General features: G+C 47.6%; 1 protein-coding gene across 4 annotated transcripts; it reads right to left on the bottom strand.

Moving 5' to 3' along the window:
• Positions 1–7,264: 7,264 nt before the first annotated feature.
• Positions 7,265–45,354, bottom strand: slc30a4 (solute carrier family 30 member 4). 4 transcript variants are annotated; one of them, XM_078206422.1, is made up of 8 exons: positions 45,331–45,354; positions 42,715–43,190; positions 38,343–38,489; positions 30,897–31,050; positions 25,737–25,941; positions 20,772–20,877; positions 9,054–9,188; positions 7,265–8,624 (listed from the first exon to the last, which is right to left on the bottom strand). In XM_078206422.1, exons 2-8 carry the CDS (start codon positions 43,106–43,108, stop codon positions 8,470–8,472), a joined length of 1,296 nt encoding a protein of 431 aa, XP_078062548.1. In that variant the 5' UTR covers positions 43,109–43,190; positions 45,331–45,354; the 3' UTR covers positions 7,265–8,469. The 4 variants fall into 4 exon arrangements, with proteins under 4 accessions (XP_078062548.1, XP_078062549.1, XP_078062547.1 ...); XM_078206423.1 differs by having other exon boundaries at positions 45,226–45,347; XM_078206421.1 differs by lacking the exon at positions 45,331–45,354 and adding an exon at positions 44,005–44,324.
• Between the last annotated feature and the right edge of the window lie 7,446 nt (positions 45,355–52,800).

Here is a 52,800-nt window from a genome sequence, read left to right as displayed (position 1 = left end):
TGTTGGACAAGTTCCCATCAGATTAAACAAGTCCAAACTCACCCCGTTCCTGGCAGACCCTGAGCTGTGTCACTCCAGGACTGGGTTATTGGATTGATTTCCCTCCGGGTCAGGAATGTATCCGAATGCTGCAAAATTCTGCAGATGCTGCAAATCTGACATTGCAAAGAAAGGGCTGGAAAAGGCCAGCGGCGACTGGGTTCATGTTGCAGATCAGAACTCACCACCAGAACCAGAGGGGCAGGACTGGCAGCTCAATGTTCCAGGGTTCCAATGTTTCAGGCGGGATAGAGGCAGAGGGATAAAAGGTGGGGGGGTGGCATTGTTGGTCAGGGAAAATGTTACAGCGGTACTCAGGCAGGATAGATTAGGGAGCTTGTCTACAGAGGCCCTATGGGTGGAGCTGAGAAACAAGAAAGGTATGACCACATTAATGGGGTTGTATTATAGACCACCCAATAGTCAGCGAGAATTGGAGGAGCAAATCAGCAGAGAGATAGCTGACAACTGCAAGAAACACAAAGTTGTGATAGTAGGGGATTTTAATTTTCCACATATAGATTGGGACTCGCATACTGTTAAAGGTTTAGATGGAGTAGAGTTTGTAAAATGTGTTCAGGAGAATTTTCTACATCAGTATATAGAGGTGCCAACTAGAGAGGATGCAATATTGGATCTCCTATTGGGAAATGAGTTAGGGCAGGTGATGGATGTGAGTGTGAGGGAACACTTTGGATCCAGTGATCATAGTGCCATTAGTTTCAACCTGATCATGGATAAGAATTGATCTGGTCCTCGGGTTGAAGTTCTGAACTGGAAAAAGGCCAAATTTGATGAAATGAGAAGGGATCTGGGAAGTGTGGATTGGCACAGGCTGTTCTCTGGTAAGGATGTAAATGGAAAGTGGGAGGCCTTCAAAGGAGAAATTTTGAGAGTGCAGAGTTTGTATGTTCCTGTCAGGATTAAAGGCAAAGTAAATAGAACATAGAACATAGAACATTACAGCGCAGAACAGGCCCTTCGGCCCACGATGTTGCACCGACCAGTTAAAAAAAAAAAAACTGTGACCCTCCAACCTAAACCAATTTCTTTTCGTCCATGAACCTATCTACGGATCTCTTAAACGCCCCCAAACTAGGCGCATTTACTACTGATGCTGGCAGGGCATTCCAATCCCTCACCACCCTCTGGGTAAAGAACCTACCCCTGACATCGGTTCTATAACTACCCCCCCTCAATTTAAAGCCATGCCCCCTCGTGCTGGATTTCTCCATCAGAGGAAAAAGGCTATCACTATCCACCCTATCTAAACCTCTAATCATCTTATATGTTTCAATAAGATCCCCTCTTAGCCGCCGCCTTTCCAGCGAAAACAATCCCAAATCCCTCAGCCTCTCCTCATAGGATCTCCCCTCCATACCAGGCAACATCCTGGTAAACCTCCTCTGCACCCTCTCCAAAGCCTCCACATCCTTCCTGTAATGTGGGGACCAGAACTGCACACAGTACTCCAAGTGCGGCCGCACCAGAGTTGTGTACAGTTGCAACATAACGCTACGACTCCTAAATTCAATCCCCCTACCAATAAACGCCAAGACACCATATGCCTTCTTAACAACCTTATCTACTTGATTCCCAACTTTCAGGGATCTATGCACACATACACCTAGATCCCTCTGCTCCTCCACACTATTCAAAGTCCTCCCGTTAGCCCTATACTCAACACATCTGTTATTCCTACCAAAGTGAATTACCTCACACTTCTCCGCATTAAACTCCATCCGCCACCTCTCGGCCCAACTTTGCAACCTGTCTAAGTCTTCCTGCAAACTACGACACCCTTCCTCACTGTCTACCACACCACCGACTTTGGTGTCATCAGCAAATTTGCTAATCCACCCAACTATACCCTCATCCAGATCATTAATAAATATTACAAACAGCAGTGGCCCCAAAACAGATCCCTGAGGTACACCACTTGTAACCGCACTCCATGATGAATATTTACTATCAACCACCACCCTTAGGAATAAGGAACCTTGGTTCTCGAGGGAGATTGTAACACTGGTTAAGAGTAAGAGAGAGTTGTATGAAATGTACAAGCAGCAAGGAACAGATCAGATGCTCGGAGTATAAAAAGTGCAAGAAGCTACTTAAGAGGGAAATCAGGAGGACTAAAAGAAGACATGAGGTTGCTTTGGCAGACAGAGTGAAGGAAAATCCAAAGAGCTTCTATAGGTATGTTAGGAGCAAAAGGATAGTGAGGGATAAAATTGGTCCTCTTGAAGACCAGAGTGGTAGACTGTGTATGGAACCAAAAGAGATGGGGGAGATATTAAATGGTTTTTTTGCATCCGTATTTACTGAGGAAACGGGCATGGAGTCTACGGAAATAGGGCAAACAGGTGGGGAGGTCATGGAACCTTTACAGATTAAAGGGGAGGAGGTGCTCGCTGTCTTGAGGCAAATCAGAGTGGATAAATCCCCAGGACCGGACAGGGTATTCCCACGGACCTTGAGGGAAGCTAGTGTTGAACTTGCAGGGGCCCTGGCAGACATATTTAAAATGTCAGTATTCACGGGGGAGGTGCCGGATGATTGGAGGGTGGCTCATGTTGTTCCGTTGTTTAAAAGAAATCCGGGAAATTATAGGCCAGTAAGTTTGACGTCGGTGGTGGACAAGTTATTGGAAGGTGTGATAACGGATAGGATCTACAAATATTTGGATAGACAGGGACTTATTAGGGAGAGTCAACATGGCTTTGTGCGTGGTAGGTCATGTTTGACCAATCTATTAGAGTTTTTCGAGGAGGTTACCAGGAAAGTGGATGAAGGGAAGGCGGTAGATGTTGTCTACCTGGATTTCAGCAAGGCCTTTGACAAGGTCCCTCATGGGAGGTTAGTTAGGAAGGTTCAGTTGCTGGGTATACATGGGGAGGTAGTAAATTGGATTAAACACTGGCTCAATGGAAGAAGCCAGAGAGTGGTTGTGGAGGATTGCTTCTCTGAGTGGAGGCCTGTGACTAGTGGTGTGCCGCAGGGATCGGTGTTGGGTCCATTGTTGTTTGTCATCTATATCAATCATCTGGATGATAATGTGGTCAATTGGATCAGCAGGTTTGCTGATGATACAAAGATTGGAGGTGTAGTGGACAGTGAGGAAGGTTTTCAAAGCTTGCAGAGGGATTTGGACCAACTAGAAAAATGGGTTGAAAAATGGCAAATGGAATTTAACGCAGACAAGTGTGAGATATTGCACTTTGGAAGGACAAATCAAAGTAGAACGTACAGGGTAAATGGTAGGACTCTGAAGAGTGCAGTTGAACAGAGGGATCTGGGAATACAGGTACAGAATTCCCTAAAAGTGACGTCACAGGTGGATAGGGTCGTAAAGAGTGCCTTTGGTACATTGACCTTTATAAATCGGAGTATCGAGTATAAAAGTTGGAGTGTTATGGTAAGGTTATATAAGGCGTTGGTGAGGCCAAATTTGGAGTATTGTGTACAGTTTTGGTCACCTAGTTACAGGAAGGATGTAAATAAGGTTGAAAGAGTGCAGAGAAGGTTCACAAGGATGTTGTCGGGACTTGAGAAGCTGAGTTACAGAGAGAGATTGAATAGATTGGGACTTTATCCCTGGAGCGTAGAAGATTGAGGGGATATTTGATAGAGGTGTATAAGATTTTGATGGGTATAGATAGAGTGAATGCAAGCAGGCTTTTTCCGCTGAGGCTAGGGGAGAAAAAAACCAGAGGGCATGGGTTAAGAGTGAAAGGAGAAAAGTTTAAAGGGAATATTAGGGGAGACTTCTTCACGCAGAGAGTGGTGGGAGTGTGGAATGAGCTGTCGGATAAAGTGGTAAATGCGGGGTCACTTTTAACATTTAAGAAAAACTTGGACGGGTTCATGGATGAGAGGGGTGTGGAGGGATATGGTCCAAGTGCAGGTCAGTGGGACTAGGCATAAAATGGTTCGGCACAGACAAGAAGGGCCAAAAGGCCTGTTTCTGAGCTGTAATTTTCTATGGTTCTATGAAAAATCTTAGCCCCTGAAGGTTAATTCTTGTTTCTGGACCAAGTGACCCAGTTAGAAATATCTGGATGGGCCAATTCCATTTCGGATGTCAGACCCCCAGAGGAGAGAGTGACAGCGTTACCAGTGCACCCCAGAGGAGAGACAGAACTGCCAGTGCACCCCCAGAGGAGAGAGTGACAGAGTTACCAGTGCACCCCCAGAGGAGAGAGTGATAGGGCGTGGTGGGAGGGGAGCAGTGAATAGAAACCAGACTCCATCATGTTCAGGACTAACAGAATGCGAGAGTTTCAAAAACATTGTAATATTGCACTGAGCACTTACCTGGCTGCTGTATTGCTGTGGCCAGTTCTCTAGTAAGAAGTCTAACAACACCAGGTTAAAGTCCAACAGATTTATTTGGTAACAAATGCCACTAGCTTTCGGAGAGCTGCCTCTTTGTCAGGTGGAGTGGGAGATGTGCTCACAAACAGGGCATACAGAGACACAAACTCAATTTACAGAATAATGATTGGAATGCTAATACAGCTAATCAAGTCTTAAAGGTACAGACAATGTGAGTGGAGAGAGCATTAAGCACAGGTTAAAGAGATGTGTATTGTCTCCAGACAGGACAGCCAATGAGATTTTGCAAGTCCAGGCAAGTTGTGGGGATTACAGATAGTGTGACATGAACCCAACATCCCGGTTGAGGCCGTCCTCATGTGTGCGGAACTTGGCTATCAGTTTCTGCTCAGCGACCCTGCAGTGTCGTGTGTCGTGAAGTCCGCCTTGGAGAACGCTTACCCGAAGATCAGAGGCTGAATGCCCGTGACCGCTGAAGTGCTCCCCAACAGGAAGAAAACAGATGCCCAGGACCTCTGCTGTTTGTGATATATATAAATGATTTGGAAGGAGATGTAGCTGGTCTGATTAGTAAGTTTGCGGACAACACAAAGATTGCTGGAGTTGGGGATAGTGATGAACATTGTCAGAGAATACAGCAGGATATAGATAGGCTGGAAAATTGGGCGGAGAAATGGCAGATGGAATTTAATCCAGATAAATGTGAAGTGATGCATTTTGGTAGATCTAATGTAAGGGGGAGCTATACAATAAATGGCAGAACCATCAGGAGTATAGACACACAGAGGGATCTGGGTGTGCAAGTCCACAGATCCTTAAAGGTGGCAGCACAGGTGGAGAGAGTGGTGAAGGCGGCATATGGCATGCTTGCCTTTATTGGACGGGGCATAGAATATAAAAGTTGGCATATGATGTTGCAGCTGTATAGAACGTTGGTTCGGCCACATTTGGAATACTGCGTCCAGTTCTGGTCGCCACACTACCAGAAGGACGTGGAGGTGTTAGAGAGAGTGCAGAAAAGGTTTACCAGGATGTTGCCTGGTAATGGAGGGTCTTAGCTATGGGGAGAGATTGGGTAAACTGGGGTTGTTCTCCCTGGAAAGACGGAGGATGAGGGGTGACCTAATAGAGGTGTACAAAATTATGAAGGGCATAGATAGGGTGAACAGTGGGAAGCTTTTTCCCAGGTCGGAGGTGACGAACACAAGGGGTCACAGGTTCAAGGTGAGGGGGGCAAGGTTCAACACAGATGTCAGGGGGACGTATTTTACACAGAGGGTGGTGGGGGCCTGGAATGCGCTGCCAAGCAAGGTGATTGAGGCGGACATGCTGGGATCGTTTAAGACTTATCTAGATAGCCACATGAACAGACTGGGAATAGAGGGATACAAAAGGATGGTCTAGTTGGGCACATGAGCAGCGCGGGCTTGGAGGGCCGAAGGGCCTGTTCCTGTGCTGTATTGTTCTTTGTCTTTGTTCTTTGTAGTTTTGCCTGGTGATTGCCAGTTCTCTAAGCAGAGATAGAGAGAGAGAGAGCAGGAACACATTTCCCACTCAACAACTCAGCATCTCCGGAGCTTGGGTTTCAGATTCACAGGAACACAAATGACATCGAAACAGACTGTCCCCTCCCCCAACACCCGCTCCCCCCCACCCCCGCTCCCCCCCACCACCCCAACCCCCGCTCCCCCCACCACCAACTCCCCCCCCCACCAACCCCCCCCACCCCGCCAGCACCTACTCCCCCACCCCGCCAACACCCGCTCCCCCCCACCCCACCCCACCCCACCCCACCCCACCAACACCCTCTCCCCCCACCACCAACCCCCGCTCCCCCCACCACCAACCCCCCCCACCACCACCAACCCCCCCCCACCCCGCCAACACCCGCTCCCCCACCACCAACCCCCGCTCCCCCCACCCCGCCAGCACCTACTCCCCCCACCACCAACCCCCCCCACCCCGCCAACACCCGCTCCCCCCACCACCAACCCCCGCTCCCCCCACCACCAACCCCCGCTCCCCCCACCACCAACACCCGCTCCCCCCACCACCAACCCCCCCCCCACCCCGCCAACACCCGCTCCCCCCACCACCAACACCCGCTCCCCCCACCACCAACCCCCCCACCCCGCCAGCACCTACTTCCCCCACCACCAAACACCCCACCCCGCCAACACCCGCTCCCCCCACCACCAACCCCCCCACCCCGCCAGCACCTACTCCCCCCACCACCAAACACCCCACCCCGCCAACACCCGCTCCCCCCACCACCAACCCCCCCCACCCCACCAACACCCGCTCCCCCCACCACCAAATCCCCCACCCCACCAACACCCACTCCCCCCACCACCAACCACCCCCCCAACCCCTCTCTCTTATCCAACCCCCCCTTCCATTCCTCCACCACACTCCCTTTTCAGCTCCCTCAAGCCCACCCCTCGCGGGTCTCTGTTGCCAATGAGATTAATCCAGATGCTCGTTTAGAGCAGCAGTGAGATTCCCGCAGGCCCTGACTGCTCCTCTAGTCAATCGTTGGCAAAGCCAACAATTAATATTATCGAGTATCAGAGGGAACCCACAGCCCATAGAATTATTCACAATGTTTAGAAAAATGGCAGAATGTAGAAGAATAGTTCGAGTAACTTTTATCATGTCTATTTGCTGAGTTTAGGCTTCTTGAGTTAATGATGTTAAGCAGCGTGAGGTGTAGTCTGGGTGTGGAATTGTAATCACTGCTCAGACACTGGGTGCTCATTAATTACAAAAATAATCTCACCAATCCGTACAAATCATTAATTTTTCTTTTAAAAGAATGGAGAGTGTATATAGTGCGGTTTCCGGGGCGGGGGTGGGAGTTACTGATGTTTCGATCCAGGCAGGAAACAAAACTCATTACAAGAAATTTATTTCAAAAATACAGAATTGAAAGTGTCGATTATAAAATACTGTTTAACAGTAAAAACAGAGTCAAAACTGGAGATAAAGTAAAAAGCAAAATACTGCAGATGCTGGAAATCTGACATATAAACTGAAAATGCTGGATAGATTCAGCAGGTCTGTGGAGAGAGAATAGAGTTTCCGGATGATTAGAACTCCCTCCCTACAGGTTCTACCAGACCTGCTGAGTATTTCCAGAATTTTGTTTTTATTTCGGGTAAGGTACATGGGATAAAGTAGTATCCATTTACTGCAGAGTTTTTATATCCATTTTCCAGACAGACTGTACTATTGCACATTCAACTGTAACTAATTTAGTGACACAAAGATTCTGACAATAGTTACACAAGGTACAGACCAGAACCACAACCTGGATTCTCAGCTGAAATGGGACACAGTGTGCTGAAAGATATTAAATCAAATAAACTACCATCTCCCAGCAAACCCTTAACATTGCTCCAACACATTATTGGCAACAGGAGTTATTCCCAGCTCCCCACAATGGGAGCTGGACTTGGCATTGGAAGTAAACACATATGGAAGGGAGAGAGATAAATATATAACTCCATTAGAGGCACTTACACCATTAATGATTCTTTTGGCACAACTTAGTTGTAGTGAATCAGACTTTGATCCAGTTCCTGAACCTACTCCCGATGCTTTGAAAATTCATAGAATGAAACAGAATGAGGCCATTCAGCCCACTGTCCCCCTGCTGCAATAATTCCATTTCACTCACCAATTTTCATCATGGTTTCTTAGTTCCTGGGATAAGCAATACTGCAAGGATTTAAATCACAACTACAGCAAGTCAATAAAAATTCTAAAATATCTCATTTAAATAGCTAAAATAAAGTAAATAAAACTTGGACCATAACCTGTAGCAAATCAATAACTGCCCAGAGTGTCCATCAGTCAGAATATTGATTCTCCAGGATCAATGAATCAAACTTTGTAAGTTTCATAGTGACGGCAGTGAGATATCAGCTTGTGCCATGTTGCAATATCACAGCTGCTTTTCCTTAGGAATTGTTGCCAGGTTAAGATTTTCAAGATGCTGCTTTTTAATTCTAGAAAAGCTGTTAGTTCTACATTTTCTGAGCAATTAGTTGAACAGATTTTCTCCCTATCCCAAAACTCGAGTCCGACTCTCTAAATATCCAAGGATCTACATTTGTTGCAGACATTCTCCAGTGTTTCCTTGAAGATTTGTAGTTGCACCGTGCATTGGTGCATTCCGTATGTACACAGCAAGATCTGTCGGGCTTTAGACTGAACATCCTCCCACCTGGAGAAGCTCTCTGGAACTGAACAAACACAAATATCATTGAGAGTTCAGCAGCTCGCAGGAAGATCTCCAACACGTTCAGTCAGATTTCAGCATCAGACTCAACAACCACTGAAACATTTCAGGAGCAGCATAACTAACTCAAACTCCCCAGGCTACACCTCCCCCGGCTCCCAAACCTGTGGACTAATCACCCCATTGACAGCACACTCTCCCCGCGCACCTCACAGTCCCCCGTCTCTCTTTCTCCCACCCACTCCTTCCCTCTCTCTCTCTCCCCATCTCTCCTCTTTTTCTCTCCCTCCCTCCAACTGCCCCCACCCCTTTCACTCTCTCCCTCTCTCTCCCCTTTCACCCACAAAAGCCCAGTAACTCAACACCATCACGGTCAGAGTGTATCAAAGGGTTAATCTCAGTGTGTGCCAAGATAAAACTATAAACTGCTTACTCAGTTGTAAGTGCACAATCGCTGCTGTTTTGCCCACAGTTAGTGACCACACATTCAAATCTTCAACAGAATGAACATCCTCGATCTTTAAAAGGGCGTCACGTATGTGATGGACATCGAGATGTCTCGGAGTTCCTGAGGGGACAGAAATCAACAAATAGTCTGTTTCAGAGAATTGTAACCCCGTCTAAGTGGTTACATCAGCATCATACAAATTCTCAATGTACATTTTGAACATAAAACCTGCAGCTTTCTGTAATGTTATACTGAAGAGTTGAGAGGAGCAGACATCAGCAGTGAGATAATCGATGTAAATCATCAACTGATGCAGGACAAAAAGACCAAAGAGAAAACCTTATAAAGTGCCTGATGACCCAATCTGTAGAGTCTCACAACCTGTGAGTACGGTGAATCAAACTCCAGGCAATCAGATTGCACGCTAGGTGGTAAATCTCACCAGGACAGAGCAACAAATCAGCACAGTGGTTAGCACTGTTGCCTCACAGCGCCAGGGACCCAGCTTCAATTCCAGCCTCGGGTCACTGTCTGTGTTGAGTTTGCACATTCTCCTCGTGTCTGCGTGGGTTTTCTCCGGGAGCTCCGGTTTCCTCCCACAGTCCGAAGATGTGCGGGTTAGGTTGTTTGGCCATGGTAAATTGCCCCCCCACACCACTCCCTCTCCCCCCCCCCCCCCCCCCCACACCACTTCCTCTCTCCCCAGCAGAGTGCTGGGCCTGGGTACTCTGTGTTCGTGATATATTTTCCAGGCAGGAGGGTGATGACGACTCGCTCAGCACCATTCTGATGATGCCCTGGTGCAAACCAGCCTGACTGCTGCCTGAGATCCACATGCACGCTGGCACCTGGGCCCACGCCTGTCTAGTGGGTAAGGGATCCGAAACCCCCAGACAGGGCCCTGGGGCGGGTGGGTTGGGGGACGGGAGGTCATCGCTCGTGGGGTCTGAGAGACCAATGGCTTCCTTTTCTCAGTGACACCGCATTGAGGGGCCTCCCCAACTGACATCACCATGAGGCATCCATCGGGTGATCGTCAATGGGGCAGGAATCCTATTCGAAACAACCTCTTCACAGGTGGTTGTGGAGAAGAAACATTTATTTACAGTAAAGCTGTTCAGATAAGCTGGTGAAACACAGAAACTTGTGACAAGAAAACACTGAGGTGCCGACAGTCCTTTCTAACCAGTGCAGCCCGTCACCCCCGTGCCATCTCAGAGCAACTACAACTCCCTCACCTTACGCTGCCTCACACTGCGCCTCAGTGACTCCCCAGAATGTACATCGGAGGTGGAGGGGGCCAGCTGCCTATCTCGCCCCGTGGCCTGTGATGCGCGTGGCGGGCGTCCTCTGGAGGCCCTGGACCTTGAGGGGCCCTGGCCGGCTTCCAGGTGTCTGGGATGTTTCCATGACACCCTCTTCATCCCGCTGCCTCTGAGATGCCCCAGTGTCAGGAAGGGGGGAGTCAGAAGGTGTTGCCATAGCCACAGTCTCCTGGCTGGAAGGCCCCGGCGTGGGCTCGCGCCCTTCCTTCTCCCTTGGGGTCCCTTTTGGCCCCTGGGTCATTCCATGGGACACTGGTGCTTCTGCAGCGAGCTCCAGAAGCTCCGGCGTCACCTGGCACTGCCAGTCCTGGAGAACCACCTGTGTCCTACCCATGGTGGGCAACCCCTCCGCGATGGCCATTTGAGTTGTGGGCCATCTCTCAATGGCCGCAGCAAGTGCCCTGTGAGACTGAGCCATTCTCTGCAAGCCCTCAGCCGTGGCCCTCTGAGACTGGGCCACCTTCTCAAGGGTTGCTGCCATTGTCCGCTGTGTCTCAGTGCTGTCCCTCTGGGTCTCCTGCAAGCTCTCGAGCCTCTCAGCCATGGGCCGCAGAATCTCGAGAAGCCTGCTCAGTCCCTCCGCCGTGGCCTGCTGTGACTCGGCCATTGCTTGGAGCCTGCCACCCATGGTGAGGATCCCCTGCCCCAGGCTTTCCACTGCAGATGCCACCCTTGCAGTGTTGGCCTGGGAACCACGCATGACAGGCGTGCTGGTCCGCCTGAAAGCTTTGAGACTCCTCCCAGCAGCCTCACAGTTGGTCCAGTGTGGCCGTCAGCCCTTCCTGCATTCCCTGGCTCTGTTGCTGCATCTCCAGCAGCTGAGGGAGAAGTGATCTCAGAGGCCCAGCATGTAGCCTGGGGCCAGCTGAGTCCTCGCCTCCAGCAAGTCCCCGCATGCCAGAGGCCTCGGACGTTTCCTCCTCCACCCAATGTACATCAGCAGATGTGTCGTGCTCACCAGAGAGTGACCCAGAAGCCTCAACACTAACCGGACCCACTGACGTGTCTGTTTCTGCGATGGTGATTTGTGAGGTAGAAGCTGACGGATAAACGGTGCCTCCCTCGGAGGTCCCTTCACCCATATCCTCCGAGGACTCATCCGAGCTATCGTTCCCAGGATGGACGGGAGCTGTAGCCGGGGCCTGCGGTCCAGAAGGCCCCGGGGCATCAGGATTTGTCCCTGAATCACAGGACACAAGGTGCAAGGGAGGGAGAGGAATCCGGGAGGCCAAACACATGAACCACATGGCTCCCTTGAACATAGAACAGTGAACCCAGACAATTACATCACAGGGACAGGCCCTTCGGACATCCAACCCTGTCGCGACCAGGCTGCCCCTCTGATTTGTTTGCCCCCATATGCCTCTGTTCCCATCCCATTCAGATAGCTGTAGACATGCCCCTTAAATGTCCCTATAGTTTCCGCTTCCTCGACCTCCCCGGGCAGAGAGGTCCAGGCACCCACTATCCTCTCTATGCAAATAAGATGCCTCATACACCTCCTTCACACCTTGCCCCTTGCACCCGAAACTCGTGCCCCCAAGAAGTTGCCTCAACGCGAGTGTAGGAATGCCAGGTGCTCATGTCTGGATGGCAGACCGACCATGTAGGTATATACCGCAGGGCAAGAGTTATAGCTGGGGGAAAGGAAATTATGATGCGATTAGGCGAGATTGAGGTGGCATAGGTTGGGGAAGGAAACTGCAGGGGATGGGCACAATTGAAATGTGGAACTTGTTCAAGGAACAGCTACTACGCGTCCTTGATAAATATGTACCTGTCAGGCAGGGAGGAAGTGGTCGAGCGAGGGAACTGTGGTTTACTAAGGAGGTTGAATCTCTTGTGAAGAGGAAGAAGGAGACTTATGTTAAGATGAGACGTGAAGGCTCAGTTAGGGAGCTTGAGAGTTACAAGTCAGCCAGGAAGGACCTAAAGAAAGAGTTAAGAAGAGCCAGGAGGGGACATGAGAAGTCTTTGGCAGGTAGGATCAAGGAAAACCCTGAAGCTTTCTATAGGTATGTCAGGAGTAAAAGAATGACTAGGGTAAGATTAGGGCCAGTCAAGGACAGTAGTGGGAAGTTGTGCGTGGAGTCTGAAGAGATAGGAGAGGCACTAAATGAATATTTTTCATCAGTATTCACACTGGAGAGGGACAGTGTTGTCGAGGGGAGTACGGAGATGCAGGCTGTTGGACTGGACGGGATTGAGGTTCATAAGGAGGAGGTGTTAGCAATTCTGGAAAGGGTAAAAATAGATAAGTCCCCTGGGCCGGATGGGATTTATCCTAGGATTCGCTGGGAGGCAAGAGAGGAGATTGCAGAGCCTTTGGTTTTGATCTTTGTGTTGTCATTGTCTACAGGAACAGTGCCAGAAGACTGGAGGATAGCAAATGTTGTCCCCTTGTTCAAGAAGGCGACTAGGGTTCAAGAAGTGCGGCCGCACCAGAGTTTTGTACAGTTGCAGCATGACCTCCTGGCTCCGAAACTCAATCCCTCTACCAATAAAAGCTAACACACCGTACGTCTTCTTAACAACCCTATCAACCTGGGTGCCAACTTTCAGGGATCTGGGTGTCCATGTGCATAGATCCCTGAAAGTTGGCACCCAGGTTGATAGGGTTGTTAAGAAGACGTACGGTGTGTTAGCTTTTATTGGTAGAGGGATTGAGTTTCGGAGCCAGGAGGTCATGCTGCAACTGTACAAAACTCTGGTGCGGCCGCACTTGGAGTATTGCGCACAGTTCTGGTTGCCGCATAATAGGAAGGATGTGGAAGCATTGGAAAGGGTACAGAGGAGATTTACTAGGATGTTGCCTGGTATGGTGGGAAAATCATATGAGGAAAGGCTGAGGGACTTGAGGTTGTTTTTGTTAGAGAGAAGAAGGTTAAGAGGTGACTTAATAGAGGCATACAAGATGATCAGAGGATTAGATAGGGTGGACAGTGAGAGCCTTTTTCCTCGGATGGTGATGGCTAACACGAGGGGACATAGAAACATAGAAAAACTACAGCACAAAACAGGCCCTTCGGCCCCACAAGTTGTGCTGAACATATCCCTACTTTTTAGACCTACCTATAACCCTCCATCCTATTAAGTCCCATGTACTCATCCAGGAGTCTCTTAAAAGACCCTATTGAGTTCACCTCCACCACCACTGACGGCAGTCGATTCCACTCGCCCACCACCCTCTGTGTGAAAAACTTACCCCTAACATCTCCCCTGTACCTACCCCCCAGCACCTTAAACCTGTGTCCTCTCGTAGCAGCCATTTCCACCCTGGGAAAAAGCCTCTGAGAGTCCACCCGATCTATGTCTCTCAACATCTTATACACCTCTATTAGGTCTCCTCTCATCCTACGTCTCTCGAAGGAGAAAAGACCGAGCTCCCTCAGCCTATCATAAGGCATGCCACTCAATCCAGGCAACATCCTTGTAAATCTTCTCTGCACCCTTTCAATCTTTTCCGCATCCTTCCTATAGTGAGGCGACCAGAACTGAGCACAGTACTCCAAGTGGGGTCTGACGAGGGTCTTATATAGCTGCATCATTATCCCCGGACTCCTAAACTCAATCCCTCGATTGATAAAGGCCAGCACACCATACGCCTTCTTAACCACCTCCTCCACCTGTGGGGCCGATTTTAGAGTCCTATGGACCCGGAACCCAAGGTCCTTCTGATCCTCTACAGAGTCTTTCCCTTTATATTGTACTCCTTCATCCCATTTGACCTGACAAAATGGACCACTACGCATTTATCTGGGTTGAAGTCCATCTGCCACTTCTCCGCCCAGTCTTGCATCCTATCTATGTCCCTCTGTAACTTCTGACATCCCTCCAGACTATCCACAACCCCACCAACCTTCGTGTCATCGGCAAACTTACCAACCCATCCCTCCACTTCCTCATCCAGTCATTTATGAAAATGACAAACAGCAAGGGTCCCAGAACAGATCCCTGGGGCACACCACTGGTGACCGACCTCCATTTAGAAAAAGACCCATCTATACCCACTCTCTGCCTCCTTTGGGCAAGCCAGTTCTGGATCCACAGAGCAGCAGCCCCTTGGATCCCATGCCCTCTCACTTTTTCTAGAAGCCTTGCATGGGGGACCTTATCGAACGCCTTGCTAAAATCCATATAAACCACATCTACCGCTTTCCCTTCGTCAATGTGTTTAGTCACATTTTCGAAGAACTCCACCAGGCTCGTAAGGCACGATCTGCCCTTGACAAAGCCATGCTGAGTATTCTTGAGCATACTAAACCTCTCTAAATGCTCATATATCCTGTCCCTCAGGATCTTCTCCATCAGTTTACCAACCACTGAGGTTAGACTCACCGGTCGGTAATTTCCTGGGCTATCCCTATTCCCCTTCTTGAAAATAGGAACCACATCCGCAATTCTCCAATCCTCCGGCACCTCCCCCGTCTCCATCTGTTCCCTCGCCTCCCACAGTAACCTGGGGTACATCCCATCCGGACCGGGCGACTTATCTATCTTGATGCCATTCAAAGATTCCAGCACAACCTCTTTGTTAAAGTCCACATACTCAATCTTTTCAGTCCACCGCAAACCCGCAGTACATCCACCCAGGTCCTTCTCCTCTGTGAAAACCGAGGCAAAATACTCCTTAAGCACCTCTGCCATTTCTACTGGTTCCGTACAGATTTTCCCGCCTTCACCTTTTATCAGCCCTATTCCTTCACGTCTCATCCTTTTACTCTTCACATATTTATAGAACGCCTTAGGGTTCTCCTTAATCGTACCTGCCAAGGCCTTCTCGTGACCCCTTCTGGCTCTCCTAATTTCCTTCTTTAGTCCCTTCCTACAAGCCATATACTCATCTAGATCCCTATCTTCACCAAGCTCTCTGAACCTTTTGTACCCTTTTCTTCTCGACTAGGTCCCGCACAGCTTTCGTGCACCACGGTTCCTTTAACCGGCCAACTCCTCCCTGTCTGCTCGGAACGTTGTCCTGTAGAACTCTAGACAGACATTCCTTGAAAAACTGCCACCTCTCTTCAGTACATTTCCCCGAGAATACCTCCTTCCAATTTACTCCTCTAATTTGCTGCCTTATGTCTTCATATTTCCCCTTACTCCATATAAACGCTTTCCTAGCTTGCCTGATCCTCTCTTTTTCCAATACAAGCATAAAGGAGATAGAGTTATGATCGCTATCCCCAAGATGCTCTCCCACTGAGAGATCTGACACCTGTCCAGGTTCATTGGTCAGTATCAGATCAAGTACAGCCTCTCCTCTTGTAGGCTTGTCCACATGCTGTGTCAGGAAACCCTCCTGAACACACCTAATGAACTCCTCCCCATCCAATCCCCTTACCCTAGGGATATTCCAATCTATGTTTGGGAAATTAAAGTCTCCCATCACAACAACTCTGCTATTACTGCATCTCTCCAGGATCTGTTTCCCTATCCACTCCTCCACCTTCCTGTTACTATTGGGCGGCCTATAGAAAACTCCCAGCAAAGTGATCGACCCCTTCCCACTCCGAACTTCCACCCACAGAGACTCTGTGGACAATCCCTCCACAGCATACACCTTCTCTACAGCTGTGACACTATCCCTGATCAGCAGTGCCACTCCACCCCCTCTCTTGCCTCCCTCCCTGTCCTTCCTGAAACATCTGAATCCCGGCACCTGGAGTATCCAGTCCTGTCCCTGAGACATCCAAGTCTCCGTAATGGCCACCACATCACACTTCCAGGCATCGATCCAGGCTCTGAGCTCATCCCCTTTATTCACTATACTCCTGGCATTAAAGTAAACACATCTCAATCCTTTGCTCTGAGCTCTTTCCTTCTCTATTCCCTGTCCATCCTCCCTCTTGCACCGTCTATAACCCTTCTCCGTTTGCGAGCTAACTTCCTCGCTCCCAGTCACCTCGTCTCGATCCCCCCCCCCCCAACCTATCTAGTTTAAACTCTCCCCAGTAGCCTTAGCCAACCTTCCCGCCAGGATATTGGTCCCCCTGGGATTCAAGTGCCACCCGTTTTTTGTGTACAGGTCACACCTGCCCCTAAAGAGGTCCCAATGGTCCAGGAACCTGAATCTCTGCCCCCTGCACCAGTCCCTCAGCCACACATTCATCCTCCACCTCACTCCATTCCTGTCCTCACCTTCCCGTGGCACAGGCAGCAATCCTGAGATTACTACCTTTGCTTTCCTCCTTCTCAGCTGTCTCCCTAATTCCCTATACTCTCTTTTCAGGACCCCTTCCCCCTTCCTTCCCACATCAGCGGTACCAATATGTACTGCTACCTCTGGCTCCTCTCCCTCCCCCCTCAGGATTTCTGGGAGTCGACTAGCAACATCCTGGATCCTGGCCCGAGGGAGGCAGACCACCATCCGAGACTCCCGCCTGCCTCCACAAAAACACCTGTCCGACCCCCTTACTGTCGAGTCCCCGATTAACACTGCCTTCCTCCGCTTTTCCTTAGCCCTGTGAGTTACAGGGCCGGACTCCACTCCGGAGACACTGCCACTGCTGCTTCCCCCAGGCGGGCTGTCCCCCCCAGCAGTACTCAGGCAGGAGTACTTGTTGTGGAGGGGCACACCCACCGGGGTGCTCTCAATCACCCGAGCTTTACCCTTCCTGGCCGTCACCCACTTGGCCTCCACCCGTGGCCCTGGTCTGACCACCTGATGATAGCTCTTGTCTATCACCTCCTCATTCTCCCTTAACAGCCTTAGATCCTCGAGCTGCAGTTCCAGCTCCCTAACACGGGCCCTCAGGAACCGCAGCTCGACACACCCCTCACAGATGTGGATGTCCGGGAGGCCAGGTGCCTCCAGGACCTCCCACATCCTACACTGGGAACAACACATTGGCTTCACACTCATATTTGACCCTTTATACCAAGGTACACAGAGAAAAGTAAATAAGAATTAAAAACTCACCCCTGCTCGCTCTGTCCCCCGAAGCCCCGTGAGCCAAAGCCCTTATAGCTCACACTCTGCTCCCTGCTCACTCCGCTGCCCGCTCCCGACGCTGCCCGCTGTATACTGCGGCATCCCTTTTATACTTCGCGCGCTTAAAATACCCTTCCCAGACTCCTTTAAATTGCGGGGTGAGAGATATAGGACAGATGTTAGAGGTAGGTTATTTACTCAGAGAGTAGTAAGGGCGTGGAATGCCCTGCCTGCAACAGTAGTGGACTCGTCAACATTAAGGGCATTCAAATGGTTATTGGATAAACATATGGATGATATTGGAATAGTGTAGATTAGAGGGGCTTTAGATTGGTTTCACTGGTCGGCGCAACATCGAGGGCCGAAGGGCCTGTACTGCGCTGTAATGTTCTATGTTCTATGCTGTCGCTGACAGCCCGCGTCGCCCCTTCTCTGGTGAGCTCCAGCGCCCGCTCTTCAGACGGGGCGAGGACCTGGAGGTCTGGCTCACCACCCCCTGTCTTCACCCTCTGACGAGTGTTGTGGTCGGTCTTCCTCTGTGGAGACAGAAGGAACCATAAAATAAATGATGGCGTGACTCATGCAGAGAATCAGGTGGTGACCCTTAGAGGGCAAACACAGTGAGGCTCATTGGGCGGAAAGGACGGAGGTGCTTGGGGGTCAGGAGCTGGAAGCATGTCGGGTGCTGGGAATAGGAGGATCTGGGGGAGATATGGGGGAGCATGCTGAATGGGGTTCAGCACTCACCCTTGCTGCATGGATGAGGTGACTGATTTTTTTTCCGGCACTGCCTCACGGTTCGGGGGGGCCAGTGCCCTGACACTGACCGAGGCAGCGACTGCCTCCCAGGCCGCATGGCCATCAGGCCCCCATGGGTCTGCGTCCTCCCGGGAGGAAGAGGGTGGCCCGCCTCGCCTCTGCTGCATCCAGCAGCCTCCCCAAGTTGTCCTCAGAAAATCGGGGGCTAGTCGTGCACACATAAGGGGACGGCACGGTAGCACAGTGGTTAGCACTGCTGCTTCACAGCTCCAGGGAGCTGGGTTCGATTCCCGGCTTGGGTCACTGTCTGTGTGGAGTTTGCACATTCTCCTCGTGTCTGCGTGGGTTTCCTCCGGGTGCTCCGGTTTCCTCCCACAGTCCAAAGATGTGCGGGTTAGGTTGATTGGCCGTGCTAAAAATTGCCCCTTAGTGTTTTGAGATGGGTAGGCTAGAGGGATTAGCGGGTAAAATATGGAGGGATATGGGGGTAGGGCCTGGGTGGGATTGTGTTCAGTGTAGACTCGATGGGCCGAATGGCCTCTTTCTACACTGTCGGGTTTCTATGATCTATGACATTGTCCTGTACTGCCTGCCTGTCCATTCTGGAGTTTCTTATGGAGCTGCCCTTCATTAGGCCAGATCAGCTGCAGGCAGTTTGACAGAACATTCCAGCAAGTTCCATGCAGTTTGCTTGTTAGCATTGAGGGGAAGGCAAGTGCGCACTTGCAGGTGTGCTGCTGGGGAGGGGGTGGGGGGGGGGGGGGGCAGTGGTGGTGGATGAGTGCCTCAATGATTAACGACAGGGGAGAGAGAGGGGGGTGTCACACAGCCATCGGAGTGTAAGTGGGATGGGGCCATGTGCGGGATTATCCGGCCCGGCAGTGATGTGACGGGCGCGTTTTTTCGATTTTTTTCCAACTGCGCGGTTCAGAGCTCCGATCGTCCCGGCAGCGCTAAGCCCCGCCCACAGCGCGAATCGGACTGGAGATGGCTGAGAGCGAATGGGGGCGCCTGAAAGCGGATTTCTCAGTCGGATCTGTACTAGGCCCAGATTCGGCACTTAGAATGAAAATGGTAAAATCGGGCCCTTAGTGTCAGGGGGATTATCAGGGTAAATATGTGGAGTTACGGGGATAGGGCCTGGGTGGGATTGTTGGGGGTGTAAGTTCGATGGGCCAAATGGCCTCCTTCTGCAATGTGACATTTTAAATACTGTATAAAATATTGTTTTTCATGGAACCACAGTACAGGAGGCCATTCTGTCCATGGCACCAGTTGAGGTACCAGCTCTTTAACTAGAATTATTCAATCCTATGCCATTTCCTTGCACTTTTCCTTATTGTATTTATATTTTCCTTCATAAACCATTCAGCCTCTGCTTTAACCGCCCACCACCCACAATAATTCACTTCATACTCAAATAATCTGCTGAGTTTGGGGAAAGAATCTGCCAATTGCTTTCTGCTCATCTGTACCTTCTGATTCCCAATATCCTACCAATCAATCCCAATCCCTCACTGTTCATCCTTTTATTCAGAAACTGGCCAAAAATAGTTCAAACTATTCCAATATTTCCACTCGCAAATTCCAAATAGCACCCAGATTTCTCATCTCGTGTGACTGCTATCCGCGTGTGGGGAGCGGAGGTTAGATAAGTTACTGCTGCTGTTCCCAACATTACTCCCTCGTGCGGTGAGCAGAGTTTAAACATTAAACTCCAAACGGAAATGTTGCCATTTCAAACGAGGGGTGATAATGTTAACATTTATTTGTGGTTACCAACCCTGCCGACTGTTTCTACAGAAACTCTAGCTTGAAACTTCATCACAACAAACAATTTCAAGCGGAGATTCCAATCTGAATAATGAGCAGAGATGATTAGATTTTAGCGTTTCAGTGTCAAACCGGGAGTAAATGTGCAAAATAACCCAGCATTTATTGCCCATCCCTAATTGCCCTTGAGAAGGTGGTGGTGAGCTGCCTTCTTGAATCGCTCCAGTCCCTGAGGTGTAGGTACACCCGCAGTGCTGCTAGGGAAGGAGTTTCAGGATTGTGACCCAGCGACAGTGAAGGAACAGTGATGTCTTTCTAAATCAGGATGGTGGTGTTCCCATGCATCCATTGCCCTTGTCCTTCTAGCTGGTAGAAATCACAGTTTGGAAGATGCTGTCGAAGGAGTCTTCATTAGTTGCTGCAGTGCATTTTGTAGATGGTACACATGGCTGCCGCTGTGCATCAGTGATGGACTGAGTGAATGGTGAAGTTAGTGGATGGGGCCGCTTTGTCCTGGATGGTTTTTGAGTGTTGTTGGAGCTGCATTCATCCAGGCGAGTGGCAAAGTATTCCATCACACTCCCGACTCGCACCTTGCAGATGGTGGACTGACTTTGGGGAGTCAGGAGGTGAGTTCATCTCTCCAAGATTCCCAGCTTCTGACCAGTTCTTGTATGCACAGTAGTAATATGGCTACAGTGACAAAGGCCATTCAGCTTATCATGTCCATGTTGACTCTGTGTAACAGCAGCACAGCAAATTCACTGTGCTGCCTTTTCCACTGGCCCAGTAAACCTTTTCTTTTCAGTTAAGGGAATAACTATCTTTTGAAATTTATGATAAATCAGCATCCACCACATTCTCAGGCAGTATCCGGAGTAGAAAGGACAAGAAATCCAACAATATATCTCCTACCTTCCAGGAAGATTAGACTCGTGTCCCTCAGAATTTGGAAAGTTGTGCATAACACCAGGAAGGAGAAAATGTAGGTGCAGATTGGGTCAGCAATCTTGTACTCGGGCTGCAAGAAAAACACTCAAAATGAAGAGCGACTGGCAATAGGAACAACATTTTGTATCAGAGACTGAAATCCCTCAAACACACTAAACTACTGAGGTAGTTTGGGCTGAGGTTAGAAACAGGAAAGGAGAGGTCACCCTGTTGGGAGTTTTCTATAGGCCTCCGAAAAGTTCCAGAGATGTAGAGGAAAGGATTGCAAAGATGATTCTGGATAGGAGCGAAAGTAACAGGGTAGTTGTTATGGGGGACTTTAACTTGACAAATATTGACTGGAAAAGCTATAGTTCGAGTACTTTAGAGGGGTCAGTTTTTGTCCAATGTGTGCAGGAGGGTTTCCTGACGCAGTATGTAGACAGGCCAACAAGAGGCGAGGCCACATTGGATTTGGTACTGGGTAATGAACCAGGCCAGGTGTTAGATTTGGAGGTAGGTGAGCACTTTGGTGATAGTGACCACAATTCGGTTACGTTTACTTTAGCGATGGAAAAGGATAGGTATATACCGCAGGGTAAAGAGTTATAGCTGGGGGAAAGGAAATTATGATGCGATTAGGTGAGATTTAGGATGCATAGGATGTGGAAGGAAACTGCAGGGGATGGGCACAATTGAAATGTGGAGTTTGTTCAAGGAACAGCTACTGTGTGTCCTTGATAAGAATGTACCTGTCAGGCAGGGAGGAAGTGGTCGAGCGAGGGAACCATGGTTTACTAAAGAAGTTGAATCTCTTGTGAAGAGGAAGGAGACTTATGTAAAGATGAGACGTGAAGGCTCAGTTAGGGCGCTTGAGAGTTACAAGTTAGCCAGGAAGGACCTAAAGAGAGAGCTAAGAAGAGCCAGGAGGGGACATGAGAAGTCTTTGGCAGCTAGGATCAAGGAAAACCCTAAAGCTTTCTATAGGTATGTCAGGAATGAAAGAATGACTAGGGTAAGATTAGGGTCAGTCAAGGACAGCAGTGGGAAGTTGTGCGTGGAGTCTGAAGAGATAGGAGAGGCGCTAAATGAATATTTTTCGTCAGTATTCACACAGGAAAAAGACAATGTTGTCGAGGAGAATACTGAGATACAGGCTATTAGACTAGACTGGATTGAGGTTCATAAAGGAGAAGGTGTTAGCAATTCTGGAAAATGTGAAAATAGATAAGTCCCCTGGGCCAGATGGGATTTATCCTAGGATTCTCTGCGAGGCTAGGGAGGAGATTGCAGAGCCTTTGGCTTTGATCTTTATGGAATAGTGCCAGAAGACTGGGGGATAGCAAATGTTGTCCCCTTGTTCAAGAAGGGGAGTAGAGACAACCCTGGTAATTATAGACCGGTGAGCCTTACTTCTGTCGTGGGCAAAGTTTTGGAAAGGATTATAAGAGATAGGATTTATGATCATCTAGAAAGGAATAATTTGATTAGGGATAGTCAACACGGTTTTGTGAAGGGTAGGTCGTGCCTCACAAACCTTATTGAGTTCTTTGAGAAGGTGACCAAAGAGGTGGATAAGGTTAAGGCAGTTGATGTGGTGCATATGGATTTCAGTAAAGCGTTTGATAACGTTCCCCACGGTAAGCTATTGCAGAAGATACGGACACATGGGATTGAGGGTGATTTAGTGGTTTGGATCAGGAATTGGCTAGCTGTAAGAAGACAGAGGGTGGTGGTTGATGGGAAATGTTCATCCTGGAGTTCAGTTATTAGTGGTGTACCGCAAGGATCTGTTTTGGGGCTACTGCTGTTTGTCATTTTTATAAATGACCTGGATGAGGGCGTAGAAGGATGGGTTAGTAAATTTGCGGATGACACTAAAGTCGGTGGAGTTGTGGACAGTGCGGAAGTATGTTGTAGGTTACAGAGGGACATAGATAAGCTGCAGAGCTGGGCTGAGAGGTGGCAAATGGAGTTTAATGCGGAAAAGTGTGAGGTGATTCACTTTGGAAGGAGTAACAGGAATACAGAGTACTGGCCTAATGGTAAGATACTTGCTAGTGTGGATGAACAGAGGGATCTGGGTGTCCATGTGCATAGATCCCTGAAAGTTGGCCCCCGGGTTGATAGGGTTGTTAAGAAGGCGTACGGTGTGTTAGCTTTTATTGGTAGAGGGATTGAGTTTCGGAGCCAGGAGGTCATGCTGCAACTGTACAAAACTCTGGTGTGGCCGCACTTGGAGTATTGCATACAGTTCTGGTCGCCGCATCATAGGAAGGATGTGGAAGCATTGGAAAGGGTGCAGAGGAGATTTACCAGGATGTTGCCTGGTATGGTGGGAAGGTCTTATGAGGAAAGGCTGAGGGACTTGAGGCTGTTTTCGTTAGAGAGAAGGAGGTTAAGAAGTGACTTAATAGAGGCATACAAGATGATCAGAGGATTAGATAGGGTGGATAGTGAGAGCCTTTTTCCTCGGATGGTGATGGCGAGCATGAGGGGACATAGCTTTAAATTGAGGGGTGATCGATATAGGACAGATGTCAGAGGTAGGTTCTTTACTCAGAGAGTAGTGAGAGTGTGGAATGCCCTGCCTGCAACAGTCGTGGACTCGCCAACATTAAGGACATTTAAATGGTCATTGGATAAACATATGGATGATATTGGAATAGTGTGGGTTAGATGGGCTTTAGATTGGTTTCACAGGTCGGCACAACATCGAGGGCCGAAGGGCTTGTACTGCGCTGTAATGTTCCGTGTTCTATGTTCTATCTCAGTTAAGGCAGCGTGATCGGTGCTTCAGAGAGGAACAAGCATCTCCCCTTCCCCCCCACAACTAAAGGGCAATTTAGCATGGCCAATCCCTCTAACCTGCACATCTTTGGACTGTGGGAGGAAACCGGAGCACCCCGGAGGAAACCCACGCAGAAACGGGGAGAACGTGCAGACTCCACACAGACGGTGACCCAAGCCAGGAATCGAACCCGGGTCCCTGGCGCTGTGAGGTCACTGTGCCGCCCGGATTCACTGGGGTGCTGCCAACTTTGAGGAAATATAAATGAGAAAGATTTGGAGCTTTTTTCATTAAAACAGAATAATCCATGGTGATTTGAGAGATGTATTTAAAATGATAAATGATGTGAAGAGAGTGCAGGTGTTCGGGACAATCAAGAAGCAGCGACAGATAGGATCAGAGACCAAGGGTCAGTGAGAAACACATTCCCGCCAGACCCAGTGTCCCGTGGCCATTTCACACTCGAGCGAGCATTAAGCTGCTCCAGACGGGACCCCCCACCCCTCCCAGGGCCGTCAAGGCAGTAAAACCTGGAGAGCAAGATGGGGGAGGGGGAGGGGGAAATCATTGTGTCCAGGAGTTCAGAGGTACCAGACCTTGAGGAGGAAGGGTGGTGAGGCCCCAGACAGAGGCTTCATGAGGGGGCACATGCACCCCTTCCCAGCCGGGAGAGCTCCATTCATTATCAGGCCTGCTCCCACACCAGCAGCCTAACAATGGAGGCTGGGTGGGAAATGGCCCTTCCTCGATTGGGACAAGGGTGAGGCCTTGGCAGAGTGAAATTGGTCTTTTAAAGGTAGGCGGTAACCCCGAGGGAATCCCGTCCCTGAAATTTCACAATCTCCTCCCAACACCCACCTAAGAACCCGCCAGTGCCCAAATTTTAGTCATAGAATGGTTACAGCACAAAAGGAAAACATTCTGCCCATCATATCTGTGCCAGTGCTAGCCCCACTTACCTGCCTTTTCCCAACAGCCCTGATTTTTAAAATTCCCCTCTTGCCTTGATTGAAGCTGCCTCCAAACTCTCAGGCACTCCAGATCCTAACTATTCACTGTGTGAAAAGTTTCTCCTCATGTCCCCGTTGCCTCTTTAGCCAATTACCTTAACGCTGTGCTCCCCCATTCTCAAACATTCTACCAAGGGAACAGTTTCTCCCTATTTACTCTGTCCAGATTCTGAATACATTGATCAGGCCACCCCACAACCCCCTCCCCCGCCCCCCCGCCCTCAACCTTCCCTTCCCCAAGGGGAACAACCTCTGCTTCTCCAATCCATCTTCATAACTGAAGTCTCTCATTCCTGGAACCATTCTGGCGAATGTTTCTGAATTCTCTCTAAAGTTCCTAAAGTGTGGCTCCCAGAACTGGACACAACTCTCCAGCTGATACTGAATCAACGTTTTAGAGAAGTTTAACATAACCTCCTTGCTTTTGTACTCTATCCTGCTATTAATAAAGCCCAGAATACTGTATGTTTCATTGGTCGCCCTCTCACTGACTTATACACATATACCCCAGGTCCCTCTGCTCCTGCATCCGCTTTATAAAATTCAACATCAGAGAAGCTGCTTCACACAGAGTCGTGAGGTTGTGGGATTCATGTGAATTTTCAAGATTAGATTGGAGAGGAACTAAATGAAAAGAGACTGAAGGGAAATGGGAACAGGGCAGTTAAACGTGATGGAGATGGTTTGCACATGTGCAGATTATTAGCTAACATGAACGCAATGGGCTGAATGGTCTTTTGCGACACTGTAATGTCTACATTAAGTGTCCAGATACCATTAGTATGTTGGATGTGGAGTAAAAATCCACATTATCATCTTCCAATTCCCAAACTAAAGGAAAAGTACATTTTCATCTGTCCCTCGAGGTATGTAAAATCAATTCAATTCAAAGTAAGAATAATTTTATACTGCGGAGAATTTACCATCGAGGCTACAATGTTCTACTGCACTAAAGACAGCGTTATGCATTTCTGTAAAAGATTTTGTATTTTAAATGCAACATGTCCCAGTGATGCATTTCTCACATCACAACCGCACTACTCTGCAATAGTGTCTCACTTGCTATAGAATGATTTGGGACATCCTGAGTCAAAGTCGCCATAGCATAGAACATTTTTCTATTTTTCAGTCAACAAAGGCCACACGTACTTTAAAGCGAATGATGTAAGCAGCAACCAGGACACCAACACTTTGCAACAGGTCCCCCAGAGCGTGGATGAAAGCAGCTCTGACAGCGAGACTCCCCGGGTTCGAACCGCCTTTAAGGTTCTCCCGGCCTCCTCCGGCAGCGTGTCCAGACGCGCAGTGAGAATGGGAATGCGAGTGACTTGATTGATTCAGCAAAAATCCCATTCTGTTCAATTTCATATAGAAAACACAAATAAAATAGAAATAGTGAAACATTTTAGTCACAGCACACAATCAATGTCACAGGCTGTGTCTGGGCTCAAACTTATTATTCTGAACAGTTCCAATAGCCAGAAGTCACCACAGAAGCAGAACTTCTGCAGAACACCCAGTTTGAGGGAGCAGGTGGTGCTTGCAGCTACATCTCAGACCATCGTTTCAGCAAAACTCTTGTGAAACTGCCAGAGGAAATTGCTGAGATTTTAGATTTTTAGTAGAATTTAGTGTTGCTTGTTTAAGTTGTGCATTTTTCAATAGGCCATTTTATATTAACAAGTGGGCAGAAAATAATCCAACTTGTCTCAGGTGGAGAAGGTGGTGAAGAAGGCATATGGTATGCTTGCCTTTATAGGACGGGACATAGAGTATAAAAGTTGGGGTCTGATGTTGCAGTTGTATAGAACGTTGGTTCGGCCGCATTTGGAATACTGCGTCCAGTTCTGGTCGCCGCACTACCAGAAGGACGTGGAGGCTTTGGAGAGAGTGCAGAGAAGGTTTACCAGGATGTTGCCTGGTATGGAGGGGCTTAGTTATTTGGAGAGATTGGGTAAACTGGGGTTGTTCTCACTGGAAAGACGGAGGATGAGGGGTGACCTAATAGAGGTGTATAAAATTATGAAAGGCATAGATAGGGTGAACGGTGGGAAGCTTTTTCCCAGGTCGGTGGTGACGTTCACGGGGGGTCATAGGTTCAAGGTGAGGGGGGGGGGGTGGGAGGTTTAACACGGATATCAGAAGGACGTATTTTACACAGAGGGTGGTGGGGGCCTGGAATGCGCTGCCGGGCAAGGTGGTGGAGGCGGACACACTGGGAATTTTTAAGACTTATCTAGATAGCCACATGAATGGAGGGATACAAAAGAATGGTCTAGTTTGGACCAGGGAGCGGCGCGGGCTTGGAGGGCCGAAGGGCCTGTTCCTGTGCTGTATTGTTCTTTGTTCTTTGATGTTACTGATCTATTAGAAGCACTGTGAAGAAATCAGTGCTGGCAATAGATGATTGTATTAGAAGAAAGTACTTCAATTATCCTGTAATTGATATCGAAGTAACTAATTAAATAGATAATAAGAGTCAGATTATATTATTTCTGTAATTTACTAATATTCCTATGTTTGGATTTTAAACTTGAAACTTTGAAAAGTGTTGTAACAGAAATGCATTTCCCTGTAAAAATGAAGGTGAGAAGTGGCAGGATTCTGGAACCATGGATGAGAAGGGAAATTGTAAGTTTAGTCAAAAGGGAAAAGGAAGAGGTCTCGGCATCTAAAAACTGACAAAGCCCTGGAGGAGCGCAGTGAAAATAGGAAGAAACTTAAACATGGAATTAGGAGACTAAAGGAGGTCATGAAATGTCTTTAGCAAACAGGGTCAAGTAGAATCCCGATGCTTTTTATGCATATATGTATAAAATATATTGCTAATAGTGCCGGGGATTGTCAGAGGATACAACAGGATAGAGATAGATTGGAGACTTGGGCACGGAAATGGCAGATGGAGTTTAATCTGGACAAATATGAGGTGATGCATTTTGGAGGATCAAATTTAGGTGTGAATTATACTGTAAATGGCAGAACCCTTAGGAACATTAACATACAGAGGGATCTGGGCGTGCAGGTCCACAGTTCCTTAAAAATAGCAATACAGGCGGCCAAGGTGATTAAGAAGGATATGACATGCTTGCCTTCATCAGCCGGGGCATTGAGTACAAGAGTTGGGAAATCATGTTGCAGCTATATAAAACCTTGGTTAGGCCGCATTTGGAGTACTGCATGCAGTTCTGGTCACCACACTACCAGAAGGACATGGAAGCTTTAGAGAGAGTACAAAGAATATTCACCAGGGTGTTGGCTATGAGGGGGAGGTTGAATAAACTAGGATTGTTTTCACTGGAAAGACAGAGGCGGAGGAGAGACCTGATAGAGGTTTACAAAATTATGAGAGGCACAGACAGGGTAGATAGTCAGATGCTTTTTCCAAGGTTAGAAGTGTCAATTACAAGGGGGCACAGGTTCAAGGTGAGAGGGGGAGAGTTTAAGGGAGATGTGCGGAGGAAGTTTTTCATGCAGAGAGTGGTGGGTGCCTGGAACGAGCTGCCAGGTGGTGGAAGCAGGAACATTAGCAACATTTGAGACACATCTGGATGGGTAGATGATTAGGGAAGGAATAGAGGGATACGGACCGAGTAACGGCAGAAGATTTTTTTTGTAATTTATTTAGAGCATCATGATTGGCTCAGGCTTGGAGGGCCGAAGGGTCTGTTCCTGTGCTGTACATTTCTTTGTAGAAATCTACACTATCCGGTATTGGTCTATCACAAACACAGATTGACTAGCTCAGTTCTGTCCTGATGAATGGGCTGTTTGTAAAGGATGAAGATAAGGAGTACATCCTGACGCAAGCCGCTGTCTTAGATTTAACGAATTTGCCCAATAGCCAGAACAAATTAAATTAACCCTTACAACACCGTCGCCTGATTAGCTGTTTTCAACAACATGAGCTAAGAACAGCAGAATGGTTAACACTGCCGCCTCACGGCACCGAGGACTTGGGTTCAATTCCTGGCTTGGGTCACTGTCTGTGTGGAGTTTGCACATTCTCCCCATGTCTGCGTGGGTTTTCTCTGGGTGCTCCGGTTTCCGTCCACAGTCCATAGATGTGCAGGTTAGGTGGATTTGCCCCATAATGTCCCAAAATGCGTAGGTTAAGGGGATTAGCCATGGTAAATGCATGGGGTTGCAGGCATAGAGCAGAAGTAGGGCCCTGGTGAGATGCTCTTTCGAAGAGTCGGTGCAGATTTGATGGGTCGAATGGCCTCTTTCTGCACTGCAGGGATTCTACGGTTCTAAGATGGGGGGCAAGAATGTCTTTTTAGGTATAAAATGGGATTATGGGAACCATCTTGCTGTGTATATTAAGTGAAGGGAGAACTGTCTAGATCTCTGGGATGGAAGTGAGAGTCTTGTCGCAGAGACATTGTGATAGTAACACTGGACCAGGGACAGAGGCAGGTTCCTTCACCATTGACTCTCGGATGGTGCAATGGAGGAAGATGTGAATATCTGTCAGCACAAAGGGCGGAGGTTGTTTCTGGACTGATCGCCCATTGGAGGATGTGTTTTGTTGACTTTCCCCCTGCTGCCTCTCATTGGTTAGTGAATAAATTTCAGTTCATTGATTAGTCTTTGGTTGACGGATAAATTATTGTTGCTTCATTTTGCTTATATTCAATAAATTTAGTTACAATCTTTGGATTGTGTCTCTGTCAAAATCAAACTGTTAAAGGGGGTAATTTGGAATTGATTCAAAATATCCTTTCCTGGCCGACAGACTTTAACATTCAACTCCTTGTAACATCTCCTCGCAAGGATGGCAGATTGGCTCACACTCAGCCGCGAATGCCCTGGGTGTTCTGTATCTCTGACCGTGACTGAGTATTTCCAAATACCAAAGCCTGAGAAAGCCCTCATCATCATAATCATAAACAGTCTTCACGATGGCCCTGTACAGACAACGATCCAAAGCTGCAGACAAAACTAATCATCATTTTGACCGTGTGATTATTTTAACATTCCTTCACGGGATGTGGGTGTCGCTGGCTGGGCAGCATTTATTGCTCATCCCTCATTGCCCTTGAGAAGATGGCGGTAAGCTGTCTTCTTGAACCGCTGCAGTCCATGTGGTGTAGGTACACCCACAGTGCTCTTAGGGAGGGAATTCCAGGGTTTTGACCCAGCGACAGTGAAAGAACGGTGATATATTTCCAAGTCAGGATGGTGAGTGACTTGGAGGGGAAATTCCAGGTGTTCCCAGGCTTAGAACAGGAAACCCTGTTGACAGGCGCTAGGATCAAACAATCCCACTGCCACGAAACACACTGCGGGGGCCCAGTAAATCCCACCCCGTGTACAGGATTTGGGGAGTCAGCAGGTCAGTTACAACCCACGAAATTCCCAGCCTCTGACCTGCTCTTGTAGCCACGGTATTTACAAGGTTAGTTCAGTTCAGTTTCTGGTCAATGGTAATCCCCCAGGTTGTTGATAGTGGGATGGTAATGCCATTGAATGTCAAGAGGAGATGGTTAGATTCTTTCTTGTTGGAGATGGTCATTGCCTGGCACTTATGTGGCAAGTAATATTTGTGCCACACATCAGCCCAAACCTGGATATTGTCCAGGTCTTGCTGTATTTCGACATGGACTTCACATTTATCTAAATTAAACTCCATCTGCCATTCATCAACCTACTAGCCCAATTGATCAAGATCCCGTTGCAATCCCAGATAACCTTCCGCATTCTCCACTATGCCACAATCTTGGTGTCATTTGCAAACCTACTAACCATGCCCCATAAATTCTCATCCAAATCATTAATATCGAATGCTGCCTTGATGTCCAGGGCAGTCACTCTCACCTCACCTCTGGAGTTCTGCTCTTTTGTCCATGTTTGAACCAAGGCTGCAATGAAGTCAGGAGTTGAGTGGCCCTGGCAGAACCCAAACTGAAGGTCAGTGAGCAGGTTATAGCTGAGCAAGTTTTTGGCTCGATTTAGAAATTGTGTCTCAGGAGGTTTGCTGCAAGAACTTACAGTGGCAGCTCAGTGCCACTGTTCAGATGGGGCTGCTCACAATGGGCTGAATGGCCTCCTTCTCGTTCTGTTCTGTAAATGACTACTCCAACAGACACTTATTACTTCGCAATATTAGTCAAAACACAACTGCTCAGAGGATAGGCCTCTGAAAATTGGAAGTTATAAGCAATTAATTCAGGCTGACTTATTTTATGAAACAAATAACTAACTCAGGAAGCTAAATTAAGTTTACTTTGAAAGGTGCATTAATGGGTTCACACCAGAACAGCACATCAGGAAGATAATGTGGTTGTTTACAGAAACCAGTGGACTTACATGAGGTTAACAGCAACTCCAATTGCCGCAATAACGATCATTATATCTGCCTGAATCTCAAAGTTCTGGTGAATGGTCCTCTGAACAGCTTCATAGACAAGCCCAATGGTCACAGCATAGATCAGCATCACACTCAACACTGCAGCCAAGGCCTCTGGACAACACAGATCAAAGAAACCCCATTAATATCTCAAACCCAACTCACCACAATGCCAACATCAGAATCAAATAGGAGACAGCTATCAGCACAAATAAACATCATCATAAATTCAGGTGCAGTGGTATTGTCACTGGAATAGTAATCCAGAAACCCAGGATAATAATACTCTGGGGACCCGGGTTCAAATCCCGCCACAGCAGATGGTGGAAGTTGAATTCAATAAAAATCTGGAATTGAGAATCCACTGATGACCAGGAAACCATTGTCGATTGTCGGAAAAACCCCAACTGGTTCACTAATGCTATTTGCATCTTATAAATGCTGATTAAAACAGCTGCCCACTGGCACCCCGCCAGGACTGCCAATCTTGTGTCGCCCAAGCGTGAAATTACCTTGGTCTCGATCCCGATTGTTAAAGAGCGCGGTGCACAACAGCCCTCAGTTCCCCAGAGACTTTGAGGTGAGTGTAACAAAACCTTTCTCCCATCGCGCTGCGCTGCTCACTCTGCCGGGACAGACCGCTTCCTGCCTCCATCTCCGTGTCGAACTGGTCTTCATGGACAGCACCGCGCTGCTGCACCCTCCTGTGTCACCGTCTCCGTTCAGTTCTGTGTCTGGGGTTGGGGAGTTCGGGCCTCTCCTTTCCCCCCAGGTGCCGCACACCGGTGACTATCTGGACAGCATCGCACTGCTGCACTCATTCAGCCACCGCAACAGAGCTCTGAAGTTTGATGAGCGTGTGGGTGGGTGTGTGTGTGTATCAGTATGTGTGTGGGTGTGTGTGTCGGGTGGGGGGGGGGGGGGGTGTGTGGAGGGTGTCTGATGTGTGTGTGTGTCTGTGTGGGTGGCTTGAAGAAGACATGGAGGGTGATATGGAAGGGAGACTGTGCAAGGTGGGCACAGGAACTCGTGCTGGCAGGCAGAGGGGCAAGGCGGTGGGTGAAGAGGAAGAATGGCAGACAGAGGGAAGAGGGGGGAGCTGGACCCCAACAAACCTGCACGAGCAGCTCAAAAACAAGGGGGGGGTCAAACGATATCGTTCATTGGGAGGGGTGAAGACTCCGGGGATGATGGGTAGAGGTCCGAGTGGGGATTGGTCGCCTCACAGGTGATGGGCATGGGCTTGGTGGTGGGGGGGGGGGGGGGGGGGGGGGGGGGGCCTGGAGAGAGTGGGAGGGAGGGAGAGGAGTGTACTGGACTGGTATTTAAATACGGCACTGAGGCCTTTGAACCCACCCTGAGGGGCAGGCAGCGAATCAGCTGCCTGCTCACCAGAGAGTCAGAGGGGAAATCACCAATCAGAGGTTCCAAGCACTGAATCTGGTGTGGGATCTTTCTATTCCAGCCAGTGAGAGAGGCGTCACTGAGGCACCCAGCACCCAGCTAGTCCCAAATTGGTGAGTGAGCAATCCTGTCCAGCCTTGGGTCAATCAATAATCTTGAACATTGCTGCGTTTAACCAGTTATAATCCGTGTGACTTGTTTCTTCAGTGTCGGGAACCTATCATCTCCCTGGATTCATTGGAAAATGTCATGTTCGATCCCAGAGATCTTGGGCAAAGGTTGGAAAGTGCAGAAGCTTTAGTGAATCCCCTCCCTAATATCTGGAAATTCTGGATGACCAAACAACCAAAAGTCAGAGTTTGAACAACGATAGTCAGCAAGCCACTCTCATCCACCTATTCAGGTATTGCTCTGAGTGTTACCTTGGGCAGAATTCTGGATAGCAATCACTCCCCACCCGTATCTGCAAACCCAGCAATTTCCAACTGAACAACCTGTACTTATATCACACATTTCCCAGAGAGCTTCACCGGGGTCAGGGGGCGGTTAGACTTGGCTACAAGAGGTTTTAGGGAGGAGGGTGTGGTGTAACACTTCCAGAGGGAGTTTAGAGTTTAAATGGTCAAAGGTACACTGGCAATATTAAAGCAGAGCGAACGGGGGATGTGAGAGCTCCTGGGACTAAGATAAACTGATATCTAAAAATACACATCAAAGTAGCACTGCCAAGTTTTGTTACTAAGTTCAGCCTTTGACAGCTTGTAGTTTCAAACTGTGTTGTTATAAACTTATCCATGGAATAGTAACCCTCGTTCACTCCCTTCCCCAGAAATCTGGCCAAAACATTCCAATCAAAGTGACAATTGCACTGTATTTGATGGAAGCTCAAGATTACTGCTCTCAGCAATGAACTTTGAACCATACATAAGATAACAGCCACTCTAGTTATAACGGCTGTGTCGTTGAGCTGAAGGTTCAGTGTGCAGACTAACCCAACTGTGATTAGTGTCTTACCAGCAACCACATGATACAAAGTTCAGATTACAATTCTGCTGACTCAGATAATCACAGAATACTATTCCAAAGTAGCGATTCTCAGCTGAGTTACAGACACATGTTCCTCTACAGGTACAACAGGTGATCAAGAAGGCAAATGGGATGTTGGCCTATATTGCGAAGGGGATAGAATATAAAAGCAGGGATGTCTTGATGCACCTGTACAGGGCATTGGTGAGGCCGCAGCTGGAATACTGTGTGCAGTATTGGTCCCCTTATATGAGGAAGGATGTATTGGCATTGGAGGGAGTGCAGAGAAGGTTCACCAGGTTGATACCGGAGATGAGGGGTTTGGATTATGAGGAGAGGCTGAGGAGATTGGGTTTGTACTCGTTGGAGTTTAGAAGGATGAGGGGGGATCTTATGGAGACTTATAAGATAATGCGGGGGCTGGATAGGGTGGAGGCGGAGAGATTCTTTCCACTTAGTAAGGAAGTTAAAACTAGAGGACACAGCCTCAAAATAAAGGGGGGTCGGTTTAAGACAGAGTTGAGGAGGAACTTCTTCTCCCAGAGGGTGGTGAATCTCTGGAATTCTCTGCCCACTGAGGTGGTGGAGGCTACCTCGCTGAATATGTTTAAAGCGCGGATGGATGGATTCCTGATCGGTAAGGGAATTAAGGGTTATGGGGATCAGGCGGGTAAGTGGTACTGATCCACGTCAGATCAGCCATGATCTTATTGAATGGCGGGGCAGGCTCGAGGGGCTAGATGGCCTACTCCTGCTCCTATTTCTTATGTTCTTATGTTCTTACAGTAAACTCAGCTCCAAATCAAGCAACGAGCTGGTGATTGCATCAAATATAGAGTCATAAAATGGAACAGCACAAAGAGGGGCCATTCGGCCCATTACAGCTGTGCTGGATCTTTGAAAGAACAAATTATTTCCCAAACTAACCCAATTCTTCACTTGAACGAAGATGCAGAAGTTCACAAACCTGCGCTTTGTTAGGAATGAGGAAACACTTAGATTTCTTGTCATTCTTTTTCTAAAGAGACGCAGCAATTGGCGCAGCAAACATTTCCTGGAACAATTGCAAGATTTATCTCCACTATTCCATCTGGGAGTTGTTAACGTGTGCTATATCTCTCTTTGAAATATCCTCCTGATGAGTCCTACATTTACTCCTATTCATTGGAATCTCATCCTGAAGAGCAACATCTGCATTTATAGAGCACCTTTAATCGAGGTACATGTCCCAAGGTGCCTTGGCTCAAATCACAGAAACACTTTGGGGGACAGCTGATCAAATCGGTTAGTTTTAAGATTGTGGTAAAGGAGGAGAGAGGCGGAGAGGCTTGAGGAGGGAGTTCTAGAGCGTGGGCAGCTAAAGGCACGGTGCTCAGTGTCAGAATGATTCAATTCAGAAATGCTCAAAAAGACGGAATTGGAGGAGTGCCGTTATCTCGGGGGTTTGGGGGGCTGGAGGGGATGATAGAGAGAGGGAGAGTCGAGGCCATGGGAACATTTGAACACAAGGGCTGAATTTTCACTGCCCACTGGGCCTGGGCTAGGAGGCAGGCCTGACAATGTGATGGGGAAGGTGGTGCAGAGAAGCCCGATGTCTTGCTGCCACCAGGACATATTGCCGGCCATGGGCACCCTCAGATAAGAGGTCACGCCCTGACCTTGCATGAAGAAGACCCACTTCAGCACAGGGCAATTGCCAGGTGAACCCAGGTGACTTTGGAGTAGGTTCCCCAGGGGGTGCCATCCTTTTTGGGAATTCCGTGACACAGCTGGGTGACTGGCAATGGCACTTCTGATGCTGCCCCCCCCCCCCATGTCTGAATTGCTGGGCTGTCTGGCTGGATTCCCCACAGAAGCCTTGCTCTTTAGGATGTCTCTCCTGTCCACCTTCATTCTCAGGCTGCAGTCGCAAAGTGACCACCGCCACTGAGGCTGCTCCAAATGAACTGTGCCATCCTCAGAATGCCACCTCAGGGTCCCGCTGCCCACCAGAGTGCACTCAGCTCCAGGACTTCTGCTTCCCTGGAAAACAATCTGAGCATTGCCATGAGAATTTTAAAATGGCGGCGTTGCTGACCCAAGGAAGCAGTGTTGGCCAGTAAGCACGTTGGAGATGGGCAGCAGAAGCGAGGATCAGGCTTTCCCCAGCAGATAGACTGAGGTGGGGCAGGGATGGGCACTGCTCTGGCAATGGAACCAGCTGCTCTTAGTGTCCCCTTGTCATATTCTGCCACTTTAAATTAAAACTTCCAGATTTTTCTCTCGGATTCCTCCATCCCAGGTTAAAGAGATGTAAAGGAGCAAACTTGAAAAGAAGTTACAGAGAGGTGAAGAGATTATAGAGTAGTTATAATGAGAGAATTAATTTATCCAAATATAGACTGGGATAGTATTAGTGTAAAGGGCAGAGAGGGGTAATAGTTCCTACAGTGTGTTCAGGAATATTTTCTACAGCAGTATGAACCATAGAAGCGTTTGAGTGCAGAAAGAGGCCATTCAGCCCATTATGTCTGCACTCGGCACGGTGGCACAGTGGTTAGCACTGCTGCCTCACAGCACCAGGGACCCGGGTTCGATTCTGGCCTCTGGTCACTGTCTGTGTGGAGTTTGCACATTCTCCCCATGTCTGCGTGGGTTTCTTCCAGGTGCTCCGGTTTCCTCCTACACTCCAAAAGGTGTGCGGGTTGGGTTGCTTGGCCCATGCTAAATTGCACCTTTGTGTCAGGGGGATTAGCAGAATAAATTCATGGGGTTACAGGGATAGGGCCTGGGTGGGATTGTTGTCGGTGCAGACTCGATGGGCTGAATGGCCTTTTTCTGCACTGCACTCCAGGTTCCAGCTCTTCAGAGATAGAGATACAGAGGCAGAGGCAGAGGCAGAGACAGAGACAGAGACAGAGACAGAGATGCTTTTTCAGCCTCAACCACTAACTTAGGCAGTGAATTCAGACACCCACCACCCTCTGCGTGTTTCCCGTTGGATGAAGGCACTGCTGGAGCAGGTTCTTGGGAATGAGGTGGGCCAAGTGGATCAAATATTAATAGAACATTTAAGGAACAGCAATCAATGTAGTCTAAGGTTTCTTTGGCTTTGGAAAAGGACAAGAAATGATCCAGAGTAAGAATAATTCATTGGGAGAAAACTAGCTTCAGTGTGGCAAGAATGGAATTAGCCCAAATCACAGAATTGTTACAGCACAAGAGGAGGCCACTCAGTCCATCCTGCCTGTACCAGCTCTCTACCACTCAGTCCATCCTGCCTGTACCAGCTCTCTACCACTCAGTCCATCCTGCCTGTACCAGCTCTCTACCACTCAGTCCATCCTGCCTGTACCAGCTCTCTACCACTCAGTCCATCCTGCCTGTACCAGCTCTCTACCACTCAGTCCATCCTGCCTGTACCAGCTCTCTACCACTCAGTCCATCCTGCCTGTACCAGCTCTCTACCACTCAGTCCATCCTGCCTGTACCAGCTCTCTACCACTCAGTCCATCCTGCCTGTACCAGCTCTCTACCACTCAGTCCATCCTGCCTGTACCAGCTCTCTACCACTCAGTCCATCCTGCCTGTACCAGCTCTCTACCACTCAGTCCATCCTGCCTGTACCAGCTCTCTACCACTCAGTCCATCCTGCCTGTACCAGCTCTCTACCACTCAGTCCATCCTGCCTGTACCAGCTCTCTACCACTCAGTCCATCCTGCCTGTACCAGCTCTCTACCACTCAGTCCATCCTGCCTGTACCAGCTCTCTACCACTCAGTCCATCCTGCCTGTACCAGCTCTCTACCACTCAGTCCATCCTGCCTGTACCAGCTCTCTAAATGAATAATTCCCCAAGTTCCATTCTCCCACCTTCTCCCCTGAACATTCTTCATTTTCAGTTCACAGTCTAATTCCATTCTGAATGTTCCGATTGAAGCTGCCTCCGGCACACTCCCAGGCAGCGCATTCCAGACCTGAACCACTCGCTGGGTGAAATGTTTTTTCTCACATCACATTTGCTTCTTCTGCAAATCACTTCAAATCTGTGCCCTCTCGATTTCGATCCTTTTAAGAGTGGGAAAGGTTTCCCTTATCTACACCTGAACATACCACTCATAATTTTGAATCAAATCTCCTCTGAACTACTTCTCTCCAAGGAAAGCAGTCCCAACTTCTCCAATCTATCTTCAGAACTGAGGCTTTTCATCCCTTGAACCATTCTCGTGAATCTTTTCTGCACTCTCTCTAATGCCTCCACATTCTTCCTACGGTGTGGCACCCAGAACTGTACACAATGTTCCAGCTGAGGTCTAACTAGTGTCTTGTATAAGTTCAGTGTAACCTCCTTAAGCCCAGAATACTATATACTTTAATAACTGCTCTCCCCACCTCTCCTGCCACATTCAATGATCTCTGCACAATACACCCAGCTCCCTCTGCTCCTGCAGCCCTTTGAGAATTTGACCCCCTATTTTATATTGTCCCTCCATGTTCCTTCCAGGTTATCTAACTGAGGAGGGCTGCAGAAATGTTGAGAAAAAGTTTCTTCACCCAGAGGATGATTGAAATCTGGAACAAACTTCCTGGGAGGTTGGTGCAGACAGGTTTGATTGAGATATTGAAAAGGGAATCGGATTGGTCTCTGAGCAGAAAGAATGAACAAGGTTACGGGGTAAGGCATGGGAGTGGGGATTAGGTAGAATGTTCTTTCAGAGTTTCTGTGATACTGCTGCTTCTTTGGTGCACCAGGGAACCAATTACTGACTGTCTGCTGGGCTAAATGTCAGGATCCAGTCACACTCACCTCCAACACCCAGAACCATGAAGATAAACCAGAAAATACCATTTTTGATCTTTCAAAAGGAAAAAAGAACGTTGTCACCTAATCCTTAACCCTTAACCCTAACTCAGCAAAACCTGTAAAATAAATCCCGAAACAAGTGAACACAGTGAAGCAATGCCCTCACGATAAAGGACAAGTTCTGGTGACGTACCAAACCGATGCCAGCCAAAGGTAAACCTGCTGCTTGGAGGTTTCCCGGAAAGGTAAAGTGCGACCAAGGAAGCGGCAATCCCAAGGACATCAGCCAGCATGTGAATCGCATCTGTCATAATTGCCAGACTATTGGAGATACATCCTCCTGTACAGCACATCAAAGAAAGAATCATTTAGACAGAATGAATACAGACTTTGTACCAATCCCGGAGTACAGGTATCATCAAGTATAGGCTAGAAGCTTGAATAGACTGTAACCTGTGTCGCATCGCCACAGTTAAACAACAGGAGAAGATTAGCAATTTATTTTCCTGTGGATTCAGCAAGAAATGATCTGTATCGATGAACAAACAAATTAGGAAGAGTAGGCCACTCATCCCCTCAAGCCTGCTTTGCTATTCAATAAAATCATTAGTGACCTGATTGTAACTTTACCCCACATTCATGCCAATCTCCAATAATTGGTCACCACCAGCTACCGCCCCCCCCCCCCCCCCCCCCCCCCAGCCCCGGTGATGAAGAATCTCGCTAACTCTGCTTCCACTGCCTTTGCAGGAAGAGAGTTCCAGTCCTCACAGTAACATTTTCCTCGATTCCATCTTAAATGATCGACCCTTTCTTTTTAAACAGTGACCCCTAGTTCTAGATTCTCCCACATCCACTCTGTCCACACCCCTCAGGATCTGAAAGGTTTCAATCAAATTGCCTCTTAGTCTGCTAAATTCCAGGGTGGGCTTGTCCAAGGTACGGCCCATGGGCACATCCGACCCGCAAAGACCCTCTACCTGACCCCTGGAGGCAGTTCCCAAAATTCCTGTCAACCAGCTGAGTCTCAATGCAAGATTCTGATTGGAGCTGCTCCTCCAATCACAGACTGTTTCTATTCTGCTTGAGCTTCTGTGTGGAGTCTGCACATTCTCCCCGTGTCTGCATGGGTTTCCTCCGGGTGCTCCGGTTTCCTCCCACAGTCCAAAGATGTGCGGGTTAGGTGGATTGGCTATGCTAAATTGCCCCTTCGTGCCGGGGGATTAGCTAGGGTAAATGCATAGAGTTACAGGGATAGGACCTGGGTGGGATTGTGATAGGCTGAATGGCCTCCTTCTGCACTGTAGGATTCTATGATTCTGACAGGCTGACGAGTGAGCAAAGGAGTGGGAGACGTAGTCACTGATTGGAGCAGCAGCTAACAGCGTGCTGATGGCTGGTGGGCAAGAGACGCGAAGGGAGCACAGGGAGACAACACGGCACCCAGGGGGCAGACACACGGCACCCGGGGGGCAGACACACGGCACCCGGGGGGCAGACACACGGCACCCGGGGGGCAGACACACGGCACCCGGGGGGCAGACACACGGCACCCGGGGGGCAGACACACGGCACCCGGGAGGGGGGGTGGTGGTGACAGTGAGTGAGTAGAGGAATGAGTGAGGGGGGTTGAGGTGAGTGGGAGCCTGCCTTATGCCCAGTCTCAGTTTTCTCACTCACTCTCGCCACCATACAGCAACACACGCACTCCCCCCTGGGCGCGCTCCCCCCCTCCCCTCCCCCCGCACACACTGACCTTTCACCATTCTGGTCATTTTTTAACTCAACAAGTTATTGTTAGGACATTGCAACACGTTTGCTTAGCAATCTTTTCTTTCTATAAAACCTCAACGTTTTTAGGAATTCATTTTATTGACGTACCAAACCTTTTCTTTCTGAAATTTGTTCATCAGCTATTTGAGTGAGAAAAATATGAAAATGTGGCCCCCGAGTGAAAGAGTTGAACTCATGGATACAAAACTAACGTCTCCAACCTTTCTTCTTAAGATAACCCGCCCATTCCTGGTATTACCCAGTAATCCTTCTCTGAACTGTTTCTAACACTTTTACATCTTTCCTTAATTAAGGAGACCAATACTGTACACAATACTCCAGCTGCGCTCTCACCAATTCCCCGTGTAACTGAAACATAACCTCCCGACTTTGGTAATCAATCCCCCTCACAATAAACAATAACATTCTATTTGTTTTCCTAATTACTTGCTGTACCTGTATACTAACCTTTTGTCATTCATGCTGTAGCAAACCCAGATCCCTCTGCATCTCAGAAATCTGCAATCTCTCAACATTTAAATAAGCTTCTTTTTTATTCTTCCTGTCAAAATGGACAATTTTACATTTGCCCCCATTAGACTATAAGACCATAAGACATAGGAGCAAAAGCCGACCATTCGGCCCATCGAGTCTGCTCTGCCATTCAGTGAGATCATGAGTGATCTGATAATCTTAAACTCCACTTGCCCATCTCATTTCCATAACCTAGGGCGGCACGGTAGCACAGTGGTTAGCACTGCTGCTTCACAGCTCCAGGGACCTGGGTTCGATTCCCGGCTCGGGTCACTGTCTGTGTGGAGTTTGCACATTCTCCTCGTGTCTGCGTGGGTTTCCTCCGGGTGCTCCGGTTTCCTCCCACAGTCCAAAGATGTGCGGGTTAGGTTGATTGGCCATGCTAAAATTGCCCTTAGTGTCCTGAGATGCGTAGGTTACAGGGATTAGTGGGTAAAATATATGGGGGTAGGGCCTGGGTGGGATTGTGGTCGGTGCAGACTCGATGGGCCGAATGGCCTCTTTCTGTGCTGTAGGGTTTCTATGATTCTATAGAACCCTTAATTCATTTACTGATTAAAAATGTGTCTGCCTCAGTTCAATGTACTTAACATTATTCTCCATTTGCCAGGTCTTTGCCCACTCACTTAACCCTATCTATGTCCCTTTGTAGCTTCTTTACATCCTCTTCACAATTTACTTTCCTACCTATTTTCTTACCTCATCAGCAAATTTAGCAACCGTACCTTCAATCCCTTCATCCAGGTCGTTTATATAAATTGTAAAAGGTTGATCTCCCAGCACTGACCCCTGTGGCACACACTCATCGCATCCCGCCAACCGGGAAATGCCCCATTTATACCTACTCTCTGTTTCCTGTCAGCTAGCCAATCTTCAATCCAAGCCAATATGTTACTCCCTATACCATGAGCTTTTATTTTCCACAACAATCTTTGATGTGGCACTTTATCAAATGCATTAAAAAAAAATAGAACATAGAACAGTACAGCACAGTACAGGCCCTTCGACCCTCGATGTTGTGCCGAGCTTTGTCCGAAACCAAGATCAAGCTATCATCCTGGTGTGCTCCATGTGCCTATCCAATAACCGCTTGAAGGTTCCTAAAGTGTCTGACTCCACTATCATTGCAGGCAGTCCATTCCACACCCCAACCTTCCTCGGACATCCTTCCTGTATCTCCCACCATGAACCTTATAGTTATGCCCCCTAGTAATAGCTACATCCACCCGAGGAAATAGTCTCTGAATGTCCACTCTATCTATCCCCCTCATCATCTTATAAACCTCTATTAAGTCGCCTCTCATCCTCCTCCGCTCTAAAGAGAAAATCTAAGTACAGTCCATCCAACGGTTCCCCTTTATCCACAGTAGAGGTTACAATATTATACATACAGCTCACAATTTCCTGGTAAAACCCCAAAGCAAAAATCTAACACTTAGATTATTTAACTAATGGAATTTGAAATGATAATTACAGTTGCAATAATTAAAATTTCAATGTACTGAGTACATCTTATTTCGCAATAAGAAGTTGATGCAACAAAATCTGTTTCATAATTTGATCCAAATATATTGGCAATGTCACAGGTGCAAATCAATTAAAACCCAGAAAAGCCTTTTCAAATCTTCTCCAACCCAGCTCCCAACTCAGTCACCCAGCCTGCCGACTGACTGAACGGAAATAAATATTGCAGATCCTCAGTGAACCTCAGCAGCTGCTTAAACCTTAAGCCACACTGGCACTGCCCAAACCTCACCCACCACCGAAACCTGCCATCCTCCCCAACACACACATCAGTTCACCACTGCCCTGTCCTTTTGCTTTGCACCGGCTTATTCTGCATGTTATCGAAAATTCTAAATCCTATAGCGATCTCTCCATCTCTTCATTATATTTTTTGAAACTGCCTCCTAGTTGCATTTTGAATTTCTAGAACAGTTTCTCTGACATTCCCTTCTCCTCCCTCACATCTAGAAAAACTGTTGCCCATTTCGACCTTCTGTACTGGAAGTCTCTTCCCAGAGCCTTACATGTCACTTCTGTCCCACCTTAAAAACCTCCCAAAACCTATTCCCCCCGCCCTCCATGACCCTCTCCCATTATCGGAACACACCTTACGCAGTTACATCTATGGATCTCACCCAGGAATGGGTCACCTCAGGAGATTGCAAAAGGAATAAAACAACGGTAAACATCCCTCAAAAGTTTATTTTTTGCATAAATGTTCACAAAGTTTAAAAAATCAGTTTCAAGCCTACCTACTAACTCCCCGACTGTAAACAGGGTGTAGAGTGTAACCGCAATCCATAGTTTTCTTTTGACTGTCCTTTGCCTAAGCGATTCTGAATTTTTAATGCAATTATTGCATTTCCTTTCGATGTCGCCTCTGTCCGCCAAAGGTTCCTCCTGGCCCCCCACACTCTGCTCTTTGTGCCCCTGCTGGGAGTTAATGCTTTCGGCACTGTTCCCGTTACAAAGCACACTGGAGATGTCAGCCCCATCAGCCTGAGTGACTATTCGCAGTTTATTGGCATCACTGAAGTGAGGCAACTCCTCTTCTTCGTCGGGGAAATCCAGGGTAAGAGTGTCATCAAGCAGCTCTCTGTCTCTCTGCAGGAATGATCTGCAAGTTCCCCAGACGGAGCGGGCCATGGAGCTGTGTCCAGGCTGGGTGCTGTGGCCGGGCTGGGTGCTGGACTCTGCTTCTCTCAGACTGTTCAGTTCTCACTCTGCCCTGAGGACATTAACAAACATTAACCCAACAGCTCCACAGGGGGAGCAGACAATCCTGCAACAAGACACACACAGGTTACCGGGATCAGTGCGGCTCCAGCCCCCCAGCTCAGTCCAGGAAGAAGTCTCACAACACCAGGCTAAAGTCCAACAGGTTTATTTGGTAGCACAAGCCACCACTAGCTTTCGGAGCGCTGCCCCTTCGTCAGGTGAGTTAAGCACAGGTTAAAGAGATGTGTATTGTCTCCAGCCAGGACAGTTAGTGAGATTTTGCAAGCCCAGGCAAGTCGTGAGGGTTACAGGTAGTGTGACATGAACCCAAGATCCCGGTTAAGGCCGTCCTCATGTGTGCGGAACTTGGCTATCAGTCTCTGCTCAGCGACTCTGCATGAAGGCCGCCTTGGAGAACGCTTACCCGAAGATCAGACGCCGAATGCCTGTGACCGCTGAAGTGCTCCCCCACAGGAAGAGAACAGTCTTGCCTGGTGATTGTCGAGCGGTGTTCATTCATCCGTTGTCGTAGCGTCTGCATAGTCTGCCAAGTTCTGCACACATGAGGACGGCCTCAACCGGGATCTTGGGTTCATGTCACACTATCTGTAACCCCCATGACTTGCCTGGACTTGCAAAATCTCACTAACTGTCCTGGCTGGAGACAATACACATCTCTTTAACCTGTGCTTCACCCTCTCTCCACTCACATTGTCTGTACCTCTAAGACTTGATTACCTGTAAAGACTCACATTCCAACCATTATTTTGTAAATTGAGTTTGTGTCTTTATATGCCCTGTTTGTGAACAGAACTCCCACTCACCTGACGAAGGGGCAGCGCTCCGAAAGCTAGTGGTGGCTTGTGCTACCAAATAAACCTGTTGGACCTTAACCTGTTGTTGTGAGACTTCTTACTGTGTTTACCCCAGTCCAATGCCGGCATCTCCACATCAGTCCAGGAACACAGAGTCCTGGATCAGGTTCACATTTCACTGACCCCCCGGGGAGGGGGAGACTCTGGAACTGCTCAACAGAACCGGCAGCTGGGCAACAGGAGGCAGCATAAACCATTCATTAACCCGGATCAAACCCACATTAAACCCGGACCCAAACGCAGATCAAACCCAGACCTAAACCTGGATCAAACCCAGATTAAACCCGGACCCAAACCCGGATCCAAACCCAGATCAAACCCAGATTAAACCCGGATTCAAACTCAGATCAAACCCAAATTAAACCTAGATCCAAACCCAGATTAAACCCGGACCCAAACCCAGATCAAACCCGGACCCCCGGATCCAAACCCAGATTCAAACCTGGATCCAAACCCACGTCAAACCCAGATTAAACCCGGATTAAATCCGGACTCAAACCCAGATCAAACCCATACGGGGGGGGGGTTCCACTCTTCCGGCTGCTCAACAGAACCGGCAGCTGGGCAACAGGAGGCAGCACAAACCATTCATTAACCCGGATCAAACCCACATTAAACCCGGACCCAAACGCAGATCAAACCCAGACCCAAACCTGGATCAAACCCAGATTAAACCCGGACCCAAACCCGGATCCAAATCCAGATCAAACCCAGATTAAACCCAGATTAAACCCAGATTCAAACTCGGATCAAACTCGGATCAAACCCAGATTAAACCCAGATCCAAACCCAGATCAAACCCGGACCCCCGGATCCAAACCTAGATCAAACCCAGATTCAAACCTGGATCCAAACCCACGTCAAACCCAGATTAAATCCGGACCCAAACCCAGATCAAACCCATACGGGGGGGTTCCACTCTTCCGGCTGCTCAACAGAACCGGCAGCTGGGCAACAGGAAGCAGCACAAACCATTCATTAACACGGATCAAACCCACATTAAACCCGGACCCAAACGCAGATCAAACCTAGACCCAAACCCGGATCCAAACCCAGATCAAACCCAGATTGGTAGCACAGATTTGCCCCCACGACTTGCCTGGGCTTGCAAAATCTCACATTGTCCTGGCTGGAGACAATACACATCTCTTTAACCTGTGCTTAACTCACCTGACGAAGGGGCAGCGCTCCGAAAGCTAGTGGTGGCTTGTGCTACCAACCTGGGTTTGGTCGCTCGGTTCGGGCCCGCGCGGAATTTTGCTTCCAGACACAAACCTGTCAACAGCTGATGTGACCATCAGCCAATCACAGCTCAGCAGCTCGATGATTGGTTCCCAAATAGCCAATCAAAGCACAAGTCCTGGATGACTGGCTCGCGAATTAACCAATCATTCTGTTCCTGCGCTGTGATTGGTTGACGAGCCAGCCATTCAGGGAGCGGCAATAATATTTTGACATTTCCAATCAGGATGTTTCGGTCAAAAAGGTTAAAAACTTCCCAGAAGAGGTTTGGAATTGGACAGAATGTCAGCTGCAGATTCTGCAGAGAAAGTCTGCTTGACAATGTTTCTCCTGGTTCACAGAAACATCCATAAAATTCACATCCATCACACTGGATATTTTTGTCCCATTAGTAATTAACCATAATATATAAGAATGGTGTCAGGCATGTGGACAGACAATCAATAAAACATATGGTAACTCTAGGTTGTATTAATAGGGGCATTGAGTACAAGAGTAAGGAGGTCATGTTGAACTTGTATAACACAGTAAGAAGTTTAACAACACCAGGTTAAAGTCCAACAGGTTTATTTGGTGTTGTTAAACTTCTTACTGTGTTTACCCCAGTCCAACGCCGGCATCTCCACATCGAACTTGTATAAGGCATTAGTTAAATTTCATCCGGAGACTATGTCCAGTTCTGAGCGCCATACTTAAGGAAAGATGTGAAGACATTGGAGAGCGTAAAAGGGAGATTCACAAGAATGATTCCAGGGGCAAAGAACTGTAGCTATAAGGATAGATAAAGAGGTTGAGACTGTTCCTTGGAGAAAAGAAGACTGAGAGGAGACTTGATAGAGATATTCAAGATCCTGAGAGATAAGGACAGAGTAAATAGTGTTACAATCCCAGGCCAGAACCTCAAGGTATATTATGAAGCCAGCCCAGACCCCAACAATTTTTCTATTTTGGGATAAATATGAGGATAGGATGCTTCACTCCCAGAGCAATTCCGCTGAATTAGGGATCGTTTATCAAAACAAATGTTGATGTAAATTGCATAATTATTTAGTCTAGAAATGACCTTGTCGGTTAGTCTGAGCAATGTTGCTGTCACATTCCAAACAGCACGACTTTAAACCGATTCAGACCATTTGGCGTCACAAAAGCCAAAACCTCCTTCACCTTTTCTGATAAAGGTACTTGCCAGTATGCTTTAAGCAAATCGAGTTTGGAAATAAAATTTGCTTGTCCCACCTTTTCAATGCAGTCTTCAATTCGAGGAATATGATATGAATCTGACCCTGCAACTGCATTGATTTTTCTATAATCCACACTTAATCAACGTGCACCATCTGGTTTTGGGACCATCACAATAGGTGAGCTCCAATCACTGCAACTTAAGAACATAAGAACATAAGAAATAGGAGCAGGAGTAGGCCATCTAGCCCCTCGAGCCTGCCCCGCCATTCAATAAGATCATGGCTGATCTGACGTGGATCAGTACCACTTACCCGCCTGATCCCCATAACCCTTAATTCCCTTACCGATCAGGAGTCCATCCATCCGCGCTTTAAACATATTCAGCGAGGTAGCCTCCACCACCTCAGTGGGCAGAGAATTCCAGAGATTCACCACCCTCTGGGAGAAGAAGTTCCTCCTCAACTCTGTCTTAAACCGACCCCCCTTTATTTTGAGGCTGTGTCCTCTAGTTTTAACTTCCTTACTAAGTGGAAAGAATCTCTCCGCCTCCACCCTATCCAGCCCCCGCATTATCTTATAAGTCTCCATAAGATCCCCCCTCATCCTTCTAAACTCCAACGAGTACAAACCCAATCTCCTCAGCCTCTCCTCATAATCCAAACCCCTCATCTCCGGTATCAACCTGGTGAACCTTCTCTGCACTCCCTCCAATGCCAATATATCCTTCCTCATATAAGGGGACCAATACTGCACACAGTATTCCAGCTGCGGCCTCACCAATGCCCTGTACAGGTGCATCAAGACATCCCTGCTTTTATATTCTATCCCCCTCGCAATATAGGCCAACATCCCATTTGCCTTCTTGATCACCTGTTGTACCTGCAGACTGGGCTTTTGCGTCTCATGCACAAGGACCCCCAGGTCCCTTTGCACGGTAGCATGTTTTAATTTGTTTCCATTGAGATAGTAATCCCATTTGTTATTATTTCCTCCAAAGTGTATAACCTCGCATTTCTCAACGTTATACTCCATTTGCCATATCCTCGCCCACTCACTCAGCCTGTCCAAATCTCTCTGCAGATCTTCTCCGTCCTCCACACAATTCACTTTTCCACTTATCTTTGTGTCATCTGCAAACTTCGTTACCCTACACTCCGTCCCCTCCTCCAGATCATCTATATAAATGGTAAATAGTTGCGGCCCGAGTACCGATCCCTGCGGCACGCCACTAGTTACCTTCCTCCAACCGGAAAAACACCCATTTATTCCGACTCTTTGCTTCCTGTCGGATAGCCAGTCCCCAATCCACTTTAACACACTACCCTCAACTCCATGTGCCCTAATCTTCTTCAGCAGCCTTTTATGGGGCACCTTATCAAACGCCTTTTGGAAATCCAAAAACACCGCATCCATCGGTTCTCCTCCATCAACCGCCCTAGTCACATCTTCATAAAAATCCAACATGTTCGTCAAGCACGACTTTCCCCTCATGAATCCATGCTGCGTCTGATTGATGGAACCATTTCTATCCAGATGCCCTGCTATCTCCTCTTTAATAATGGATTCCAGCATTTTCCCTACTACAGACGTTAAGCTGACCGGCCTATAGTTACCCGCCTTTTGTCTCCTTCCTTTTTTAAACAGCGGCGTAACATTAGCCGTTTTCCAATCAACCGGCACTACCCCAGAATGCAACGAGTTTTGATAAATAATCACTAACGCATCCACTATTACCTCTGACATTTCTTTCAATACCCTGGGATGCATTCCATCCGGACCCGGGGACTTGTCCACCTTCAGTCCCATTAGTCTACCCAGCACTGCCTCTCTGGTAACATTAATTGTATTAAGTATTTCTCCTGCTGCCAACCCTCTATCGTTAATATTTGGCAAACTATTTGTGTCCTCCACCGTGAAGACCGACACAAAAAACTTATTTAAAGACTCAGCCATATCCTCATTTCCCACTATTAACTCCCCCCTCTCGTCCTCCAAGGGTCCAACATTCACTCTAGCCACTCTATTCCCTTAGAAGACTTAGACAGGTTGCAAAGTTGGGCCGAGAGGTGGCGGATGGAGTTTAATGCGGAGAAGTGTGAGGTAATTCACTTTGGTAGGAATAACAGATGTGTTGAGTATAGGGCTAACGGGAGGACTTTGAATAGTGTGGAGGAGCAGAGGGATTTAGGTGTATGTGTGCATAGATCCCTGAAAGTTGGGAATCAAGTAGATAAGGTTGTTAAGAAGGCATATGGTGTCTTGGCGTTTATTGGTAGGGGGATTGAATTTAGGAGTCGTAGCGTTATGTTGCAACTGTACACAACTCTGGTGCGGCCGCACTTGGAGTACTGTGTGCAGTTCTGGTCCCCACATTACAGGAAGGATGTGGAGGCTTTGGAGAGGGTGCAGAGGAGGTTTACCAGGATGTTGCCTGGTATGGAGGGGAGATCCTATGAGGAGAGGCTGAGGGATTTGGGATTGTTTTCGCTGGAAAGGCGGCGGCTAAGAGGGGATCTTATTGAAACATATAAGATGATTAGAGGTTTAGATAGGGTGGATAGTGATAGCCTTTTTCCTCTGATGGAGAAATCCAGCACGAGGGGGCATGGCTTTAAATTGAGGGGGGGTAGTTATAGAACCGATGTCAGGGGTAGGTTCTTTACCCAGAGGGTGGTGAGGGATTGGAATGCCCTGCCAGCATCAGTAGTAAATGCGCCTAGTTTGGGGGCGTTTAAGAGATCCGTAGATAGGTTCATGGACGAAAAGAAATTGGTTTAGGTTGGAGGGTCACAGTTTTTTTTTTTTAACTGGTCGGTGCAACATCGTGGGCCGAAGGGCCTGTTCTGCGCTGTAATGTTCTATGTTCTATATATATTTATAAAAACTTTTACTATCATTTTTTATATTAATTGCTAGCCTAGCTTCATAGTCTATCCTTCCTTTCTTTGTCGCTTTCTTAGTCTCTCTTTGTTGTTTCTTAAATTTTTCCCAATCACTTGTTTCTCCACTATTTTTGGCCACTCTGTACGCAGCTGTTTTTATTTTAATACTCTCCTTTATTTCCTTCGTTATCCACGGCTGGTTCTCCCTTTTCTTACAATCCTTGTTTTTTGCTGGAATATATTTTTGCTGAGAACTGAAAAGGATCTCCTTAAAAATCCTCCACTGTTCCTCAGCTATCCTACCTGCCAGCCTGCTCTCCCAGTCTACCTTAGCCAATTCATCCCTCATCCTATCATATTTCCCTCTGTTCAAACAGAGGACACTGGTTTGGGACCAAACTTTCTCCTCTTCCATCTGAATCAGAAATCCGACCATATTGTGGTCACTAGACCCAAGAGGGTCCTTCACAATAAGATCCTTCAATTAGGCTTTCTTAAGCATGCTTTCAATCTCCTTTTGAACCTGTTCCAACTTTAGTGGATTGAGTCTATATGGAAGTTGCTTAATTGGAACAGCATTTCCTACATCATTACTTTGGTACTTCCCAGTTTGTTCCCACAAATAGCACCATGTGATTATAATAACTCTTTCAGGTCATTTTGATTTTCCTCTGGAAGGTAACTCAGTAATTTATTCCAATTTCTGATTACCTCCTCATTGTCCAAACTAATTTGAGGAATGTCGAATTCAGAATCGTTAGATTTGTTTCTTCACTCTGAGTTGTAATAACTAACACATCCTTTTTCTGCTTTCCTTCTCTATTAAAATACAGCTTGAGCATATTAACATGACACACTGAGTTTTCCTTCTATCTGGCATTCTTATCAAATAGTTCAACTCACTCAATTTTCTTTCAATTTTATAAAGCTCTCTAAACCTTGCTTTCAAAGGTTCACCTGCCACTGGCAGTAAAACTAAGACTTTCTCCCACTAATAAAACTACAAATTTTTGACTTCTTAGCCACTTTGGTTACCATCGCATGCTTGTCTAGCCAACTCACCAGCCCTAGTTAATCTCTCCCTAAAGTTTGACACATAGGCCAACAATGTAGTCTCAGAACGCTGACTCACCAATTTCTCCTTCATCAATTTAAATGGTCCTCTTACCTCATGACCAAAATTTAATTCAAATGGATTGAACTTAATTGATTCAATAGGAGCATCCCTGATTGCAAAAAGTACAAATGGAATTACTTTATTCTAATTCTCTGGATAATCTTGACAATAAGCCCTCAACGTGGTCTTTAGAGTTTGATGCCGCCATTCTAATGCACCTTGCAATTCTGGATGATGTGCAGTTGATTTAAACTGCTTTACTCCTAAACTATCTATAACTTCCTTGAATAACTTCAATGTGAAACTGGATGCCTGATCTGTTTGGATTACATATAGATTCTTAGAGATAGGATATATGCGCATTTAGAACTGAATAATCTCATTAGCGATAGACAGCATGGTTTTGTATGAGGGAGGTCATGCCTCACAAATTTGGTTGAGTTTTTTGAGGAGGTGACAAAAACGATTGACGAGGGAAGGGCCGTGGACCATATGGATTTTAGTAAAGCGTATGACAAGGTCCCTCATAGCAGGCTGGTGCAAAAGGTTAAATCTCACAGGATAAAAGGTGAGCTAGCTAGATGGGTGGAGAACTGGCTTAGCCATAGAAGTGGAGATGCCGGCGTTGGACTGGGGTAAACACAGTAAGAAGTTTAACAACACCAGGTTAAAGTCCAACAGGTTTATTTGGTAGCAAAAGCCACACAAGCTTTCGAGGCTCTGAGCCCCTTCTTCAGGTGAGTGGGAATTCTGTTCACAAACAGAACTTATAAAGACACAGACTCAATTTACATGTTTTGTTTCTTAAAGACTGGATTAGTTGTAAGTATTCGCATTCCAACCATTATTCATGTAAATTGAGTCTGTGTCTTTATAAGTTCTGTTTGTGAACAGAATTCCCACTCACCTGAAGAAGGGGCTCAGAGCCTCGAAAGCTTGTATGGCTTTTGCTACCAAATAAACCTGTTGGACTTTAACCTGGTGTTGTTAAACTTCTTACTGTGTTAGCCATAGAAGACAGAGGGTAGCATGGAGGGGTCTTTTTCCGGTTGGAGGTCTGTGACTAGTGGTGTTGCGAGGGAGTTGTAGAGTTGTAGCGAGGGAATTCCTGAGGGAAGGAATAGAGGGATACGGACCGAGTAAGGGCAGAAGATTTTTTTTGTAATTTATTTAGAGCATCATGATTGGCTCGGGCTTGGAGGGCCGAAGGGTCTGTTCCTGTGCTGTACATTTCTTTGTAGAAATCTACACTATCCGGTATTGGTCTATCACAAACACAGATTGACTAGCTCAGTTCTGTCCTGATGAATGGGCTGTTTGTAAAGGATGAAGATAAGGAGTACATCCTGAAGTAAGCTGCTGTCTTAGATTTAACGAATTTGCCCAATAGCCAGAACAAATTAAATTAACCCTTACAACACCGTCACCTGATTAGCTGTTTTCAACAACATGAGCTAAGAACAGCAGAATGGTTAACACTGCCGCCTCATGGCACCAAGGACTTGGGTTCAATTCTGGCCACGGGTCACTGTCTGTGTGGAGTTGCACATTCTCCCCATGTCTGCGTGGGTTTTCTCTGGGTGCTCCGGTTTCCTCCAAAGATGTGCAGGTCAGGTGAATTGGCCATGCTTCTTTCCTCATGGTACAGTTAATTTTTACCTTCTATAGGCCCAGAAAAAGAACCATTGTCACTATTTCCTGTATCCAAACCAACGAAAAACTGGCCACCCTTATTTGTTCAACCATAAAGATGGTCTGAGGAGGCAGGAAAACACAGGCTCAGCATCAACAGCTGGATATCACAAACCTGCCCCCAACACCCAGGCATATTACCATCAATGTCACAGGTCATTAACAGCAACAATTTCTAATTCTGCATATATACTATGCATATATAATTAAAAATATGAGAGGAGATGAGCGAAAAGGTGTTGTGCAAGGGTCTGGAACTCACTGCCTGAAAGGGTAATAAAGACATGAAGCCTCAACTCATTTCAAAGCTTTCTGGACATATACCTCAAAATGCCTTAACCTGCAGAGCTATGGACCAAATGCTGAGAGTGGGATTAGGCTGCGCGACTTGTTTGTTTGGCTGGCAGAGACACGATGGGCTAAATGGCCTCTTCCTGTGCTGTAGAATTTCTATAATTCTATATAGAATGGGCTGGTCACAAAATAAACTCCCTCTTTGATGTCCCCTCAATTCATCTTGACCCCAATTCCAGAATTTAATTTTATTATTGTCACATGTATTAACATACAGTGAAAAGTATTGTTTCTTGCGCGCTATACAGACAAAGCATACCGTTCATAGAGAAGGAA

Source organism: Mustelus asterias, unplaced genomic scaffold (assembly GCF_964213995.1).
Source record: "Mustelus asterias unplaced genomic scaffold, sMusAst1.hap1.1 HAP1_SCAFFOLD_1494, whole genome shotgun sequence".
Lineage (NCBI taxonomy): Eukaryota > Metazoa > Chordata > Chondrichthyes > Carcharhiniformes > Triakidae > Mustelus > Mustelus asterias.
The sequence above is the reverse complement of the archived record's forward strand: the minus strand, read 5'-3'. Positions and strand labels throughout refer to the sequence as shown.

Coding starts and splice junctions, on each gene's coding strand:
- slc30a4 (XM_078206422.1), bottom strand. CDS start 43,108: ATGGCCCGCTCCGTCTGGGGAACTTGCAGATCATTCCTGCAGAGAGAC. Junction 38,490..42,714: donor TACAGTCGGGGAGTTAGTAG/GTAGGCTTGAAA, acceptor TGTGCTGTACAG/GAGGATGTATCTCCAATAGT. Junction 31,051..38,342: donor CTTTGGCTGGCATCGGTTTG/GTACGTCACCAG, acceptor TGTGTTGTCCAG/AGGCCTTGGCTGCAGTGTTG.